This window comes from Emys orbicularis, chromosome 2 (genome assembly GCF_028017835.1).
Source record: "Emys orbicularis isolate rEmyOrb1 chromosome 2, rEmyOrb1.hap1, whole genome shotgun sequence".
NCBI classification, from domain to species: Eukaryota; Metazoa; Chordata; order Testudines; family Emydidae; genus Emys; species Emys orbicularis.
In genome coordinates this window covers 137,966,062-138,038,150 of record NC_088684.1, presented here as the reverse complement: position 1 = coordinate 138,038,150, position 72,089 = coordinate 137,966,062, and the positions used below count along the sequence as shown (strand labels likewise).

At 43.2% G+C, this 72,089-nt stretch overlaps 1 protein-coding gene across 1 annotated transcript; it reads left to right on the top strand.

Moving 5' to 3' along the window:
• The first annotated feature begins 31,891 nt into the window (after positions 1-31,891).
• ADRA1A (adrenoceptor alpha 1A) lies at positions 31,892-58,918 on the top strand. The gene is made up of 2 exons (XM_065399152.1): positions 31,892-32,774; positions 58,398-58,918. The coding sequence occupies exons 1-2, from the start codon at positions 31,892-31,894 to the stop codon at positions 58,916-58,918; spliced, it is 1,404 nt and encodes a 467-aa protein (XP_065255224.1).
• Positions 58,919-72,089: the final 13,171 nt, after the last annotated feature.

Sequence of the window (72,089 nt, the reverse complement as noted above, 5' to 3'; positions counted from 1 at the left end):
CATAAAGAGTAACAAGAAAACATTTTAAAAATACATTAGAAGTAAAAGGAAGACCAGTGACGGGGTAGGCCCATTACACAATGAGAGGGGAAAGACAATAACAGAAAATGCAGCAATGGCCAAAGTGTTAAATGCTATTTTTTGTTTCAGTTTTCACCAAAGGGGTTAGCGGCGATTGGATGAGTAACATTAGTGAACGTCACTGTAAACAGGGTAGGATGGGAGGTTAAAATAGTGAAAGAACAAGTGAAGAATAACTTAGACAAGAATGTAAAAGGTTGTTATAAAGAGGCAGGTAATTAATTGTTCTCCTTATCCACTGAGGACAGTACAAGAAGTACTGGGTTTAAACTGCAGCAGGGGAGATTTAGATCAAAGATCTTAGAGACAGATTCTGTCCCCCAGTCCAGTCCCCAGACACTGCCAGCTAAAGAGCTGCAACTGGCCAGGAAAGAGTGTCCCCAGAATAGCCCATAGGTCATTGTAAGCATCCTCAACATGAGGAATGGCCCAGAGGCGGACCTGTAGCATATGGCACTATCAGGATTTTGGGCTGCACAGCATCCCATGGTCAGCCTGGGACAGGCTGCCTTAATTTAGAGCAGACAAAGCCTGCTCTACTTTAGCTAGTGTGGAAGTTGGGAAAAGCACAGACATCTTAGTCTTCCAGGAAGAGCAAGAGTCAGGCTAACTCTTCTATTTAATAACACGAGACTTTAATGCAGGGCCTAGGCGAGTGGGAACAGACTGTAAGAGATATTGTTTTGACCTTGTGTTAGATAAGAATGGAAAGCAGACTGTAGCAGAAAATTGTTGAGAAAAGTAAGATATCAGGAAGGAATATGTATAAACAAAATGCAGTTGTTGATAATTACTGTATGTAACAAAGGGTATAAATGCTTGCCTTAATTGTTTATCTAACGGAAACCTGCCTCAGGAAGGGAACCCCTGCCCGCGAGTACTCTCCCTTTGCAAGTGTTAAAGAAAATAAAGCTGCCTCTGGCTTGTTGCTTCAAACTCAGAGTGAGGACTCGTTTTTCACCGACAATTGTCTTGACCCCTAGAGCAGTCCAGAATCCAGAGGGTGCATAGGTAAGACGAATGCCATCTTTGTCTCCTTTGTAACGGGGCTTTGTCCTATATCTCCAGCAGGCAGTGGTTAGGGCACTAGCTTCAGTCTTAAGAGACCCAGGTTCAGTTCCCTGCTCTGTGCTTCAATTTGCCATCTGCACAATGGGGATAATTCCCTAACTCATTGGGGTGTTGGGCCCCAATAAAAAAACTGATTTAATATAATAATACCCAGTTCTTATATAGTGCTTTTCATCAATATATCTCAAAGCACAGCAGTACCATTATCTCCATTTTATAGATGGGGGGAAACTGAGGCACAGAGAGGTGACGTGACTTGCCCAGAGTCACCCAGCAGGCCAGTGCCAGAGCCAGTAATAGAATCAGGTCCCTTGATTCCCAGTCCTGTGCGCTATCCATTACACCACATTGTCTAAAGGGGAAGGTACTTATGACAGTGCAGGAACGGCAATTCCTCTCTTGGATTGCAAAACTCATTAAAGTTTGCACTGCTCTGGCAGAGTAAATTCTTCCAATGAGAATAAATTGCACTTACACCCACTATAATGCCGCTTTTCACCCCCAGAACGGTGTAAAGGGGGCCTTAATGTAAATCAATGAGGCCCATAACATTCAAGTCTGACTTGAACATCAGAGGTTTAAAAGTTTTACTGGGTTTGTAAACAGGTGAATAAGATTGTCCCAACTTTGCTTTGCCTATTCTGCATTGCCCTTTCACGTTCGGCTCCATGACGCAGTTGTGACTCAATGCACCAAACACCAGCAGAGACTCCGCAGCCAGACCCTCAGGCCTGTCGTACAGAAATCAGCAAACTCTTGCCCTCTAGAGACAGGAGGCCTCCAACTCTGCTGAATAAAATATTTGCCTCAAAGTCCTTTTGAAGCTGATGCTGCAAATGGATACAGTTTGATTCCCCCCTAGGGCCCAGGCAACCAACTTAACAGCACATCAATGTCTCTTCCTCCAGACCTTGAAGTCCGATTCACAAGAGAAGCAGCTTTCACAACCATTCCCTTCCAAACTGACAGATTATTTGGAGAATTGTTGAATAAAGCAGCTGCAGACAGTGGCATTGCTTCTTTAAGAATCTGGCCCTCTCTTCCTATGATCTAATGGATAGTGCACTGGATTTGGGACTCAGGAGAATTGGGTTCGAGCTAGCAAACAAGACCAGCAAATGAGAGATTGGTAAGGGAGTTCTCCAGATTAAGGAGTGACTGTGTGACCCTTGGAGTGAGGCTTGCTTGCCTTGTGCCATCTTGATTGAAGTTTATAGTGTGGTCTGTTTGGGGGGGTGTATGCTGAGCCTAGCGACCAGCTAGACAAGGCTAAGAGTTTCCTAACAAGGCTCTAGCCTGCTGTCCTTTGGTCCCTAGTCCCTTTGCAAGGGAGCAGAGCCAACTCAAGGAAAACAGGGGCTTAAAAAGACAGCTGCTAATTGACCAGAGGAGCTAGAGAACAGGGGAATTTTACAAGGGAGTTTGAAGAGGGAACACGAGAGCCAGATCTAACAAACATACTTGAAACTTGAGCCAAAAATCACCCTCGACCCCAAAAAACAAAGAACAAACAAACGAACAAAAACGCTGCAAGAGTAAAAATAATGCAGGCAGAAGCCCAGCAGCAGAGTGGGGACTGATTGCAACGTGTATGATTACCTGCCTTATGGGCAGGTGACATATGTCTGCATTTGTTGCAAGCAACTCATGACCCTCAGAGACCAAGTATGGGCTCTTAAGACCCGAGTGGCTGAACTGGAGGAGCTAACGGAGACAGACAGGTACACAGTTGACCTCCAGCAAATCTGAGAGCCTTGGTGTTGTTGAGAAGGATGAAAGTCTTAAAGGAGAACATCAAGCTGGAGCAGAGGGAAATAATACCATGGTTGGGACCCTTCTTCTAGATGATGTCATGGTATCCTCTCACACTGAGGATACCCAGGGAACCCCAGTTATTAGGAAGAGCCAGGTAATAATAATGCGGGATTCGATCATTAGAAATATAGATAGCTGGGTTTGTGATGACCGAGAGAACCACATGGTGAATTGCCTGCCAGGTACGAAGGCTGCAGACCTCTTGAGATATCTAGACAGACTTATATGCACTTCTGGGGAGGAGCTTGTTGTTGCAACCCATGTAGGTACCAGGGACATAGGGAAAGAGAAAGGTAAATCATCCCTCTCCAATCTATTAGAATTCTTTACGGATGTCAACAAACATGGGCAAAGTGATCAAGTGTACTTGGACTTTCAGAAAGCCTTTGACAAGGTCCATCACCAAAGGTTCTTAAGGAAAGTAAGCAGTCATGGGATAAGAGGGAAGGTCCTCTCATGGATCAGTAACTGGTTAAAAGATAGGAAACAAAGGGTAAGAATAAAAGGTCAGTTTTCACACCAGATAGAAGTAAATAACGGGGTCTCCCAGGAATCTGTACTGGGACGAGTGCTGTTCAACATATCCATAAATGATCTGGAAAAAAAGGGTTAAATAGTGAGGTGGCAAAGTTTGAAGACCATACAAAATTACTCAAGATAGGTAAGTCCAAATCTGACTGTGAAGAGTTACAAAGGGATCTCACTAAACTGGGTGATTGACAAGAAAATGGCAGATGAAATTCAATGTTGATACATGCAAAGTCATGCACATTGGAAAACATAATCCCAACTATACATACAAAATTATGGGGTCTAAATTAGCTGTTATCACTCAAGAAAGAGAACTTGGAGTCATTGTGGATAGTTCTCTGAAAACATTTGCTCAATATTCAGTAGCAGTCAAAAGAGCTAACACTGTTAGAAACCATTAGGAAAGGGATAGATAATAAAACAGAAAATATCATAAGGCCACTATATAGATCCATGGTAGGCCCACATCTTTAATACTGTGTGCAGTTGTTCTGGTCACCCCATCTCATTGGAAAAAGTACAGAGACAGGCAACAAAAATGATTAGGGGTATGGCACTGCTTCCATAGGAGAAGAGATTAAAAAAGACTGGGACTATTCAGCTTGGAAAAGAGACAACTGAGGGGAGATATGATAGAAGTCTGTAAAATCATGAATGGTTTGGAGCAAGTGAAAAAGGAAGTGTTATTTACCCCTTCACATAACACAAGAAGCAGGGGTCACCCAATGAAAATTAATAGGCAGAAGGTTTAAAATAAGCAGAAGGAAGTACTTCTTCACACTACACACAATCAACTGTGGAACTCATAACCAGGGTGAAGGCCAAAAGTATAACTGGGGTCAAAAAAGAATTAGATATGTTCAAGGAGGATAGGTCCATAAATGGCTATTAACCAGGATGTTTAGGGACGCAACCCCATGCTCTGGGTGTCCCTAAGCCTCTGACTGCTAGAAGCTGGGTCTGTACAACAGGGGATGGATCACTCAATTAATTGCCCTGTTCTGTTCACTCACTCTGTGAGTGAAGCATCTGGCCCTGGCCACTGTCGGAAGACAGGACATTGGGCTAGATGGACCATTGATCTGACCCACTGTGGCCCTTCTTATGTTCTATCTGTGGCTCTGCCACTGGCGTGTTGGATGGATGACCATGGACAAGTCACTTCACCTCTCTTTACCTCAGTTTCCCCATCTGTAAAATGGAGATAATGATACTGGCTGACCTCCTTTGTAAAGCACTTTCAGAGCCACTGAGTATTATCGTTGTCATTATAAGTGTTCTGAACCAGTTTTGCCCACTCAAGAGGTCTGGAAAAGCATCTAGATGCTTATCTGAGCTAAATCTTTGAACATTTGGAGGTTTGCCCAGGACTAGTCAGTTGAATCAGCAGCAGGAAATAGTCCTAAATGCAGGAGAAGAAGCTGACAGGCACAGAATACTGCATTCCTCCAAAAGCAGGCAGATTTTAGCTGACTGCTGTACCTGGCTGCCAATCAGTAAAGCCTCAATCAATTCCCAGAGATACCAGTGGCTTGGGGGGAGGGGAGGGATTGGTTAAGCTACAGTGAATTTGTGAAATTGAAAAATTGATTCATACTCTCACCTCGTAGATGCCTCGGGGACGTCATTTTAATCTGTTTCCCAAAGTGAAACCTGCTTTGGGAAACCAAAGGAATTACAAGTGCAGAGTCAAGTTTCCCTGTACCTTGCCATTAGCAGGGTTTTGAAGGTGGAAAGATTTTTCACCCCAAAGGGCAACGTATTCTAATATCCAACCACTGTTACCAGTGGCTAAAGAGATGAGGAGCATTGCTAGAGATGAATGCCTGCCCTTTCTCTCACAGCGTAGTATCTACCTGGATAGCCAGCTCAGTAAAGGAGACTCACACTATCTGGGAGGAAGATTGTAGTGGTGTGTGCTGTCCCTTCAAAGCAGAATAAATGCCCAGCATGGCCCTTGTCCTGACTGAATGTTAGTGAGAAACTGCCTAAAAAGGAGATCTACGAGACTGTGGAATTGTATCCCAGTGCAAGTGGTGGAAGCCCCATCTCTTGAGACACTTTAAGACTAGACTGGCCAGAGTAGTAGAAATTAGACGATAGGGAACAACTAAAACCTCTCCAGCGCATCATCAAGGATCTACAACCTATCCGGAAGGACGATCCCTCACTCTCACAGATCTTGGGAGACAGGCCAATCCTTGCTTACAGACAGCCCCCCAACCTGAAGCAAATACTCACCAGCAACTACACACCACACAACAAAAACACCAACCCAGGAACCAAACCCTGCAACAAACCCCGGTGCCAACTCTGTCCACATATCTATTCAAGTGACACCATCATAGGACCTAACCACATCAGCCACTCCATCCGGAGCTCATTCCCCGGCACATCTACCAATGTGATATATGCCATCATGTGCCAGCAATGCCCCTCTGCCATGTACATTGGCCAAACCAGACAGTCTCTACGCAAAAGAATAAATGGACACAAATCTGACATCAGGAATCATAACATTCAAAAACCAGTAGGAGAACACTTCAACCTCTCTGGTCACTCAATAACAGACCTAAAAGTGGCAATTCAACAAAAAAACTTCAAAAACAGACTCCAATGTGAAACTGCAGAACTGGAATTAATTTGCAAACTGGACACCATCAGATGAGGCCTGAATAAAGACTGGGAGTGGTTGGGTTATTACAAAATCTAAACCTATTTTCCCCAATACTAATTTCCCCCTACTGTTACTCACATCTTCTTGTCAACTGTCTGAAATGGACCACTCTCATTACCACTTCAAAAGTTATCTTTCCTCCCTTGGTATCCTGCTGTTAAGTGAATTGTCTCGTTAGACTGACCTCACACTTGGTAAGGCAACTCCCATCCTTTCATGTATTTATACCTGCTCCTGTATTTTCCACTTCATGCATCTGATGAAATGGGTTCTAGCCCACGAAAGCTTATGCCCAAATAAATTTGTTAGTCTCAAAGGTGCCACAAGGACTCCTTGTTGTTTTTGCTGATACAGACTAACACGGCTACCACTCTGAAACCTCACAAGGGAGACAGCATTGAAGATTCTATGATACTTTCATCAAGAAAACGTGTATGTTAGCCATGGTATCCTGTCAGATTCTGTGGTCCTGACTATCGGAAATTCCTCCTGAAATTTCAGTAAGAATGTGGTAATCTTCACTTCCTGTCCTAAACTGTTATATAGTTGCTGTGCACCACTGAGTATCTGCTTTGCTTCATGCCAGAAATGGTTACATTTCAGTAATTCCTGTATCATTAGTGTATCTTTTCGAGTTGAGAAAGCACTTTAGGATTATCGCTGATCAGAAAATGGATTTCCCATCCTGTGGAAAATATTGAGATTTCAAAAAAACCAACAACCCTTTTGTATTGAATCAAGAAGAAAAGCCAATTTTTTTCACAAAGCAGAATTCAATATATAGATAGATTTATCTATATTTCAGGTCAACCAAAATGTTTTGTTTCGATAATTCAAAATGTTTTGTTTTGATTTTGACCCTTTTTATTATTTTATTTCTATAAAATAAATTACTAAAAGAAAAGTTTCTTCAAAATGAAAATTTCAAAATGTTTTTTTCCAAATTTTAAACAAAATTGAAGTGAAATCAATATGATTTTGCAAAAATAAAATTTGAGTTTAGTAGAAACAGCATTTTCACATAGAAAACTGTTTTGACAAATATTCTCCAACGAGCTCTAATTATTATCATCATCATCATCATTCATTTATGGTAGCTAGATGCTTTCCAGACATGCAATAAGGGTTGGTGCCTGACCCAAGGAGCTCATGGTATCATATATGCATGAGAGATTTAATGCCAATAAATTTTAAAAAATTACACACCTCAAAGACTGATCTCCTCAGTGATATATGGAGTACAAGCTTGATATGGTTTGAAAATTCCATGTATGGATGTTGGCTAAAAGCATCCAGTTAGGTTACAGGGATCACAAGCTATAAGGAAAAGCGTTGTGGTTTGCCTTGTATAGAAGTAAAAGGAGGATGTTTCCCACTGTAGCTGAATTGCTTAATATGATGGAAATGGGGAAGGTAGCAAAACCAGAGGAATTAAAATCAGATCCATCTGCTTGGAATTAGCTTCGCACTGGTAGATTGTACTAAAGGAGAATGGGACTACAGATGGGTGAATCTGAGCTATTTGGAACATTGTCAACTTCATTAGATTTCATCTAAATATGCTATTTTATTGAAGCCAAAACATTTTGTGGAGACGTATCTGTTTTGACAAAGTTTTCATCAGGAAGAGGTGTTTGGTACAGGACTCTCTGATCACTTCTGATGAGAGGAAGACAGGGGGAGACCTGAATCAAAAAGTTCAGGTTTTGATTCAAAAAAGGATGTTTTGACACAATTCCGTTTTGTGAAAACCTTCAAAAAAGTTTTGTTTTTGTTCCAGTGTGGAAAACAAATTTTGAAACCTCAAAAGTTGCCGCAGAATGGAATTATCATTTGGACACTTCTAGTGTGAATTTTCCAGGGCTTAGATTGTGAAAAGGATCACAAACTGATCTAGGTTTACATGGACATTGGAGATCAGCAACCCCCTCTGCTCTCTCAGCTAGTGCCCGGATCAGTAGGAAAACTAGGGATCTTAGATGTCTTCAGGAAGGCAGGTTTGGAGATTTGGGGGGTAGAGGAGAAGCAAGATGAGCCATCTCAGGGATAAATGGATGTTTTCACAGCTATGCCTATGGTCACCAAACCTTCCCAAGCAAGAGGTCCAAGAATATTTCACATAGCTCCATTAGAACTCAAAATTTGGCAATGCTTGCTGCTTACATTGGAAAATAAAACAGGACCCAGAATAATTAACTGGGGTAATTGGGATTTCTGTGCTCTAGAGGGAGAGGTGGTCTGAGTAAAGGGCTGGAAGCTGGGAAGTCCTGAGTTCTAATTCTGTTTCTGAACTTGAGCAAGTCACTCAATCTCTCTGTACCTTAGCTTCTCCTAGGTAAAATATGGATCATACTTGGCTTGCAGATGTGTTGATTGTTTTGTAAAGGGCGATCACATATGATCTACAGTGTTTGGTCTCAACACCATTATCCATAAAACTATAAACCTGCGGCTGTTTTTCTGGTATTCAGGCCTTGTTTAGAATGTAGTGTGCTATTCCAAACTCTTAGTTTCTGACAGAAATATTGCAGGAGCTACCAAAGTGCAGCTGGCATTTCCTCCTCTTCAGATCAGATCGCTATCCTTTTCCACCATCTCTCTGGGCCTCTCTGGTTACTCAGGCTTGTACCATAGGGAGTAGAGGGGGAAGAGGGGAATCTCAAGGAGCGACTTGAGTTCATTTCTGGCCTCTATACCACAAAATCCTTTATAGATCAGCATTGCTAATATAGTCTCCCACATCTTCCCCAGAAAAATGAAAAGAAAAATCAGTGTATCATAGTTATCATCATCCAAAAGAAAGTAATGAAAGCTATATTATTAATAATACAGAGATTGCATTTTTATTGCAAGTGAATAAGAAGAACCTGCAGGAACCAATTAACTTGAAATGATATGATTGAAAGAAAAAGCTTTCTGTACTTATTAACCAAACCACAAACTTGCTGCAACATGGTTTTTAAACACCAGTTTAACATCTTGTGAGGTTGTTTTTAAATCCAGGAAGAGAGCTTGGCCTTTGCCTACTACCCACTGTCTTGTGTGTTGCTTTTGTAAAGAAGAACATTCTAAGAAAGTCACGCTAGGTCATTATCATTGGCTTCTTGGGCAGATAAAGTAAATTAATATACTGCTTTTCTCATTAAATTCCTCTTCTCCTCCTTGCCACCCTCCTTGCTAAAATGAGTCAGAGTTTTTAAGACACAGTAGGATGGTAGCAAAATTAACACCAGGTTCAATAATATTGTGCTGCAGGGTTAAAGAACCACAATTATCGTTAGTTTTTCTCCTTAGCCTAAGTGGCTCGAGCATCAACAACAAAGAATTGACTTGCTCTCCCACCTGCCACATACACACTGTTTTGGGTTGGTAAATCAAACAGGAAGAACAAGAAAACCCTTCTCCCTCAATTTTTCCAAACTAAAATCTTTTCCTGATTGATCTCCCTCTTATTAGTCTCCTGGGGATACTATGGCTCCAGGCTGCAATGACTGATCTTAACTCCGAGTTCTCACATGGACACAGCACATTCTGTTTAGAGCCATGGCAAATTTTTGTAACAAAATCCGAAAGTGCGGGTTGATTTTCTTGAAGCTTATGAGCTGGATCCAGTTTATGGTTTTTGCATTGAAAACATAAAAGTCAAACAAAACTAAAAGGCTGGGGTTGGCGGGTTTTTCAACTAGAACCTTATCCCAAGCCATGAAGTTCAGAGAAGATCTGGATCCGACTTACTTCCCCAAAGTTTGTGGGTGTTCAGATATAGGGTCTCGGTTCAGGCTCGTTTTTCAGTATAAAGAGAACTTTAAAATCCCACATCCCTGCCAAAAAAGTAGTATGCACAGACATCATGCAAATCAAAGGCCCCGATCCTATAAAAGGTTGAGCACACTCAACTCTTATTGTGGTGTAATAGCAAGGTGATAGCTACATTAGAGATTCACAGGTGTAGGCCCCCAAAATTGCTTGAGTTTTGCAAATTCTAGGGAGCAGGGATTTTCAAAGGCACGAATAACTCGAGTGTAATTAATTTGTGGAAATGCCAGTAAACTCAATGGGTTTACGAACACAATTCCCATTTTGATTGATCATTGTTGGGCGGGATAATAAGGGGGGATAATAGTTTCTACTCACAGGGAAACGCTCATCTGAATATCTCAAAAGACTTGACCAATATTAATGAATCTGTAGAACACCTCTGTGAAGTAGGTACTTATGTTCATTCCCTAAGGCACAGAGTCAAATATCAGTCAATGACAGAGCTGGGAGTAGAACGTAGGAGTCCCGACTACTAGGCTCAGATCCACAAAGAGATTTAGGCACTGTAGCGGGGTGGTCACCCGCTCCTGCCTGGGAAGGGTTAAAGCCAGCCCTGCAGAGGGCTGGGGCTGTGGAAGGAAAGACCTGGGCTGATTGGGGGAAGTAACTGCAGCTGGGCCACGCCCCAATCAGGCCTCAGCTGGCCTGTATAAAGAAGCTGGGAGGCAGGAGCTTAGCAGTCTCTCTCTGCAATCAGAGAGAGAAGGGCCTGTCTGCAGGGAGCTGAGACAGAGTACCTGAGTGGAGCAGGGCTAGGGAAAGGCAGAGGAGCTGGGGAGCTCCAGCCTGGAAAGCCCCAGGCTGTGGCCTAGCATTGGGCCAAAGGTACTGGGGGTTGCAGAGGGCAGCCCAGAGGTAGGCCAAGGCAGCAGGTCCAAACCCAACCTTGCCTGTGATGAGTAGCTGATACTGCAGTCTGCCCCAGGGAATGGGACTAGATGGTGACTGACAGTGGCCTTATTCTGAGGTGTGGTAGGGATAGTGAGTGGGGGTTCCCCTGGGAAGGGAGACCCAGCGTGTGTGGGTACTGCCAGGGGGCAGCACCCAGAGCAAGGGGCACCGGGGTCCTGGGAGGGACATGGGGGCCAGAAGGGGCAAGGCGGATCACCGGCCTGCAGAGGGCGCTCCGGAGGCTGGATCGAGCTAATTCCCGAAGCAACCAGCAGGAGGTGCCGCAGGGGTGAGTCTGACCCCTTACAGGCACCTAAACCCCAGAGGTAGGCACCACTACGATCCACAAAACAGCCAGGGGGCCAGAGAGAGAGTAAGAATGACACTGTAGGATGGTGGCTTAGAGCACCCACCTGGGAGCAGAGGCACACGTGGATTCCTGTCTCCTTGTTCCAAATATTATAATTTATACTAAATTATTTATTTAGCAGGTGCATAGTCGTATAGCCAAGTGATGGCATCTTCAGTGGCGTGATGCAGTTCTTCTAGGCCACCGCTGAACCTAGGCAGCAGGCATTCCTTGACAATGTGTGTCATTGTCTGTGTTGTGCTGCAGCTGCACAAAGGGCTGTCACAATGGCCCCAGCAATACTGGTTGGCTGCACAGAGACCTTGCCCGGTCCGGAACCTGTTCAACAGGGACCACTGGCGATGGGGCAGGTCAAAACCAGGTGGGCAAATCGTGGGGTCGGCAACGAGGGACTGGTTGGGGATTATAACCGATATCCATTCCTCTCACCAGAGGGTTTCCACCCTAACATCCTGGCGTGGCGGATGAGATCATAATGGGCGACGTGACGGCAAACATGCAGCTGGTGGTTTAAAATGAAACCGCTTCAATAGAAGAGATTGAGGGAGACCCATGTCTGACTGCCTCATAGCCCAGTTGGTAGGGCACTGTCCTGAGAGATAGGAAACCCCTACTCAAATCTTTTCTCCTGCGTTTCTTGCAAGAACGGAGCTAAGGCCATCTGACTCTTGGAGATGGGTCCCCAGTTGTGGATCGCAAGCAGAGATAGGTGCCGGCCTGTAATCCGGACTTTGGCACCTAAATCCCTGAGCAGGATGAGGTTTAGGACACACACCTTTTGTTAGCATCTTCCATTGGCTAGCTCAGGCAGCTCCCTGCCTAGCATGCTGGCTTTTGTGGATCCCATTTGTAGGTTCCTATCTTTCCCCATGCATTGTGTAGGGAATCGAAGTGCCTAACTCCGGGTTTGTGGATCCCATTGTTGCTCCAGCTGTGCCGATGCAGTGTTTTAAGTGTAGACCTGCCCTCAGTGACACAACACTGAAGTCCTCTGTGGACCCTAGAGCCTGATTCTCCATTGCCAGGCATCTTGTATAGCTACTTACCCCTGTGCAGAGGCAGTGTAAAACAATTAAGTGCTAGCATTTTACTGCAGCCACTTTGCACTTGCATTGCACAGCTGTAAATGACTGCACAAAGAGAATCAGATCCCTATGCCACTGCCCTAACCACAAGGCACTCAGTACCTACTTGGTAATTCCCATTTGTTATCACTGTGAGTGGAAGACTGATTCCTTTTATATTTCTACTTGGCATTTAACATGTGGTCTGAACTTACAAGAATTATTCCTTAGAAAGAATCACTGAGCAATTAAATGTAAACTAATCAGCCTCTCCTCCATTGACAGAATGAGAGAATTTGTATTTCCTCCTTCTAATTGTGCCCTTAGTCCCTTAGGGCATGTCTACACTACGCGCCGGATCGGTGGGCAGCGATCGATCCGGTGGGGGTCGATTTATCGCGTCTAGTCTAGATGTGATAAATCGATCCCCAAGCACTCTCCCATCGACTCCTGTACTCCACTGCCGTGAGGCACAGGCAGAGTTGACGGCGGAGTGGCAGCCGTCAACTCACTGCAGTGAAGACACCGCAGTGAGTAGGTCTAAGTACGTCGACTTCAGCTGAAGTTGCGTAACTTAGATCGATTCCCCACCCCCAGTGTAGACCAGGCCTTAGATAGCCAGCTGTTTGTAGTTAGGGTTGGGTCCGGAGAGTGATAAATAGCACAATACATCATTCTTTCTTTATGAAATATATCATACTTTTCCACTGTAACAAATAGCCCATTTCTTTTCACTCCACTATGGCACAGGTAATATGCAATTTCAAATTTAAACTGCTTTGTAATCCATGTGACAGTGGAAGTTGTTAGGAATAAATTGTGTTCTCCTGGACTTTCATTCATTGCCATAGAAGGAAAACGTAGCACATTTAACCGTATACTTTGGTATACAATTTGGCATTCCCAATGTTATTTTGTTCTTGGTGCTGATTAGCAGTACTTCATTCAAAGTGTCATGGGAATATGAGGGAGACGAGGTAGGTGAGATAATATCTTTTATCTGACCAACTTCTTTCGGTGAAAGAGACAAGCTTTTGAGCTACACAGAACTCTTCTTTCTCTTTTGCTGACAGATGCTGGTCCCATAAAAGATAATATCTCAGTAACCTTGTCGCTCTCATATCCTGGGACCAACAGGGCTGCAACAACACTGTAAACAATAAAGGAATATAAGAAATCTATTAGAGCTTCCAGTCCTCTGTAAGATCGTCCCTGACAAGAACACTGTATAGTGTTTTAGCATTTTCTAGTGTTCTGTTCTGGTGGTTTTTAAAGCACTTTCTGTTCCATACAACTTTCCAAAACAGACACGGAAAAGCCCTATTTTCAAACCCTGGCATCATACAAATCAACTCAGACTTAAGCACATACATGTCAGTTTTAGATGCTGATTTAAATGCCCAAATGTGGGATCTGAACATTCTCTGCGGGGGGAGGGCTTTGCAAAATAGACCCAGTGTATTTTACTGCTAACTTCTTGAATTGCAAATGAACTTTAAACAGCAAAATACTTCAGGGCCCAAACTGGTTTTATTTGTGTCTTATAGAATGACAAGTACATTAACAAAACAGGGATCCAGATCCAATTACTAATACTGTACCCTCAAAGTTTAGGTGTGTTTGGATTCAGGATTTTGCTTTAATCTATTATAGAGATAGGGAACAAATGTAACATTTGGAAGTGGAATTGGCATTTTTACAGCTGAGTACTCGTGAGTATAAGTAGCTCCGTGCAGCCAACCCACAATATTTTAAAAAAGGTTTGAGCGGAGTCCAGTTCTAGAAATGGGTGAAGGTTGAAGGAGAAATCTTTCTTTTCCCTTCTGAACTTTGTTTGCTCCTTCATAATGTAAACTACTTTGTTTATTGGAGTGTTTTACAACAGATATATTTAAAAATGCAATACGCAGAGCTATAGATAAGATATGCACCCAGTCCAAAGAAAAGATTCTAAGCACCACTCTTCCAGTAATTTACCTCTCCTTCTGGCATCCACGAAACATAAGCTAGGAATGAATAGCATCCTGTGATGAATGTGGGAATTTTAGTAATATTTTTGATTCATGTATGCCTCAGTTTCCCTAGGTGTGTTGTATTGCTATGAATGAGTGTAAAGGGAAAGGCCGAGGTGTTTGACTCATGTAGCCACCTGATTGGACACCAGCATTGAACGGAACAGAGCCTATGCATGTGAATGGAGGAGCCACTAGAGACAATGGCAACCCAGATGACTGACTGACTTATCACCTGTGGAGGCAGCTGAACATGTGACCATAGCATGGGGAAGAGGTGTCAGGTGTCTGTGATAAAAGCTGGGCTCACAGAGGCACGGCAGCTCCCTCCTGGGACTAAGAGAGAAAGCACTAGAGCCAAGAGAGATTCTACAGCAGCTTGGATTGGTGGAACCCTGGCTTTGGCCACTCTGAAGTCTCTAAACCTCTGGCTTCTCTATGCTAACCAAAGGACTTCTTGATGCTGTATTTCAGTTGACTAATAAACCCTACTTTGTTTTGAAAAGTCGCTGCAGATACCTGTGAACGTGCATTGATCCCTGAAGGGGATAAAGTCTCTGAACAGGAGTCTGTGTCACTCAGACTCCCTGGGCAGAGCTCATGGTGAAAAACAAGAGTGCTGGAGCCCGAAGCCTCAGCCTTGGAGGCCACATGACCTACCTTTGTGGAAGAGAGTGACCCCTTGGGAGACCATCTATGGTCCGGGACATAGCACAGATCCTGTAAATCCATGACACCCTATTGGTATTGCACCATGCAGAATTAAGCTATGGGCTCCAGCTGCAAACTGAGGCTCCATATCTGGACTTAGAAACTGTCTGCTCACTCTATACCTCAACGTTCAGAGGACTCCAATGCTGGAGTTAAGTTTCAGCCCACACGATATATATATATATATATATATATATATATAATATTGGAGCTGGGTTTAGCTGCTGAATAACCCCCTCTCTGAACTCCCATAGAGCTTAAGGCCAGAAGGGAGCATTAGTCTGACCTCCTGGCTACCACAGGCCATCCATTTTCACCCAGACACCCATGCATTAAGTCCAGACACTTTGGTTAGATTAAAACATTTCAGTGCTTAGGCGACTGAACTGTGTGTCACAGGGAGAGAACAGGAGAGATCGAGGCATCCCCAAGACCCCTGTAAAGGCAGGGAATTGATGAGATGAGAGAGACCCACATGATCCAAGCAGAGAGCCAGGTCCCATGTGCGGAGGAAGATGGAAACAAACCCAAAGGTCCCAGCCAATCTGCGGTAAGGAAAATGTTTGTGGGTGTTCAGATCTGCAGGCTTTGATTCAATTCCATTTGTACTCTCATTTTCTCAGACAAAAAGGGACCAGGATAAAAAGCTGCAGTAGTCATCTGCTCATTAGAGCTGGCTAAGGCTGCACTTCAGGTCACTACCATGTTTTAATTTTCTTTGTCACACTTACAATGGTACCAATTATCTACTGAAATAAGGAGACCATTTCTGCTTTGAAAGTCTCCTTGGGAAGAAATACTCTGAGCTTAGGAAAAATACACAACACTGTTGCATTAAAGTCACGGCTGGTGTCAAAACATTTTGCCTTTGCAAGCCTAATTAGTTATTTTTGCCTGCTGATGTTTTTAAGCAGAGTAGTTAAATATTCAGTCAGGAGGGTTGGTTATTTGCTTTGTTTTTATTGCTTTGTTTTTAATGAAATGTTAATTTGCAGTAAATTGTATTATACAATCATAAGAATCTGGTTCTGAGGAAGGGAATTACTGATGTGTGTATTTGAGTAATAATGGCCAAAGAGCCGGAAAACCTAAGAAGAGGAATACGTTACTCAAATACTCACATCTTTAGGGAGAAATGACAACCTGTTTGCTTTAAGGGTGTGAAAATGCTCATCAAGCCTGCCTCAAATCCCCGCAGCCACAAGTCTGCCACTGAGATGTAAATCACATGTTTTTGATAAGCAGAGTTTGTAACCACACTAGGAGTCTGGAAGTTGTTGATTCATTCTGTATAATGCCATTTGGGCTTTGAGATCTTTACATGAAAGAGCTTATAGAAGTGAAAAGAGTAAAGAACAATTATTTAGTATTTGTATTCTAGTGATACCTGAATATCCTAATCAGCACCTGACTTGCTGTACAGAAATGAAGTAAAAAGGCAGCTCCTACCCCATATCGCTTGGCTTATGACAAAACACAACAGGTGGATGAAGAAGCAAACAGATGCCAGAAGAAAGAAGCAAGCTTTGCCCAAGTAGCATTGAGAAGGTTTTGTTGGCAGCACAGAGTTGAATCTGAAGGAGGATGAAGCAATGTCTTTACGGATTTGGGGGGGGGGGGGGGGAGAAGAGAGTTTTTCATGTAAAAACCTCCGTAAACCAGCTTTAAGAATGTGTTGTCTAGTGGTTAAAGCAGGCACCTGGGAGCTGTGTGTATTCCCCCTGCATAATACCATTTGTGCTTTGAGATCCTTGGCACTATAAAAGTGCAAATCCCAATGAAAACTGTCTAGTAGTTTAGAGCAAAGAGCTGGGAGCCAGGATTGCTGGATTGTGGGCTCTAGAGAAGTGCAGAAGATTACAACGATACAATAAAGAAATACACGCTAGGGCGCTCTTTAAAAAAGGAAAGCAGTTATGTGACTTCCTCTTGATCTATGCCACAGACTGGGGAAGGGGGAAGAGAGTCAGACTGTATATTTTGCCATTGCTCTATTTGTTTATCACTGTGCAGAGGAGAAGGCTCCTGCCTCCTTGGTCTAATGAGCAGATCAGAACTGTAATGCACCTGGGATCAAACTCTTCTCTTCAAAAAGCTTGATGCCACAGGACCATCTCTAGCATCTTAACCCAGATGATACCAATGGGAGCCAACCTATCAGAAAAGCCTTGTCAACAGGGCCAGTTGAAAATGTTCTGGTTCTCTAGCCTATTCATTGGAAAGGACTCCCAAGGAGTGAAACGAAATGAGAAAGCATCGCAGTGTTGATTGTTAACGAAGACCAGCAACCGCAGACTCGGCCGTTTTTTCCCCCTACCAGGCATGTCAGAGGGTGTCATTTAATCAGTGGGAATTATCATAGCAGTTGAAGGGGGGGATTGTGGATACATCTAACCCAAAATCCACATAAATAAAATATCATGTGTAGTCTAAACAGTGTGAGCAAAACTCCCCTGCTACCTTGGGATGATATTCCCCCTTCCTGTCCCCTAATTGACTCTCCGTCTCATCTAAAAACAATCTACTTTTGCTTTTCTTTCTTTCTTTCTTTGCTGTTATTTACTATTTAACTGTGTAAAATCATCGACGGGATAGAACTCGAATGTTAGGCTATGTACAAAACAAAGCTGTATTTGCCCCTTTAACAATGATTGCACTGTTGCCAATTCTTGTGATGTTTCTCCTGAGCCTTGGGATATTTGTTGTCGTTTGTTTTTTTCAATTCCCAACTTCTGAAGGCCTGTGATTATGTGAGACTCTCTGGAAGAAAGCTTGAAAAATGTGAACCCTAACAACTGAAAAAGCAGAGGGTAAGTTAAAAAGAACTCAATGTTTATTGTTTACAATCTCATGATTGGGGGAGGGGGGCTGACTCATGATTTTTGAATGCTTGGGGCTGGCAATACGATATTGTGTCACATCTCATGAAGTCATCCTTTGATGTTGGTATAGAGCATGGCCTAGTGGATAGTGGACAGGGACTTCAGCTCTGGGTTCTTCTCCCAGCTCTGTCACTGACCTGCTGGGTAACCTTGGACAAGTCACTTCCCCTCCCTGGGCCTCAGTTTCTCCATCTGTAAAATGTGGATAATGACACTGACCTCCCTTGAAAAGCACTTTGAGATCTATGGATAATTTCATAGCTTTCTATTTGTATTAGAGCGCTATTAATTATTATAGTATAATGGGTTGCAAGTGGGTGTGCTTTGAGAAAGGCTTGGAGAATGGAAGTTGGAAGAGAAGTTGTTCGTGGGTGTGCTGCTACCTGGGTGTGGAGCAGCTGCTATTGTTATGCAAGAGTGTTGGATGTGGCTGGAGAGTTCAAAGACTCCCCCATCAAGTAGCAATGCAGGGCTCTGACTGCTGATCAGAGCAGGGCGGCCTGCTGCAGCTAGAAGTAGCTTTGGTTGTCGCCTGCTAGACGGATATAAAAAAAATGGGAACTTTATATGATTAACACACGTCCTCCTAGCGTTCATGTGGAGAACAAGCTAGCCTGTAGTCAGCTCTGGGGCTGTGCTGGAGTGGGAGTACTCCGGCTGCATTATAGACTAACTGGATTTTTAAGACAAAGTGGTCTCTCTCCTTCATTTGGTTACCCCAGATGCCAACCACTCTTCCATTGGTATGACACTAGTTATTTATCTATGGCTTTATACTACTCCCCCCCCATCACCTTTTCTTCTAGATTCTAGAACATCCCCTGCTGGCCAGTCTGTGACAGGATACTGGATTTGATGGAGCATTAATTTATTCTGGCAGTGCACATTCTGGGTATAATAGAAAGAGGTCAGTACTCTCAGCAGAGTTTCCAGGGTTCCAAATATTGACTTCAATGGGTTTTGGGTCAGATACCTCAGTCCAAGGGATCATCCTGTCATCAAAAAGTTGTACACCGCTAAAATGACTTACTGTTGTCATATTTCTTTTAAAGCTGCTGTCTTTCGTAGTCATCTGCTGGGTTCTTTTCCCGTTTATGAGGGTCTGGGACAAGATATATTGTCAGTAAATAATAAGGAAACGTACTTCTGCAGAAAAACTGGTAAATCAGTAACACCATCCATCCTTTTCACATCCCCTCTAAAACACTATTGTGTAATGTTGCTGCAGAGAATCTCTGCCTGGAGGTGGCAGTGGGTAAAAGAGCTCTGCATTTACAGTCTGCAAAGTGCCAAGGGCTTCTTCTAAATGAAAGGTCCTATCTATCAAATGTAAGTGATGGTTATGCTCTAAATTGCTTAGGAGGGAAATTCAGGCAAAAGTTGCTGTTCAAACACAACAGGGAGATAGGGACTTATAAGAGATGACAGAACAATATACTAAATTGTAGGGCAACCGAAATCGAGGATGGCAGCACACAAAGCCCTGGCTCTATAATAATGATCCCAGCAATCACTATGACATGAGAGGACAGATAAAACTCAGACTGAATTCCAGCTCCAGGCAGGAAAAGGCATCTATATAAACAAAAGAGAATTTCTTCCCCAAAAAGTTTTCAAAGTTGAGATTATTTAACGCAATCAGGGAATTGGTGATTGTTGTTTTGGATAGGAAAGTAAAGGTGCAGACTTATAATGAACTGCAATATCAGACCTAAAGCTAAACCAACGAGGAGTACTTGTGGCACCTTAGAGACTAACACATTTATTTGGGCATAAGCTTTTGTGGGCTAAAACCCACTTCATCAGCTCAAAGAGAGGAGTACATGAAAAGATGGGAGTTGCCTTACCAAGTGGGGGGTCAGTGCTAACGAGACAATTAAATTAAAGTGGAAGTGGGCTATTCTCAACAGTAGAATACCAAGGGAGGAAAAATCACTTTTGAGGTGGTAATGAGGGCAATGTAATAAGGGTGGCCCATTTCAAACAGTTGACAAGAAGGTGTGAGTAACAGTAGGGGGAAATTAGTATGGGGAAATTAGTTTCTGTAGTGACCCATCCACTCCCAGGCTTTATTCAGGCCTAATTTGATGGTGTCCAGTTTGCAAATTAATTCCATTTCTGCAGTTTCTTGTTGGAGTCTGTTTTTGCAATTTTTTTGTTGAAGAATTGCCACTTTTAAGTCTGTTATTGAGTGTCCAGGGAGTTTGAAGTGTTTTCCGACTGGTTTTTGAATGTTATAATTCTTGATGTCTGATTTGTATCCATTTATTCTTTTGCATAGAGACTGTCCGGTTTGGCCAATGTACATGGCAGAGGGGCATTGCTGGCACATGATGGCATATATCACATATCACCTAAAGCTAGTTCCTCCTGTATGAGGAGCTGATGAGTAATAAGTTATTATTTCTATTCCAGTATTGCCTAGAAGCCTCAATTGCAATCAGGACCCCATTGTGCTAGGTGCTGTACATGCACATAATAAGATAATAGTCTTTGCCCCAAAGAGATTTCAGTCCAAATGGACAAAACCGACAAAGGGTGGGAGAGAAAACAGAGGTAAAGCGACTTGTCTATGGTACCAAAGCAAATCAGAAGCAGGAACAGACCCCAGGTCATGTGATTGTGTGTCTGGTATACTATGCACTGGGCCATACTACCTCTTGATACATGTAGGTGGCTATGCAATATACAAATACCTCATTAAAGTGACCATTTTAAAATACATTGCTACAACATACAGTGCTCTTTCCATGTATTTATATATTCCCCCCCACACTAGAACAATTCTTTTATATAATACCTTTGAGCCCAAAAGGATCCCAAAGTACTTAACATACTGAAAGCTCAATTCAAGCTAGAGCAGAGAAAGTGGCACAAAACCCCACCTTCACCGTGAAAGGACTTTGTAGAAAAGCCACATGACTATTGCAGAGATGTTCAATCTGGAAACTTGGGCTAGACGCAGAAGATAAACAAGAAAGTGGGGGGGGGGGGGGGGGAGGATGAAACTGAAGTAGATTCTCAGCTCCTGATCGATCTGCTTCAGCAGTAGGTAAAATCAGTCTTCCTGAGGTTAGCAATAGGCCTCTCTGTGGTTGGATGTTACCAGATCATCTGAGTCATAAGTCATGCCAAGAAATTCATTAAAGCTATTCTTCCTGAGTTCCATGCAAATAAACATATAAAAATATCTATCAGTGCCAATTCGTCAGCCTTCAGACCCACAGCGATCACACAATAGCCTCGGAGACAGCTCCTCAGCTGCTGGAAATTGGCATAACTCCATTAATTTCAATGGCCCTCTGTCTCTAAATATATCTCCCCCAACCTCTTGTCTCTGTTAAATTACGTGAACAAAACCATTCCAGGTTGGTGTTAGTGGCTCACTTCATTACTAACATTTCTAGGGTGTTCCACGGATGACTGGAAAATAAAACTATCAGAGGGGTAGCCGTGTTAGTCTGGATCTGTAAAAAGCAACAAAGAGTCCTGTGGCACCTTATAGACTAACAGATGTATTGGAGCATAAGCTTTTGTGGGTGAATACACATGCATCTGACGAAGTGGGTATTCACCCACGAAAGCTTATGCTCCAATACATCTGCTAGTCTATAAGATGCCACAGGACTCTTTGTTGCTGGAAAATAAAAGTATTTTGCTAGTGTGATTAGCAGTTTTAGGGATGAGGCCGCAAATCAAGGGTTGTGTGTTAGACTTAGAAATGGACCAAGTTTGGAGGATGGACCCAGCTTTCCCAGATGTGGAGCATGTTCCAATTCAGAGCGAGTCTTAAATTCTTTAACAGTGGGATTTTCATAGACTCGAGTCCCATTGACTTACAATCACTTAGGCCCATTTTCATATGCCATCTTGAACTCTAGGGCTGAGATTTTCAAACTCCCGCTGCTTTGAAAATTTCAGCCCTCGTCTTTTATCAAAGACATTTGTAAAAACCCCATCATTGTTCCTGTGCATAATTTCCAGCAGACTAAGTGCTGCTGTCCTGCAGAGAGAATAACTCTAATCCGACTGCATTCAAACAGTACATGTAGATCTGTTCATCAATGTCTCTCCAGTAGGTTTAACTATAAGTGTTATGCCCAAATAAATTTGTTAGTCTCTAAGGTGCCACAAGGATTCCTCGTTTTTCATGTATTCAATGATCGTCTTCAGTGTATGAGCAACTGTAACCCACCAGCAGTGATGCTGGCTCCTTTCTAAATACTCTGGAGTTGCAATTTACCTCCAACTCAGCTGTTCTATGAACCTCCGGCTTTCCTCATCTCTGGGGAAATCCTTTACCTGCTGAATGGGGGAAAAGTTTAATGGAGCGTATTTAAATCATTTTGCTCATCAGTGGGATTTTCCTATTTACCCAGGTGTAAACTGAAACTTTCCTAAACCCTGGGGGCTGATTTCTCAAAGCAATACTTTTTATCACTTTGTTTTAACAAAGCCAATAACTTGATAGATAGGCTTGTCATAATTTGTTTATTGTTTATAATATTGATGGATAATAATGTTTATTTTAAGCATTTTTGTCTATTTTTATTGATTTAAATTTTCACAATTGTGGGAAATCATGGGGTTTAAGAATTTGTTTTTATTTTTTCAGTTTAAATGTTCAGAGTTGTGAGAAATTATAGAGGAGTCAGATGATAATTATTTAATGACAGTAGCCACTGAGATCTGAAAAGTTAAATCACACTGTTAATGTTGAAGTTAAATTAGAACCATTAAAACACATGGTCAACATCACATTAAAATGTACAAAATAAATATCCTGAAATCAATAAGTTCTCAAGCAGCATTTTTCTTACTTTCCCTATATGTAAATTTCAATTATTATTGATTGAAATATTTTTTCCTTGGTGCCTGTGTGCATGGTGAAATTGACACTTACCAAAGTTTACTAGTAAAAATCTAATACTTCCAAGCCTATTAAAGGCATATCAAAGAGCTGGCACCTAAACCAAAGATTAAAATATAAAGAACTCCAGCAGCACGTTGTAGCTTATTTTTCAATTAACTCATTTGGGGGGAAAGCCATATTTTTAGATGCAGCTAAAAGTCGTGATTATCCTCTCACTTGCAGTGAAGAGGCTCTATTGACGCAAAGGCCTGAATTCACATTTATATTATGGGTATGTCAGAGATGTGACTGCAGCAAAGAGGGTTGCTTTGATCTAACATCAGACAATAACAGAGAAGCCGTGGCAGCACAGTCAGCAAACACAACAAAAGGAGAGAAAAGTATTATTATTCACATTTTACAGATGGGGAAATCTGACGCATGGGGACTAAGTGCCAGATCCACAAGGGGCCTTAGGTACCTAAAGCCTAGATTTAGGTAACTAAATCCCAGTTTTAGGCACCATTGTAATGCACAAAGCCCTTCCCCCTGGCTTGGCTTGTAGGTACCTCCACACATTCAGTGCCTACATTTTTGCTACAAAACTCAGCCTTTGTGGAGACCAGTGATTTTCAAGGCACCTAAAAGTCCTTTTGTGGATCCAGACCTAAGTGACTTGCCAGAGATTGAATACAATGTCTGGGGTAGAACCAAAAACTGAACCCACATCTCTTGAGTCCTACTCCAGTGCCTTAACGCTGAGACCATCCTTCCCTCTATGAACCTACGCTACTACTACCTAGGCCATCTCCACCTGATGATGTGACTAGGTGTATGTCGTCACTGCATTGTAAACTCTGATCTGTGGGACCCAGGCTTGTGTATTCGGTGTTTCCAAGCCCACCCTTGAGCATCCACACTGCGTTGCAAAACCTGGGTTAACAATTGCTAGGCCCCGTTCTCTCCGCTGTGCTAACGCATCTATACTGCACTACAGAGACCTGAGTCAGGTCTGCGGCTTGAGCTGCATCCACACCTCAAGATTACAGGAAGACCCAAGATTGACCCATCTTCCTGGCAGGGTCCTAGGACCTTGGCCCTGAGTGCTTGCTGACCCAAGTCAGACTGATTCATGTGTGAACGGAAAAGGGGCTTGGTCTCAAATCTGAGTCAGAGCTCTGGCTTAGTGTGCAGAGTAAACATACCCTCTATGGATAGACCATTTCTGGACCTCCAATAGCATGTTTTATATAGGCATATAACTGTCATTGTCAACCACTCCTCTGACCTTGGTCTGCTCAATGGTCTCTCTGTTTCCATGAGCTCCTCACTGCAAATTAATTTATGTTTCTTTGTGGGTTGGAACTGCAGTCTGGCACTCTCTCTCCAAAGGGGACTGAAACAGAAGGGTGTCCTAGGACAAGGACATTAATCTTAAATAAAGCGATTCCTCCTGAGCATGGCATTGATAAGTGCAGTCATGAATCTAAATTTCTTTTTAATTGTGCAATTAAGGGTGTGGAGTAAGCTTGCAGTGCGAGAAGGGTTGTACACGTTTAGACCCCTACAGTGAAGAAACATCAGCTCCATTTAAAATCAGTCTTGCTTCAAAACCTCTTGCTCTTCTCATTTTGATACCATTGCCAGTACCTCCAATTCCCCTAACTCATCAAAAGCCAGGTCTGAACCACTTTCCTTCATTACTCATGGAAATGAGGACATTGGTTCAGGCTGATACCCCATGCAGATAGCCAGCGCAAGGCTATGAACCACTCAAATCCAACTTAAGCCCTCAAAATAGACCCTAAATAGGCTTTGTTTTGGCTCTCTGAATTTCACCCTAAGAACACATCAACAAGCCATGTAACGGAGATACTTAAACTTTATTTACACCAATGAGAAAATCATGTTCTGATCTATAAGAGTACACGACATATGTATATTTCTCAGCGTGACTTTATTGTAAAATACCAAGAACATGCCTTTAATAGAGTTTGTTGGAAAATGCCAATTGTTTTTTACAATACATTTTGTAGAACTTTTTTTTTTCTAAACTTCCCTCAAGAATATTTGGGATTTTCAATGAAAAACTGAAACTGCATTTTTTTTCCTAATTGTGGTATTTTGATTTGCCTCCTTTCTCTCCCTATTCTCCCCCAATTTTCCAGTGCAAAACTTTCTGCATATTTTTTTTTCAATTTTTCATCAAGAAACTGAAAAACTTCAACAGAAATAAAAAATTTCCACAAAATTGGTTCCCACTGAAAAGTGATTGTGATGGAATTTTTTTAACCAATTCTAGTCTTGAGCTCTGAACAAAACAACTGCTTTTGATAGTGCCTATCTTCATTTGACTTTTCTCTTCACTCCAAATACCACTCATCACACTGAACGCTCATTCCAGTGAAAGGCTAACACTGAAAATTCTACTCACTGTAACAATATCTCACGAACAAGCATTTTCTGGTTGTGAAATGAAAACCCATAACACTTCAGGACTCTGAGATCTCCTATGAAAAACTGAGTAGTATGATCATTTTAGTAATAATGCTTCCCTTCTCCCATTTTTGTCTGTCTTGTCAATTTGGTTGTCTTTCACTATTTGTTTGTACTGCACCGAGGACCCTGTCACAGGGTCGGAGCAGGCTCACCCACGTTTGTGCCTGCACCCTGTGTTTAGGCTGGTATAATAAAGAGCCTTCTTTTGCTGGATCACCCAAGTGTCTTTATTTACAGTACTTGTGCAGTTCCCAGATCCCCCAACTGTTAGTGCCCCACAGACCCTCCTCAGGCCCTTGAGGTTTCCTTGTTGGTAAGGAGACAGAGATACTACCCTTCTATCTCCTCCCAGGCTAGCCTCCTCACTGAGGTTTGCCCAGAGCTTTTATAGCCCTCTCCTGCTCCAGCCCAGCTGTCACTACTTAGCTCCGTGTGTTCCTCTAAGCCAGCCCTCGTTAGGGCTTGCAGTTGGGCTCCCTGCTGAGTACCTGCATCTCTACACCTGGCCTCCTGGCCCCAGAGCAGGCTGCAGCCAGTATTTTGGCAAGGCTTCAAAGGGGGTTTTACCCCTTCCCCTGCCACAGGCCCCAAGCAGAGCTGGGCACTCTAGAGTATTACAAATAAGAAATACAATCTTGAAAATACCTAGTAGGGATGAATGGGCAAACCTCAGAAGTTTGAGCATTTGTGAACCTCTTGAGCTATTTTTGAGGTTTGCAAGGTTTGAAAAAACTCTTACCTTCTCAGATCTTTTTCTTCTGTAATTTACTCCCATGGGATTTTTTGTTTTCAAACTAAGCTGGTGAATAATGAGTAACTGCAACTGTCATAAGATGAGGATGGATTCTACTTTTCAAACTCATTCCCGGATAAAAACATTTGGGATCTTCTCAACTTCATATGCTTTTTTGTTGTTCTCTTACACTTTTCTTACCTGCAGTAAAGGCCAGCAGGTGATAGCGAGCTGTATAAAGTTGTGAGCGCATGGGGTCTAGGAGTCAGCGCTTCTAATAGTCTCAGCTCTGCAATTGATTTTCTCCTTGCTAACTTGATGAGCACTCAAACCTTGCTTCACCACAGTTCACCAGTCTTTAAAATGAATATTACTCCCCAAACTCCAGATATTTAGTGACTTCACATGGGTGTTGTGAGACTAAAGGAATTAATGTTTGTAAATTACTTTGGGATCATTTCGATATTAATGTCTAGTATCGATATCATCATTGCTGCTTTCCATAGGTTTGATGAGAAATTCTATTGGTATCATTTATCTCACTATAATGTACACAGATTGGATTCTTTAGGAAAGAGCAATGAGATTTTAAGTGGCATTGAGCTATATATAGGGCCAGATTGTCAGCTGGTGTAAGTTGGCTGATGAAATTAATGGAGCTATGCTGATTTACACCAGTCTGGCCCATAATGGTCCCTGTACATTTTCAGTGCTGAAGCCTGCAAGGTATGGTTTGCACCAAACAAACATTTAATCCACTCTAGATGAAGTCCATCGAATGGGAAATCCAGACCCGTTTTGATTTTCATATCATAACCTTTGATAATGCTTCAGACCCTTAGAAAAACACTGTTTCCCCCCCTCCCCCACCTCATGGGAAATTATTCACAAATAGAGGTGTGCAGTGTTCTCTCTCTCTCTCTCTCACACACACACACACACACACACACATATATATATATATATATCAACCCCTCCTTGGCTGTCTAGGTTTCAGCTTCATTGCATATTCAGTATTCAGGGCAGGTTTGTCAAAGCACTGTGACTAATCATTTTGTGAAACCACATGTGTGACTGAGGCAATGCTCAGAGCTGGACCTCAGTTAGACAATGATTTGGGGCTCAGTTCTGAGACCACATCAAGGAAAGGGGATGATCCTGAAAACGGATGTGTGCTTTTCATCAAATTTCTACCACATGGGGTCAAAATAAGAGCTGGGGGTTTGGGGTTTTTTTTTGGTTTGCTGGCAATTCTGAAAAGTCGGGGTGGGGGGCGGGAAAGAGGTTATTTTTCTTGCCTTGAAGTTCAAGTCTTGGGAAGATAATCAAAATAGCCAACAACGTTTTGGGCAGCCAGAATCACATTTTGTACTCTGTCATTCAAACTCAAGAAGGGAAACACCTCATCAGCCCATTGTTTGAGCTCTTTTATTTTAATGGTCTGATTGACAGATGAAATTTTTCCATATACTGTCGTGAGCTGTTTTCAGTGGTTTCTTGCAGTGCCTTCAGTGAAATAAATCCAATAATCAGTGATTTGCTATGTTATGTGGTGTCTGTCGATGCTGGTCCATAAGGCTGTTCCTCCTTTCTCTCTCTTTCCCTGTGAAGCTGTCTAATTGGTGCTCCTTACATGCTGTTATGCAGTGAGGGATTTTAATTCCAGGATAATATTGTGCAAGGATCATGCTAATAATAATTCCTTGCACTTCTCTGGCACCTTCCAAAGCACTTTGCAAACATCAGTGAATTCAGTCTCACAGCATCCCATTATTCCCACTATACATGTGGGCAAATAGAGCCATAACGAGTCATGCACATAGTGACACAGCATAAGTGGCAGAATTAGGAACAGAATTGCCTGACTCCCCAGTCCTAGACTTTCACCACTAGATCATGCTTCCCCTCTCAAAGTTACTAATCTAAGAATTGTCCCTATGCCAGCAAAAATGATTGTGAATCAAGAAAAGACCTAAATTTGGCAAATGTTGAGTTTGATTAATGCTAATCAATGAGCTCTACTTCCAAGTAAGGGGCTCTTTTACCCCTTTTATGATGCTTTGGATGCTCAACCTGCATCCAAACCAACTGTGCCTCTTATGTTTCCTCCTTCCACTGAGATCCAGGGAACTATGTGGCACCTGATTACATGTTAAAATGAGACCATGGTGACTCTGCCATAATGGAATAAATCAGTGATGCATCTAGTCCAGTATCCTATCTCAGACTATGGCTACAGGAGTCAATATAAAAATCCAACTCTTTTCATCCTTCTCCCTGTAGGCATCAAATCTGAAGGCAGCTTTTCTCACACACAAACACACACACACACACTTTTGTGAAGTCGTTCAGTATTTTTCTATTCACGTGTTAGTTGATATTGATATGGCACAAAACCGAAAGGTGCCAGTTCAATAGGTCAAAAGAGCCACAAGCAAAATGTCAACCCCCACAATTTATTATCTAAATACAAGATTTTCATGCTTAACTTTCCTCAACGTCTTCCTAAACCAGACACTATTTCCTAATGCAATTCCCCAACCATTTAGTTAAGCCCCACTCCATCACCCCCTCTCCAGGGAAAACCTGGGAAAAGAGGCGGACCATTGCAATGTGGACCAAATGGGGAAAACATGCAATAACTGTCTATCTTTGATTAGCTAATCTAATCTCTAACAGGGCCGCCCGGGAGGGGGGGGGGGGCAAATGGGGCAATTTGCCCCAGGCCCCGGGCCCCACAGGGGCCCCCACGAGAATATAGTATTCTATAGTATTGCAACTTTTTTTTTATGGAAGGGGCCCCCGAAATTGCTTTGCCCCAGGCCCCCTGAATCCTCTGGGCGGCCCTGATCTCTAATCCAGTGCATATTATTCTATGGTGTGTGTGTATATATGAATACTTGTCAGTCCTTGTTATTTTCTTCATGATCATTTTATCTGGCAAGCACTGCATGTTTTATAGTCCAACAGAGCTGTGTGAGACTCATGGGTTGTTTTTTTCCCAATGTAATTTCAGGTGATATTTTGCCAGTTCATTTTAGGGCAATTATCAACCCCATAAATTTTGTGAATGTGACATTTCTGCCAACTAGCTATCTTTCCCGTTTGAAAAATACACTTTCTGAATTCTCACTCCTTTCCCATGCAAACCCGGTAAATCATCGCAAAAGACAATTGGGCATCCCATAAGTGCTCTTAGTTTCTGAGCAATACGGCAATGGCAGGAGATTACGGTAATGGCAGGGGATACTGCCTGTTACAGCAGCAGAGCAGTAAAGTTGCTGCTGCTTCTTGACAGTGTGGCGCTGAACATTGCAAGTGGTAGCGAGCGGAGGTTTCAGAGAAGCTGGCCCCAAGCCCCTCAGCCATTGGGACACAGGGAATTAGTGTAATTGTGAGTCATCAAAACACAAGGGGAGTTAAAAAGGGGGTGAAAGGCTGTTTGGAATCTCCGGCCGAGTTCCCCATCCCTGCATGCAGAGAGGAGACTGCAGTGCTGTGCTGTGGGCTGGCTGTGAATGTCCTTCCCAGATGCTCAGCAACAGGAGCTGTGTAGCCTTCCAGGAGGTGAGTGTGGGTGAAGGGCAAAGATAGGGCAGAGTCCCACGTCTGGAGACTCTAGCACGCAGGGTGAGGGTCGGGACAGATGTTGGTCTGTTTGGAGCATATATGTATTATACCTCCTTCCTTTTCTACCTCGCTTACCTTTTTTCTGCCTTCTCCTTTCCTTTACTTGCTGGGAAGTTTTATTTCATGCACTTGGGAATGAAGTTTGATCATTTAATTCCCTGTTCCATCATCAGCCTTATAATAAATAATAATATCAGAAGATGCTTAAAACTATGGGGGTTTCATTTTTCATTTATGTGCTTATTCTTAAACCTTCCTTTTCCCTGGAGTAACTCGAGGTCTCATTCCCTCCTGTGGAAAGACAAATGTAAATGTAGCATTGGAAGGAAGGCAAATTCCCACTGTGGAAAAAAAGAGACCTTTTCTTCCCCACTGCCCCTGTGCATCTGAATTGGGCATCTACAGGTGCTAAAATAAGACTTTTATTTTTACTTCCATCCCTGTAGAAAAATACACACTCCTGGGATTCGTAGATGAGATGATTTTTGCTGCTGGATTGTTGGGAGTGTGTTTAATCAGACGGGAGAGTTAATTTGCAAGACATAATACAGTGAGCTTGCCCATAAGAATTTACTGAGGTTCTTCTTATCTGGGAACTGAGGTCTGTGTTGCTATTGACGGCCTTTCAAATATCTGATCTGTGCTTGAACGGGAAACCTAGACCATCCCTAACATTATAAGAGATGATTAGCTGTCACTTATAGCTAACCTTCATGCCCTTTTTGCCTCAAATTCCTATCTTCATTCTCACATTTCCATCTAATGTATCTTTTTTCCATCTTTATTCGGCTAAGGATGAATTTGGCCTCTAGCTGTTTTGAAATGCTATTCCAGCCAGTAAAAACTCATTCTTTCTGCAACACCCCATCGATTTCACAAGTCACTTTCCCCTGTAGCTTTCTAAAATGTACAGCTTATCCCAACTAATGAGCAGTTTGATCTGTAAGGGACTCACTTTGGGGGAGTCTAGACTAAATGCTGGACTTGCAGATTGGGTTCACAATCAGTTTCTAGTTCTGATTTCTGTCCCTTTGCATCTTTAATAAATGGTCCCTGTAGGCAAATTAATAATCAGGGTTGATTGCTTTACCCTCAGGTCAATAGACGGCAGGCTTGTTCTGAACGTATAATATTGTTTCTTAGCTGGGGGTGTAGAGAGGTGGTCAGAAAAATTGATCAGGCAACAAAAATTCATATTGGTCTGTGTTGTCTGGAGCAACATCGGCCAAATAGCAGGGCTTCCACCGAGTGGAAGGGACTGGGATATTAATCTAATATCGTAGCTGATGGGGAGGGTTCACTAAAATAGATTCCCAGGCTCCAGAAAATATTTCTGCTTGGGAAACCACAGCAGTAGGTAGCCATGAGCTCTCTAAATCATGTTGTCCATGTCTTTTTACGTCCCTTAGGTGGGCCCCATGTCAGGGAAGAGCACAGTATCAAGGTGAAAACCTCCCCTTTCCTTTTGAGCCTACAACAAGCTGATGTTAATAAGCCCAGATCCTCAGCCTAGGGGACCAAGTGGCAAGACAACAATTTCCCCAGAGGTTCATAAACTTCTGATCAATACGTCAAGACCATGAAGCCTGCTACGGATGAGCATCCTTCAGCTGGAAAATCACAGAGATGATGGGGCATCATTACCACTGCCAAGGTTTCTACAAAGCCAGGTGCGAAATAGAATTGCAACACAGAGAAGGCCAGCAAAAGTGTCACCAACTTCCTTTTAGGAGGAATCCAAATTAAGACACTGAGGATTTTTACATTATTCCCTTCACCTCTACAAACTGAGTCTTACTGTCTCCAAAAAGCAGGAATGATTTTGGCACTGCAGCTCCATTTCTCCTGAGACAGTTATCCTGGAAAGTAGGAGAGATGTCCTCATTGGTGCCCCTACTTTACACCATACAGCTGAGACCCCTGCATCCCAGGAAGAATCCAAAGGAGGCCAGACTTGGAAAGGCTTCAAAATTGGGGCTATGTTGCTAATTAGCTGCCAAAAGCCACCAGAAGAGCAGAAGCTTAGAGAGAATTGTATGGATTTTCCATTATGTTTCTGGATCGGTTGCTTATCCTGGTTTTGTGTTTCTAAGGCATTATTATTTTTGTTATTATTAATCATTATAATACCTTTTACCAACGGAGCTGGACAAATGTTGCCTGCAAAACCTTCAAAGAGTTGATCTCAGCACTTTAAGCAGTAGAAAGTCGAGTGCAGCACAAGAGTTGGATGAACTTAATCTGCCAGCGACAATGATTTTCCTCCCTTTAAATTCCTCTGACTGTTCAAATTGCACCCAGACTGTGGGGATAGTGAACAATTTTAAGGCCATATTATTAGGGGTTATTTTAGGGGGGCTGATTATTTTTGGGGTGCTGGGTAATATTCTGGTTATCCTCTCAGTAGCCTGCCACAGACACCTTCAGAGTGTCACCCATTACTACATAATCAACCTGGCTGTTGCGGACTTCCTCTTAACTTCCACTGTCCTGCCTTTCTCAGCAATCTTTGAGATTTTGGGCTACTGGGTCTTTGGGAGGATCTTCTGCAACATCTGGGCAGCTGTCGATGTCCTATGCTGCACGGCTTCCATCATGAGCCTATGTATCATCTCTATAGACAGATACATTGGGGTGAGCTACCCACTGAGATATCCAGCTATAGTGACAGAAAAGAGGGGACTCCTGGCTCTGCTAAGTGTCTGGGCTTTGTCTCTGGTGATCTCCATTGGACCTCTCTTTGGCTGGAAGGAGCCAGCTCCAGAAGATGAGACCATCTGTCAAATCACTGAAGAGCCTGGCTACGTATTGTTCTCTGCTTTTGGCTCCTTCTACCTCCCCTTGACCATCATCTTGGTGATGTACTGTAGAGTGTATGTGGTGGCCAAAAGGGAAAGCAAAGGCCTGACTTCTGGCTTGAAAACGGAGAAATCTCATTCTGAAGAGGTGACCCTCCGGATCCATCGCAAAAACACCTCGGTACGGAGCAGATCTGCATCCTGCACAAAGAACAAAACGCACTTCTCAGTGCGTCTCCTGAAGTTCTCCAGGGAAAAGAAAGCAGCCAAGACCCTGGGGATAGTGGTGGGATGCTTCATACTGTGCTGGCTTCCTTTCTTTATAGTCATGCCTATTGGTAAGTAAAGCAAAACACCTTAACCTTTTATAACAACTGCTGGGGGGTAGGGGGATCTCTCTTTGCCTTGCTATGGGTTAGAGCCGGTCCGCAAAACTTCGACAGAACCGTTTTCCATTGGAAAATGCAGTTCCATCAAAACTGAAACACTTCTCAAAATCATGTCAATTTCACCAATAATTTGTTTAGTAAAATCCCCGGGGGGGGGGAATTTTTTTTCACAGTGTTGAAAAATCTCATTTTGACATTATTGGAATGAAACGGTTTGATTTTTCATTTTGAAAGGACGGTTTGTTTCGATTTTTTTATTATACATTTGTAAAAACTGAAACAAAACATTTTTATTGAGCTGAAATAAAAAATTAACACACAATCAGATTTTTCCTTTGCAGAGCATGTTACACATGTCAGGTTTTGTGACAATTTGGAAGAAAATCAGTTTTGAATTCCTCCACCAAATGGAATTGTTGTCCTCTGGCCAGCTCTACAGACATTATGGGCCAAATCCTTAGCTGGCGTAAAGGACACAAGCACTGTTAACTTCAACACCAAAGTATCTCTTTGCAAATTTACGGCCGGATTTTCAAAGGAGCTCAGGGACCAGACTTTCAACTGCTCAGTACCCACAATCAGGTCCGGATTTTCCATAGTGCTCCCATTGTGACAATTATGGACAGATTTTCCAGAGCTAAGCACTCAACAAGCATCCAAAGTGCTGAGACCTGTTGAAAACCTGGCAATTTACCTTGGTGCCTAAATGAGAATTGAGCTCTTGATCATCTGCTCTTTAGTACTTGATCCAAAGCCCACTGAAACCAATGGAAAGGCTGCCATTGACTTCAGTGGGTTTTGGATTAGGTCTTTATTGCAAAAGAATTATTTTAGCTTCCCTGTATTTTGTTGCAAAGGTGACCTTTTATTAAAAAAAACCAGAGCGACTGCAAATATATTTCTCTTTGAAAAGAGTGATTAACTCAACTGTTTGCTAGTTGCAAATGGAATGACATACAGTTTCAAAATTTTAATGCATCCCTTTAAAAAAAAACAAAAAAAAAACAAACAAAAAAAACACCTTACTCTGCATTTTAACAATGTTTGTGATGTAGCACAAGAGTCTGGTGTAGGTAATAGCTGGATTAGCAGACCAAATGGAAAAAAGAATGAACCACTCAAATTCTAGTGGGTTATGCTCATGGTTCTGTTTATTGTGGTTTTTAAATTCAAGGGCCAGGTAGGTGTTGGGAATCAGTTCTATGTATCAGTGTTTCTGTTACAGATTTAACCGCTAAGTTCAAACTTCAGCATTGGAAGGTTTGTTTAGAGAAAATGATTTTAATACAGAATTACTTACCCACTGTAATAAAATCCAGGATTCCACATGAATTACTGTTTTAGATGCCTGCAGAGCTTCCCCCCCTCTATTTTGGGGATATAAGCAAAACACATACGAAAGAAAAACAGGCTATAGTTTATAAGCTGTGGTTATTAAATCAGTTCTTGTTCAAACTAGTTAAATCATCCTAACCATCAGCAAGCTAATCTCTTTGCAGCGGCCAATTTTTGCCAGAAAAAGCTTAAATGAGCTTCTGAAATTGTATAAGGCTTTCCAATAAGGGCACAATTTCAAAGCATGAAACCAATGAGGCTCTACAGCATCTTATAGAAATTACCCTAAAGACCTACAGAGTGAAATGGAAAATGATCTCCTTTTGTCTTAGCTGCTTTGTGCCATTCTATAGGACTCTAAATAGGGATATAATTCTCAATCAAATTCTAGGGGAAAGTTTTAAAAAAATAACTTAGAAAGGTGACCATTTTCAATTAACTTCTATAGGATTCCAACATAATATTTCACTAAATCCTTTAGCTGTTATTGTCTCATGAATGTCAATGACTGCAGAGTCTATCTAATTCTGTCATCTGAAATGCTGGTCAATACTGGAAAAGTGTCTGAGTAAAGACTTAGACATTGCATAAGGAAAAACCCTGGGAGGACTGGCTCTTTCTGCTCTGAGTGTCATTCTGTTGGAATGTTTGTTGCCAAGATGTCCCAAACATACCCAAAAAGGGTTTGAGAGCACATTACGCACACTTTGGTAAAAAAAATCCGCAAATGTGGCTGCCCACACAGAGCTGCTGCTGTTGATCCATTTGGTTTAAGTTGAAGAAAACTTCCTTATTCAAAACTGGACTTTGAATCTTTGATCCCTTATAAGGAAAGTTTCCTAAGGTTAGTCTTCCTATCTTTACATAGTTTCTCTGTTATTTTAGAATCACATAATAAGTTTTTCCAAAAATCTGTTTGTCCTTTTTGTTAAAAGAAAAAAGAGTGGTAAACAGAAATGCAGCACAAAGGGACATATATTATGCAAAACCACTGTTACGTCTTGATCTAGGCTGTTTTCCTACCTACTTTGTATCACAGCCCCATAATGCTTAGCTTTTTTATATAGGGCTTTTCATGCATCATTATCCCCTTTTTACAGATGGGAAAACTCTGGCCCAGTGAGGGAAAGTGACTTGCTCAAGGTCACAAAGGTGGTTAATGGCAGAGTCAAGCACAGAATCCAGGGGCCAGATTTCAGAAATGCTGAGCATTAACAATGCTAGTTGAAGTTAATGGGAGCTGCAGGGTCTCAACAGTGCGGGCTAGAAAATAAGAATTCCATTACATGAAAAGTTTTGAAGTTCCACAGTTTGTACAGCACCTAACACCATGGAGTCATGGTCCATGACTGGGCTCCTGGGCATTACTGCGATACAAATAATTATAATAAAAACCATTTCCCAGCCAATTCTATTTGAAACCTTTGACGCATTATGCAACCATATAATAATCAGAATAATACTCGAAATACCCCTTGGAGGGATGTGGAAGTAACCATCAGTGAAAGCCCATATTAGTGATGCCTTAAAGACTAACATATTTATTTGGGCATAAGCTTTCGTGGGTAAAAAACCCACTTCTTTGGTTTTTACCCACGAAATCTGTTAGTCTTTAAGGTGCCACCGGACTCCTCGTTGTTTTTGTGGATACAACTACCCCCTGATACTTGATTAGTGATGTTGTGAAGTTTGTGAGAAAATAAATGCAATGCTGATCTCTTTAGCAGGATATGCAAATTTAAAATATTGAACATCCAAAAGAAAGAGAATCAACAACAGACCCTTGAAACCTATTGTAATCTTGCCCTTTATGGAATAAAACAACTACACCTCTACCCCAATATAACGCTATCCTCGGGAGCCAAAAATTCTTACCGCGTTATAGATGAAACCGCGCTATATCAAACTTGCTTTGATCCGCTGGAGTGCGCAGCCCCGCCCCCCGGAGCACTGCTTTACTGCGTTATATCCTAATTCATGTTATATCAGGTCGCATTATATCGGGGTAGAGGTGTATATGAAGAACTGCTAAAGCACGTTAATGGAGGTGTCTGTTCCCATGTAGATAGCTCAGTGCAAGTTGGGGTCCACAGATCTATCATCATAGTCAAAGGCAAGGTATAGTTAGGAGAGCACACCAAGTCTCTGGACATAATGAGAGCATGTCTGGGGAAACCTAGTGGTGTGGTGCTAGATTCCTGGCTGCTGTGTAAAGTGCATGTCAGCCTGGTTCAGACAGGCCAGGTAGGGTGCAAAGCAAAGCTGAGAGTCAGCAATCAGAACAGGATCACGAGGAAGGCATACAGCAACCTGCACGACATGCTGTTCAGTGACTGATCAATGATGGGTGCAGAGATGCAAGGGGGAAGCTTTCTTCTCTCTGCATTAGTAACCAACGTGTCCATAACAACAGGGTCTGTATCAATTACCTGTGCCTGGACTGGAAGAGGGACACTTGCAGGACCAGTGTAGTGTATCAGAGGGGTAGCCGTGTTAGTCTGGATCTGTAAAAAGCAACAGAGAGTCCTGTGGCACTTTTAAGACTAACAGATGTATTGGAGCATAAGCTTTCATGGGTGAATGCCCACTTCGTCGGATGCATGTGTAGACATTCCACTTGCATGCCTGCTCGCAGGGTGTACACAGGAATTTAAACATACCCAGGCTTTACATTGGGGGAGCATGTTCTTGTGAGCGACAGGTAGATCATTTCATCAGCCACAAGTTGCCATGTGCCCTCTCAAATACCTTAGGCAGAGAGAGCCCTCCAAAGTAGTTCAAGACCAGCCTCTGAATGGAGAGTGCTGGACAATCCTCGAGGTGAAATTAACACAGATAGGTGACAATCAGGAGGGGTTGGTTTAAAATCAGGGTAGGTAATGCCCTCCCAACCTTTCCTGAGGATCTTCCACTGCATGGGCACTTTCATTTTAGGCCAAGCTTTTAGGAGCCTTATTCCCAGGATAGACAGCTGCAGGATAGGTGTTAAGCCCATTTTACCCCCTTCTGGCTTGGTTGGGATGCTGTTTAGTAGAGCTGGCTGGAGAACAACAATTCTGTTTGGTGAGAGCTTCCGAGATTTTGGAAAAAACATGCATTACACATTGGAACTAAAAAAAAATCCCCTTTTGAATGTTTTGGTCAAAGGGGGATAGTGTCGAAAGCTGTTCATTTTCTACGCAAACAGGTCAGTTTTTTTAATCTGCTTGCTCTCTCTGTCTCTGTCTCTCAAATTGACCAGAGAGTCCATCCTGGACCTCGGAAACCTTGCCAGCAAAAAGCTCATCAAAATCAATACGTCTCCACAAAACATTTCCGCTTTGATGAAAACAGCAGGTCTGGAAAACAAAATTGTCAAAAATATTCCAGCCAGCTCCACTGTTGAGGTTTGCACACCCCCTTCCCGGACAACTCTCAGCTTTTCCCGGACTGCATGTGCCCAGTGAACCGCAGCAGAATGGTTTCCCTTTCCAGGCCAGGACTAAGGGAGACCCAAGTGGGGATTGTCTCTCAGCAGCACAAGCTAAATTTAATCTGGAACCAGGAAGAACCACAAGGTACTTTGTCTGTGTCCAGCAGCAACTTCTACAAATAGTTTCTATTATTATCTATTATATATCCTGTCTCTTCTCTGCCATAAGGGAAACTAGAGTTTGATGGTGCAAATGCCCTTTATATGATATTTGCACCTTCTTTTGAACTGCTTAAGTCCTTGGACAAACCCCAGTGCAGAAATTGACCCATTTTGGAGAAATTCTGCCTGGCTTCACCTATGCTCCCCAGTGAATGTCACTGCACAGGAGTGACTGAGGACAGCCTTCGGGCCTTAATGTTTATGGTGTCCACATTTGGTTGTGAAGGATGGAAGAATAACATCCATGTAAGTCGGCAGCCATGATCCTAACACATTTATTGTGAGTCTGTAGTGGGGCTGCATAGGCCACTTCTTTCTAATGGGCCAGATTGCATCTGGGTTGCGATGGCATAAATGGGGGGGGGGGGAAGAACCAGGATCAAAGAACCTTCCTCCATGTTTCACCCCTAGGGAGAGGCCAACAAGGACTGCTTTGAGGCTGCTAGCATTAGCTACCCTATGAGCTCACCCAGTGAGCCAAGGCAGGCATGGAAATCCACCTTGCACCCTGTGGTGGGGCTGCAGCTCCCAGCATGTGCTGTCCTGGAGCTCACAGAAGAATCTGAGCTGAGTCAGCCGGAATTCCCAGCTCCTGCTGCACCTCCCCCCACAATGCGAGCTGGGGCTTAAAGCTGCAGTCCAGCATTATTTGGGGGGGGAGCGGGTAAGGATATGAGGCGGAGGACGGGCAATGTCTGCCTTTTGAACGGCTTGCTTTTTCCCTCTTAGAAACCCTGCAATATTTTCACGCTCAGCCTTTCCACTGGCATGGACTGGAGTCTGCTCCCGATTAGAAATTACCATGGGAACAGCTACCTCTCCGAGGACAATTATGATCCATTCCTTCACAGGAGGTGGCTAGGAAGAGGCTGATGGTGTGCTCTCAGATGCCGTCTCTCAGTGCAAAGTTTCCCACTGACCTTCCTCCCCTGGACAGCGCAGCCTCTCTAATCCCAGCCGTTCGCTCCCTTTCCCTGCGGTTAGTCACTTACATTGCACCTGCCAGTGTTGCTTTAGCTTCCCCGTGTTGTTTACCTCCATTACAATCCTGCTGGGTGCTGATAACAGCTTTAAATGCTTTGAATACCCCTTCCCCCCCACACACCATGATTGGTCTGCGATTGACAAGCTGATGATGTGGCAACATTCTGGCATTCGATTCAAATGGATGTGATGAGTGCAGGTTGTGTATTAATTAGCAAGGGATTATGGAATGTGCGTTGATTTACATAAACAAAAATGCAGCGCCTAATTAAGGAAGGACGGTCTTGTCGCTACGACACAGGATGGGGAGTCTGGAGATCTGGATTCTCTTCCCAGTTCTGCCCTACCCTTCTTTTCATAAATCTCGGCCAATTTCTTAACATTCGTGTGTCTCAATTTTCCCATCTGTAAAATGGGATCATAATTCCCTGGGCTGCAGAGCTTTCATGGTTTGTTCAGGTACTTTGAGCTCCCTGGATCGAAAGTGCTATAGAAGTGTAAAGTAGCACTGATCATTTCTGCTCTTAAATATTTGAAAAGATTTGATATTGGTCTCTTCAATTTATTAGCCAAAAGGTCTAACACATGATCCACTGGGTGGAAGCTGAAGCTAGACAAATTCAGACTGGAAAGAAGGCATACATTTTTAACAGTGAGGATAATTAACCACTGGAACACCAAGGGACATGGTGGATTCTCATTATTGACAAGTTTTTTAATCAAGATGGGATGTTTTTCTAAAAAATCAGCTCCAGGAATTGTTTTGGGGGAAGTTCTCTGGCCTGTGTTATGCAGGAGGTCAACCTAGATGATCACAGTGGTCCCTTCTGGCCTTAGACTCTATGAGCAATAGCTAATGTAGCTCTGTGCTGAAGTTAGAATTCACAATTCTAGATCACAATAGGTGAATTTCATTCCTCCAGAGCTTGAACAGATGACCACATACAAATCTGGATGCTTATCCAAACTGGCTGAAATTGTACAGCTGAGCCAGAAATCTCAGAAGAACAGGTTTCCTGGCAGACTGTGCAGCATTTCTGCATCTGCTTCTGAACGGACATGCCATCAGAACAGCCTGCCTCAAAGCGGGTTCCTCCTCCTGTTTGTCTCTGCCAGAAACTGCAAGGGAAATGTAGGAATATCTCAAAATATGAGCGCTTGAGTTAGGTTCTAGAAACGGAGGAAGGTTTGATGTGTTCACAGCTGTGGTGGAACTAGTCTGGAGATGGTGCAAAGCAGGGGATCACACTTTGGTATGTCAAAACTTGCTGCAGGGCTGGAGAATGCTGGGGGCGGTAATTCATAGCAGTCTCTAGAAGCCTCCCTCTGGTGGGAGCTATTGCGAGATATCTCAGGCTCTCCTCAGGCAAAGCGATAACACAGGACCTCTCAGGAAGGGGGTCACAGTAGGATGGGGTGGGCTCCTTTGGTACAGACTAAGTTGGGATCCTTGGGAACCAGCTCCACAGAAGCAGAGTAGCACAACTGATTGTTGTTGGCTGGACACCTACTGTAGAAGGCTGGACTGTATTTACTGGGACATAATTGTTGCCTCAAGGACTCAGGAATGGGAGAAAAACTAGGGTCCATCCAGGAAGCTGAGGATGGACATGATCGTGGGGACAGGGCGCTATGCTGGAAGGAAGTTTCCCCAGGAGAGCCCTGTTTATCACTAATACTTCCTTGTTCTTAGGACACAGGGAGCAGAGCGGAGGATACCCAAGGGGGTATTTGTGTTTGTAACATAGCAGTAAATTAATCTTGGGAACTGGCACAAATACTTTGGAGGGAACCATCAAGTGCTGCCTACATGCCTCTCTGCAGCAGGATTCTAATTACTGTTTTGTTGTTGTCGTGTCCGAAGCCCAAGAGGACAACAGCTTGCAAACGTCACTAGAGCTAAACCTTCAACTGCATCCTTCCGGAGCATGAGAAGCCAAGTGCTGTCTGTGCTGTTGATGGGATGTCACAAGTAGCCACAGGGAGGGGTGTAGTGACAGCCACAAAGTCCGAGATGGGGGCAGATTTGTGGATGGTCATATTTTTCTTTTGGGTTTGCTTTGGCTGAATATGTTATAACTCGTCGTGTCCCTCAAAGCTGCAGATTAGGGCCTTTGCAGGCTTCCCCCTCCCTCTGGCCATTTCACATAGAGGCCAATGGACTCGCAGAACGGAATTCCCAAAGGCCATGCCAAAAACAATTCGTCCCACCTGTGCTACAAGAGAGAAATCCGCCCATTGGGCCTGGCTTGATATGGCTCATTAAACAGGAATATCGGAGATTTGATCTGGTTCTATCTCGTGGGAGAATCCTGTCCCTTGGGAGCAATTTTTGGCGAGCCTTAGAGTTTGAAAATCAGTTAATTCAGCTGCCCATCCCTTACCTTTCACCCCACCTACTTACTCTACTCCATTGCCGCTCACGCTCTGTAATGGGAATCGCTGGCCCAGATTAGGTTCACAGCATATATAGATACAAACATAAATGCTCTTACTGGAAGGTTGCAACATAACACGACTTTATTCCTTAGAATTCAGACCAATACCACACAACAGCAGAGACGCACAAGGCACAGTTCACCACAACCTGTTTTAAACTGACTCTTTCCAGGCAGACTACTGTCTGCTGGCATGTTTTGTTACAAAGCTCCCTCCCCGGCAAGCAGGACCAAGAACCCCCGCCCTCTCTCTTAGTTGGCTATTCCTCAATAGACTCACATGGATCACATGACTGGGGGGTAGGGAACTAGTCTGGTTTCTTGCCAGTGCCCCTGCTGCCTTGCAGTTTACACCATGCCTTTGCCATTAGGCCTGCATCCTACCCACCGAGTACATCTGGGCATTGGTGACCTGATGGGTGGAGCCTGGAAGTACGATTTTGGAATAATGCAAACAGCCAAAGGCATTGGGAGCAATTGAAACAGGATGTTCAGGGTCCTCAAGAGGCACATAAACCAAGTGTTATGACTTTGCACAAAGGGAAACACCAAGAGTCATGAAGCTGGCAATTCATCCACCTTGCATGGCATAACCAGCAAGTCAATGGCAGTTGCCATGCCATAAAAGATTAATGGGCCTAGCTAATCTGTGATCTCTTCCCAACACTGGCAAATGCTAGATGCTCCACAGGAAGGCGTAAATCCAAAATCTAATTTTTCAAGAGGCCTTTATTTTATGATCATGATACTTTGCACTGATGCAGCATATTGTGCCTTTTATCCCAGAATCCCAAAGCCCTCTGAATGGAAGGACCCACCGAGTCCTTTTGTGAGGTAAGGGTGGTTGTTCCCACTTTGCAGATGGGGAAACTGAGGCACAGAGCAGTGACATGACTAGAACAACATATCACAGTCAGTAGAGCCAGGGACAGAATGCAACAGTCCCGACTCCCAGTCCTCCGAGCACACTGCCTTCCCATGTACTCATGGACAGTAATAACACGGGGGGGAAATAATAATGGCTGACAACTGATTTTTCACATTTTTTCACTGTGAAATCCTGGGGTGATTTAGGAATGTATCTAAATAGCAAATCTCTCATTCTCCTCATGAAATCACAGAAAGAAAATCAATGACAATGAAGAAAGGAATAAAGAACAGAAACAACCATTTATTTTAATTGGGGCAGTGTAGCACTGGACTGGGTTTCAAAAGACTTGTATTCTATTTCTGGCTCTTCCATTAACCTTGGTCATGCTATGGCCCACTCTGTGCCTCAGTTTTTCCATCTGTAAAATGGAGATAATGATACTGACCTCCTTAGTAAAGTGCTTTGAGGTCTATGAATGAAAAGCACTATATAAGAGCTGGATATTATCGTTAATAATAATAACTTAATGTATGTGCCAAACTAAATATAAGGTAAGGTAAGGTAGGGAACTCCAGAAATCCTTGCATGAGGGTTCTATCCCATCTTCCTGGGTGGCGGAGTGGTCTGGAAACTTTTCCTGAATTATTCTTTTGTCTCATGTAATTTCAATGTCCTCACATTTTGCTTTGCCACAAAGTGCTGTCTAAAGGGTTTTGTGTTTTTTTTCCACATCAAATATGTACATTTCCAACCTGAGACTTTTTGAATGTTGCCGTTTGGAATTGGGCTTGGGTTGGGATGAAAAATTCAGACGGTGTAGACATTTTTTGGCAGAACCAATACTGTACTCCAAATAGTTTCACTTGTGTTGCAGATCCATCTGTCTACTACACTTGTCACCCTCCACCACCATGGTATCTGAGCACCTCACAATTTTCAATGTATTTATCCTCACAATAGCCTGTGTGGTAGGGAAGTGGTATTATCCCTATTTCACAGAGAGGGAACTAAGGCACTGAATGAGGAAGGGCCAGACATTCAAAGGAATTTAGGCATCTAACTCCCATTGATTTTAATTGGAATTAGTTGCTTAAATACCTTTAATGTTCTGGCCCTAAGTGACTTAACTAAGGTCACACAAGAAGTCTTTGGCAAGGCAGGGATTTGAACCCACATTTCCTGTGTCCCAGACATAAGAACGGCCATACTGGGTCAGACCAAAGGTCCATCCAGCCCAGTATCCTGTCTACCGACAGTGGCCAATGCCAGGTGCCCCAGAGGGAGTGAATCTAACAGGTAATGATCAAGTGATCTCTCTCCTGCCATCCATCTCCACCCTCTGACAAACAGAGGCTAGGGACACCATTCCTTACCCATCCTGGCTAATAGCCATTAATGGACTTAACCTCCATGAATTTATCTAGTTTTCTTTTAAATTCATGGACTAGTATCTTAACTACATGCCATGGATCAGCATTAAAAGCCATCATAGTTACTGCTAGTTTAACTGACAGCATGGGACAAATATAAGTGCAGCTGTGAAGAAAACATGATGGCTTGAGATTAGAAGTTAATGTGAACCTTTATTCTCATTTCACATCCCTAGGCTCCACTTTCTTGAAGTTTCCCGAGGAGTGATACTCGACTGAAACTGCTGTGTTTTGTTTGAAGTGGAAGTCACCCAAGTTCACTTGAACAGGGCTCCCGCTCAATCAATATATTGACTCCAATTCTGAGTAAGACAAGCCACAGCACGTTTTACCACCTTCGAGGTTTCATTACGAGAAAGTTTCACCCAGCTCATGCAATCACTCTATTCCCATAGGCTCTGCTAGGAAAAGGCTGTTTCCCTTTTTTGAAATTTACGATGGTTGTCAGGAGAACTTGCCTGTTGTATAATAAGAATCCAAACCCAACATAGAAAACAATTACTGCCAAAGCTTGCAGGAAGTCATAAAATGACTAGGAGCGGTGACATTGGTGTGCTTGGTTTATATTTTATTCCTATTCTATAAAATACCATAGGGGCCTCTTCTTCTTCTGAAATATACTATACCATATCATGAAAGCCTTCTGCCTTATAAGCACTATCAATTTAATGCCAGATTCTATTACCCTTTTTGATGTTGAGTAATATCTTATGTATCTGTTCTGGCTATTTAGATTGGAATCTCTTCAGGGCAAGGACTGTCGCTCAGTGTGTTGATGGTTGTACAATGGTCCTATCTCAGTTGTGGCCTCTCAGAGTTACTGTCATTACTAATGGTTCCTAACTGAGTTATAAACTGAGATTCCTGATTAAATTAATTTCTGGTGGAGTTATGCAACAACCTCAAGTAGAAGGATTCGTGGCGGATATAATTATTAATAATTGCAATTATTATTTAACGAGGCAGTGCCCAGGACTGTGCTCGGAATTTGACTGGGAAAATAAAGACACATGATGTGGGCCTGCCTGCTCAGAGCTGACAGTGTTGATTGTCAGATGTGACAACGAGTGAGCAGAGTGGAATAAAGGAGTCACAAGGGTTGAGTAATAGGGCTGGGTGGCTAGTCATTTATGTGCATGCATCGTTTTTCTTTGCAGTAGGATAACCTAGTATAAAGTGGTCATCAAGGAGCTAGCTGGGTTAATCAGAGTGTTATGTGCTGAAGCCACCCATCCCTTACTGCCTGTTTAGTTAGTAGCTGACTATGGGGTGGCGTGTAGCTGCTCCACCCCAAGAGCAACCAGAGAACAACATGGGACTTTCTCCTCTGCTCCCTGTTTGCACCAGGGAAGGAGTGAAGTACTTTGCCCCTTTTCATGCAACAGCCCCCTCTCTCCTGTATATCCTGCCATCTGCTCTGACCAACAACTAACCTGGTGGAGGCAGGGGTCCCCCCACTCCATGCCCCTCTCCGCCCCTTCTGGCTTGCCAGTTACTCCCTGCTCTGCAAGTAGCCTATGCTCTCCCCCAGCCTAGCAAAAGTCACAATTTAAGCAGGGCTGTGCAGAGAAGAAAGGAGGAGACCTTACGCCCCCTTGATTCCCTGCACAGCGGAATAAAGGCTAAGACTATCCAGCCCTAAATGGTGTTGATGTTAGAATATATTATATGTGGGCCCCAGGGACAGCATTCAGATCGAGACTCCCTGTAATAGCATCTTAGCATGTTCCATAATGACAGAGAAGCACTGCAGCAGAGCAGGGTGGCAGCAGGTCAGTGAGATGGAGCGCATTTGTATACAACAAGAAGGGTACATGTGCGTGGGTGTGGAGCCGTTGAATATAAAGAAAATAAACCGAGAAGAACGGCAGCTGGAATATCTCTTTGGAGTGTTTCTTCAACACAAGGGGAATCTGCCATAAACATGGATTGCAAAGTCCTTGTTGGTTTGGGGATGAAATCCTGGCCACGTTGAACACAACGGCAAAAGTCCCTTTGACTTCAAAGGGGCCTGGATTTCACCTGTGGAATTTAGACCTGTGTCCCCTGAGTCATATTCCAGCCAGTTTGACCTAAAAATGAAAGAAGAGATTTTTAAACATTTGCCTTTTACATGGTAGTGACTTAAGCTCTGCATGTAAAGCTTTCCTGGATGATTTACCTGTCAAATGGGAGACTTTCCCTCCTCGCTAAAATGTTCTTGTCTTCTATAGGAATGATTTCAAATCACCACTTTTATGCCCCTAGAGTACATGAGCCAGGAGGAATGTCATTTTCCATTCAAAAAGATGTCAGAGTGCTTTTTATGCATCAAGAGGTGGGAATGGATGAGCCACAAAAGTTTGGGTTCAGTTCAAAAGTTTAAGGGACATATTTTATTCATTTGCACTGGGGTGTGAATCCCAGTATTACCAACCCCAAATGTTCAGAAATCATGTTAGCCGCCCCCACAGCCCGAGTGGCTTGGAAATGAGATTTTTTTAAAAATAAATGTTGGGCTCTTTTTATTTGCCTTCTGGGTTTTGAGCCTTTAGGGTTCATATTTTCAAGCTTTTTTTCTGAAACCACGAGGGCTACTTTTTTAATAAAAGCTGGGATTCTCCGTTAGTCACGTGACTCCAAGAGCTGGGGTCTTTAGAGAAAACATAAATAGCATGATAGAATCACAAGGGTTGCAATGCTAGTATCCCAAGTAATTTCATTACAACCAGGTTTTTGTTTTTTTAATCAGTAATGGAGTTGATCTATCAGTTGCTCCAGATTTACAATGATGTAACTGAGAGCAGAATTTGGCTCCAAGTGTTTAGCTGAACATTCTGAGTCTGCAGATCCGGGCTGCAAATCTGGCAATTACTGGCTTGCATATGTGATATTTGGTGTTTGTTTCTTATGCCAGAAATATTTATTTTATGTATATAACTGGCACTTATCATAACTGGACACCCCATAACACATAACATAAAACACTCCTTAAAAAATCCAAGCAGAGCACCCAGACACAGTGACATCTGTAGATCGTAATAAATATTTCCCAATTCCAACACCCATCCCAGCCTCCCGCCCTCACTCAATCAATCCAATCCATCAGTTGCCTTCCCCTGCACTGTGTAGCAAAAGCGGTGGGGAAACAGGTGAGTTCTACCATAGGTGCTGACTTCTACTGGCGCCGGTGGGTGCCTGACCCCCCTCTGCCCCCGGCCCCACCCTGACTCCACCCTTGCCCCACCCCCATTCCCCAAAGTCTCCTCCCCAACTCCTCCCCCTCCCTGCCCCTATTCAACTCCTTCCCTAAATCCCTGCCCCGGCCCCGCCTCCTCTCCTGAGTGCGCCACATTCCCGCTCCTCCCCCCTCCCTGACGAAGCTTGCTACAGCTGTTTTGTGGCAGCAAGCGCTGGGAGGTAGGCGGAGGAGCGGGGACGCAGCGTGCTCAGGGGAGGAGGCAGAGGAGGTGGTGAGGTGGGCTGGGGTGGAAGGTGAGGGGAGCTTGGCTGCCGGTGGGTGCAGAGCACCCACTAATTTTTCCCCATGGGTGCTCCAGCCCCGGAGCACCCACGGAGTCGGGGCCTATGAGTTCTACTGCATGCTCTAGCGATCCTTGAATTCAAAGTCTGGTGCATGAGAGCAGCTTTTCTCTTGCTATTTTGGCATTTCCAATTCCAGCCGATTTAAGAAGTGCAAAGAATTGGAAGGTGAATAAGAATAAACCACTTATCCAAAACATTCCAGAATCCTGGAAGAGGGTTCATAGGCACTGAGGTTTCTCCATTCTGCCTGCCCACTGGTATTAAGAAATAAACCGCCCTTCTGTATTAGGTACATTAATTTAGTGCTACAAAAATCTGGAGCATTTCCTACTTTTCAAAGCTTATTTGATCCTATATTTGTTCCCACTAAAGATTCTTTCCATAGAAGAGGGCTGTGTGAGACGTGCTTCAGGGCAGTAAAAATACAGAGCACAGCTGTGATCACTCTGAAGAAGTAAGATATATATATATTTCTATGGCATATTTTCTATTTGACCTGAGAATAAGGAACAGTGTAGGTAGGGAATGGTCACATGGAATAAAATCCAGTGCAAACTCCAAGCTTGGGAGCAAAGGCAAAAATGGGTTTAACCATGTTTGGTGAGCTCTGTCTCGCAAACTGCCTCACTTTAGGTATTGAAAGCCATAGATAACACAGGACCAATCTGCCTGAGGGAATGTCTGCTGCTCAGCCTTCTGTCTTCATGCTTTTTAATTTGTTTTAATTTGTATTTCCACTGGAGCCCTCAGGCACCTTCAGATGCAACCCTCTCATCAAATAACACTTAATAATAAGCCTCATTTGTTTCTATCATCTCAGAATGTGCTTATGAACCACTGCTCTTTACTGGATGGAATGTGACCATTTGTGTGTATGTGATTGTTTCCCACTCATCACTGCATCTTACAGAGAATATAAAGCCCTAATATTTCTACACAAGCATGAATATTTCACAGGTTACTGCTTGTTCCTTAGTTCATCCCTGTGCTCTTACTCCACCACTGGACTTTGAACACACATATGGAAGAAATGAAGTGGGGAACATAACCTTGAAAATGATGTTGTCTAACATCCCTGATTCATAGTCCTCTACATGTTTTCAGAACATTCACCAATATACCATTCCTACAAAGGTCCTGAGGACACAAAGACTTAAGGCTTACTAACCTCATGCTGCTTCCTATAATGTGGAGTAGGATACCACTATATTAAATAATATGGAAGGCAAGAAACCTGTACAGGCTGGGGACTCCATATGCCATGTGCTTTCCATTAACACATCCATACTTGACATCAGTACTGATGTTTGAATACACTGTAATCAAGCAACTCCATAACTTCTAAGTAATTGATTTACAGAGAAATCAGAGAGTGCCTTTGCACCTGTCTTGGCATTTAATCAGCAGCAGGATGTGGAAAATGTACAGCTGTTGGCTCCAGAAAACAAAGTTAGCAAACATAAAAATAAAAGCTTACATTGAGAAAAACAAAATCCTCACACATTGGGGGATGGAAGGAGGAGGGGTAAATGATGGGAAATGTTTAATCTGGAAAGCAAATTAAAGAACTGACAACACTAATAACAAATTTTATTTCTGAACAAGAGGAGATTGAATCATGCTAATGACTCTCTTAATAAAACTTATGTTAGAATGCAAAACATAAACCAAGGATCATTTAACCAATCTACAATGCATAGGAATTAAAAGTTGAGTTAATCTTTTTTTCCTGGTTGTCAGCACCAGCTGGAGGGAATTTAGGTAAACCAGTATGATATGAACATGGAAAAGCTTAGCGCCTGATTCTCTAGTGCCTTGTACTTTATGTAGTCATTTACACACTTGAAAAGTGAGTTCAGAGTGGGTGTAAAACACAACTGGTGTGAATGGAGAATTCTGTTTTGGTAACATTTTTTCACTCCCTTTGCACAGATGTAAATAACTCTCCAAGAAGAAAGGAAATGGGTTACCTAGGGAAGTGGTGGAATCTCCTTCCTTAGAGGTTTTCTAAGGTCAGGCTTGACAAAGCCCTGGCTGAGATGATTCAGTTGGGAATTGGTCCTGCTTTGAGCAGGGGGTTGGACTAGATGACCTCCTGAGGTCCCTTCCAACCCTGATATTCTGATTCTATGAAATTAACAATGGTGTTTACCAGAATTTAACCTTTTACTTCTGCAAAAGAAATACTACCTAAGACATAAGAGTCCATGAGGATTAGATTGAATTGGATTAGTTATGAGATATAAAGCCTTTCATGGCTTGATTGCTGGTTGTGATCCAATCTATGTCAGCAGTCACTTGAAAAATGGTAGATACTGACAGGTTTTTTTGCCAGCCTACGTCAAACAAATTAGCATTCTCAGTCCAGGCTGCTAGTGGGTGAAATGTTCAAATCAAAATTGTGACTAATTGGCAGACACAACATAGTGGATGAATGTGGACTCTGAACTCCCTCCTTACCTCTAGGGAAGATGATCCATCCAGAACAGGGTTGTGGCACAGTGACAAGAAGCTTGCTCTGCTGATGCTCAAATAGTATCTTGTTCTATGCACAGAGTTCGACAGAACCCAAAGTATTTTAGTAGCAGTTATCCTTTCTTAACTCCCTGCTTGCTTCTTCTCCCATCCTTTGGCTCTGCTAGGAAACATTGCAAGTGCACTGTCGAACACTCACATATGCTAAGCACTAGCAGACTTTGATTTTTACTAATTCATTTATTATCCAAAATTGTTTCAGGGATTCAGTTTTTACAGGCAGAAAGGGCCATTAGATCATTTAGTCAGACCTCCTGTATAATGCAGGGCAGAGAATTTCACACAGTTACCACTGACCACCAGCTAGATGGCATGGCATTGTACGCAGGAACAGGCCAGGTTGGGTTTAATGGATGAACAAGCCATTGACAGAAATGAATGGTGACACTGTATTGTTCCCTGTGTCTACAAAGATGCCCTGGGATAAAGAGAAGAAGATAACCCCAGTATTCAGCCCATTAATTTGTGTTTTGCTAAAGCATATCTTCCAGAAAGGCAGTCTGTCTTGATCTGAAGACATCAAGTGATGGTTTGTTCAATGATTAATCATCCTCATTGTTAAAAAAGGGTATTACAGTAAAAGCTGTGTTATCCGGCACTTTACCAACCGGAAAGCTTTATTAACTGGCATTTCTGATATCTCCCAATACAAATCTTCAGTCTAGTAACCGGGACTAGTATACAGCCCAGGAGGTTATGCAATTATGCATTCTGCACTCTATGTTTATGCAAAAGAGGCAGAGGACAAGTAAGTAAGCAAGCTGGTATCATGGATTTATTCAAAAAAGCAGCTTCCAGGGGGTGTCGTAGGGCCATTACAGATTCAGCCCAGCCTTCTACACCTTCCACATTGACAATGATAATTGATATTGATAATGATGATTCTGAGGCACTGCAAGATCCTGAAGTGCCTTCTGAATCATCAAAGAAAGATTAAATTATGTTCAGTATTGTTTTAGTGTTAAGTGTAGTTTTAGTGATCTGGGTGACCTGAAGTGTCATAAGATAACCTACTGTATAGAAAACTTTCCCTGTATACACCTAAGTGCTTCAAGAAACCAACCACTCTGCAATGCAGTACTACTACTGGATTGGTGAGTACCTGTATACTATTTTATACTTTATTCATTTTATTGTAGTCTAATTCTTTGAAAATTGGTATTCCATTGTTAAGTCTTAGTTAACCGGAATTTTTGATTAACCGGCACCTCCCATACCCCCAGCATGCTGGATAACAAAGCTTTTACTGTATTTCTAACTTGAATTTGTCTTGCTTTAACTTCCAGCCATTGGTTCTTGTTATGCCTTCAAATGCTCTGAATGAAATACCTTAAGACAAGTCTTAACACCACCAGTTAAAGATAATTTCCATTCAGCACTGAATGCATCCACCTCTGGTCTTAAACACATTGTCTATTTAAATGCATACAGCGACTCTACAAAATATTAAAGGATTGGAAGAAAAATATCAGATCCAGTGGGTTCTCAACCTAGGGGTCATGAACTCCGCTGGTGTCACCCTGCCCTACCCATTCAGCTAGATGGGAAGGGAGCGTGGGGATGTGGAGAAGAGTCATGGCATGGAAGATGTTGATAACTACTGCAGAACCAGTTGAAACTGCTGGGAGAGTATAATAGGCAGAATGTAATTGCCCTGTGTTGGTGTTTGTGCAGTATATCAGGGCTAACACATTTATTGTTGCAAAATATACCAGGGCTCTACAATGACCAGAAATAATCACAGAATCATAGAATATCAGGGTTGGAAGGGACCTCAGGAGGTCATCTAGTCCAACCCCCTGCTCAAAGCAGGACCAACACCAACTAAATAATGAAGCCCTTGGTTTCATATCTCAGTTGAACAACTCCAAATTTTTAGAGCTGAGCAGGAACTGGAATTTCTTGTTTTGTGGGACATTCCACCATTTCTGAATATATTTTTGTTCAGGGGAAAGTGGTGAATTTTGGAAACTTAACATTTTAGGTCAGTTAAAACATCTTGTTTTGATTAACATCAAAACATTTAGTTTCAATGTAGACTTATTTAATTTTAATGTTTTATCATATGAAATGAAACTTCAAAATGAAAAGTAATTTCTAAATTAATATTCTGTACTAAAAATGTCTAAATACGTTATTAAAATGATTCGCTTTTTAATGAACATTTTACCAAAATGACACTTTCCACAGAAAGTTTTGGTTTGAACAAAACAGTATTTTCTGACAGACTAGAATGTTTCTCTAGGTTTTTTTTAAAGGATGCGTACGTACACTGCATATCATATTGTTTTGTAAATTATGCTTTTCAACCAAATTCCTATATATTTGCATTCATGATTCTTACACTGTAACACTATGGAACAAGAGCCAGTGTTGTTATAGTCTTTGAGCACTCTGTGTGTTCATTTCTCATATTTATGGTGCTATTTTTGGACAGAGGATTGGGCCTTTGTATTTATTGGTAATGAGTTTATATAAGTCATCAAATAAGTGCCATAGTCAGTGGGGTTCCTGTCTAGCTTTTTCCAAGCAATGTGATTTTGATTCACTCTTTCAAGGGCAGACAGTACAGCAGAATCGTGGCAGGAGATTACATTAGTCATGTCAAGCCTTCACTTGGTGCAGAATAAAAATTATACTGTTTTTGCACTTCATTACCCTTCGCTGGTTTGAGCACACTAAAGTGCCAAAGGATGTCGTACATCACACTTGGCATATTTCTCCTTGTTTCACATAGCAGGCGGGTGTAATACAGTGACAGACTCATGAACTGATAAAATCACACTGCAGAATGTAAGATTTGTAAGTGCTGTATGGAGGATGGTTTTGTGATTAAGGCATAGGATGGGGAACCTGTAGATCTGGGTTCAATTCCAGATTTTGTGCGTAACCGGGGAAATTCACCTAAACTATGTGTACTTTAGTTTCCCTAGCAATACAGTGGAAATAATATTTATCTCATAGGGGTCTTATGAGGGTTCATTCATTAATGTATGTAAAGTGCTTTGAAACTCATGGATGAAAGATAAATAAAAAGTCTTTCTGTCTGTAGAAGATACATAAAAACATAGCATTCTCCTGTCATTCACTTCAATTGACATCACTCGGGACCTTAGGGCTTCTGTCTGTATTAGCTGGGGTGTAATAATAGTAACTAGACACGGACATGAACATCAGCCCAGATGTAATGGGACAATCTAAAACTTTGGATCAAAATATATCCCTAGCTTTGGGGGTGAGTAAAGTTCTGGCTTCAAGTTCTGCAGCATGAGACTAACGTTTTATAGCTACAAAGCACTACACAAACGCTAATTACACCAACAGTTTTGTATTATGTCCATTATACAGATGAGAAACAGCTTAAAATGTCTTGCCCAGACCACACAGTGGTTTAGAATGTAAGTATCCTCAGCTCAGTTTACCAGTGCTCTGCCCTTGTGCAAGCCATTTACACTGGTGTAAAGAGGGTGCAAAATGCTACTATTTTGATTTAGAAGAATTTTACATTCACTTTGCCCTGATGTAAACACCACTGAAGGCATGTGCAACACCACTGAAGTAGACATACCAGATCTCCAGTTGGTGTAAATCTGCAAAGCTTCATTGATGCTTGGCCCAGTTGATGTATGTGAAAGCACAATTTTGTCTAAAATGTGCAAATTACATCTATCATGGGAATGAAAGAGTTAAGAAAGGAAGATGGTGGCTTCTACAGATGGCAACCCATGTTTACTGTTAAAGCTACTCAATGTCCTTTTCATGACAATGTGCTGTTCCAAGATAGGAAATCGCTACACTGATCAACCAAAAAGGTTATATTAATAAATTAGCCTACAAATCTCCCCACCCACCCATTAAAGCAGGAGCCTGGCTTTGACGCTGGCTATTTTCTATTTTTAACAGTCTTTGGCAGAGTGTTAGCATTCCATTTAAAAGGAGCCAAAAGTCACAGCAAACAAGATTTGTTTTTCACCCACTACTACATTTGGCTTAATAGAGCACTTGCTGGACTTGGATTTCATTTACCTTTTCCATTGAAACAAAACGGGAAAGGAATGGACAAACTGATGTCAGATTAATTCAATGGAATTGGGGCATCTTGGTCTCCTTAGGTTCTTTTGAAATTCCCAACCAAAAAGAAGCGAGATAATGAACAGCTGTAGGGCATTTTGTTATTACAGGGAAATAGCATTTGTATATTAAGAAATTTCTGGAGTAGTCACGAAGAAAAATCATGAAATACCGATCTGATATCTTTTGTACAATAGTTTGGATGATTCACTTGGTAAAGAATTAAAATATTATCAGTATTGCATTGAATAGGAAAGGTATTTTAAACTATTTTCAGTCAAAAAAGGCACATTCACATAGGCAAATGACTGGATTTGTTTAGTTTGGAAAAGGGGACATGATAGCAGTTTTCAGGTATCTAAAAGGGTGTCATAAGGAGGAGGGAGAAAACTTGTTCATCTTAGCCTCTAAGGATAGAACAAGAAGCAATGGGCTTAAACTGGAGCAAGGGAGGTTTAGGATGGGCATTAGGAAAAAGTTCCTTACAGTCAGGGTGGTTAAACACTGGAATAAATTGCCTAGGGAGATTGTGGAATCTCCATCTCTGGAGATATTTAAGAATAGGTTAGATAAATGTCTATCAAGGATGGTCTAGACATTATTTGGTCCTGCCATGAGGGCAGGGGACTGGACTCGATGACCTCTCGAGGTCCCTTCCAGTCCTAGAATCTATGAATCTATGAATGAACTAGTAGCAATTGTGATCCACAGCCAGACATCTACCTGTTTGAAAATAAAGAACAAGGTTCTCTGCTGTGCCTAACCTGACTGTCAGGGAATCAGCTACAACTCTCTCATATGTTGCCCCAGTCATAGCCCTGGGGCATCTTAGAGCAGCCTAGTGGCTGCTGTAATTTGCACCAATTGGCTGTGATCCCTAAGGGACCTTGCACCAACTGAAGATAACTAGATTACACTGCACTCTGGCCACATGTCCCATTCCTCACTTGCCCCCAACATACTTCCTGTGCCCATCATTTCAGCTCAGAAAGTGAGGGTTTGTGTTATGGTGGGTAGACATCGCTTTGCATTTGACAATAGGGATTGCATTCAGCAGAAGCAGAATGAGAGTCATTATTCATTCTCATCATTTGTGTGCCTGGTTTAGGCAATATCCTTATACCTTCTCACACACACATTCGCCCAGAAAAACTCTCTTCAGTGCATGCAGCTTAAATAACTTTTCTGAATTTTCGAAGTTTCAGATTGAACACGTATCCGGAAGCAGTTGAGTTCAGATCCTACAGATGAATCCATAAATTCCCCTACATTTTCAAAAGTCACCTCATCTTAGGCTCCCCTGAAACCAGAATGAAACGCTGTAAAGTTCAGGAACTGCTTTCTGGCATGGTTCAAGAGCAGAGAAGCATTAATGCAATGAAGTTAGGATCCACATCCGAACTTCAGCTTGGGGGTTTGGTTGGGCACACAGAGGTCTGTGGGTGATCTGAACTTCCCCAACATTCAGTTAGAATTTGAGATCTTTTGTTTTCATTCAGGCCCATGTCTCTAACAGTATTGTTGTATGTATGATTTTGGAGAATAAAAATGATGAATGCTTATGTACTGGCAAACTTCATGTGTTGTGTAAATAACTACTACAATATCCCTATCAATCTCAGCATGTTTATGATTTCACAGGGGCTGGGCGAGGGGGATGTGTCAATGTTAAAAGAGCTATTGATCAAAATCTTGGCTGTAAAGACCCAAACAAGCAAATTGTGTTTTCTGGGAATTTGGGATGATGTTTATATCCAACATATGTTGTCCAAAGTAATCACTGATTTTGGAATGATAGGATCACATTATTGGAGGCAAGTACTTTGAAAGCATAATAATGAATGACCTTTCCCTCAAAAACTTGTTAAGGATTTAATGCAATGGTGGATCTGCAGCAGAAAGTTGTCCTAGAGGCTTTTTTATTTACCATGGGCCCCCAGAACAGGCAATATTTTGACAGCATGGAATCCAGTTTTCTGTTTCATTCACAACCAGACAGCACTATTTTCATTTCCAAGAAACTTGAACATGTGAGCTAGGGAATTGTGGGATCTTATTACAGGCGAATTTCTAGTGTTATTCTGGGACCACTAACAGCAGCTTTGTAAACAATTCTCCATAAGCATCAGTGTTACATCTTTGGTATCCTAGCTGTGTTTCTATATTTTGGTCATTATGGTCCTGATTCAGCAAATCACTTAGGCACACGCCTCTCTTCATGTTACAAGCATCATTTGAATAATGTCGGTAAGCTTTCTTACTATAACTCAAGTTTATGGGTGAAATGTACAGTCATGTAGCAGGCCAGTCTGAGGCCTATGCACCACTTACATCCTCGGAACAGAAGGATACCACATATGCTAGCAATACTTTTAGTCACTTTGCTTAAGTGGGACATACCGGGTGCATAGGCATTGTGCTGGGCCTCTGCCCAAGAGTGAATTTTACTCTACAAGCGCCAAGCGTCAGTTGCAGAATTGTGTCCAATCCTGGGCACCACACTTTAGGAAAGATGTGGACAGATTTGAGAGAGTCCAGAGGAGAGCTAAAAAAAATGATAAAAGGTTTAGAAAACCTGATCTTTGGGGAAGAGTTTAAAAAATTGGGCATCTTTAGTCTTTAAATAAGGCTGAGGAGAGCTCTGATAGTTTTCAAATACGTTAAGGACTGTTATAAAAAGGACTATGATCAATTGTTCTCCATGTCTACTGGAAGGTAGGACAAGAAGTAACGGGCTTATGCTGCAGCAAAGGAGATTTAGGGTAGATATTAGGAAAATCTTTCTAATTATCAGGGTAGTTAAGCACTGGAGCAGGCTTCCAAAGGAGGTTGTGGGATCCCCATTATTGGAAGTTTTTAAGAACAAGCTGGACAAAAACACCTGTCAGGGATGGTCTAGGTTTACATTGTTCTGCCTCAGCGCAGGGGACGGGACTTGATGACTTTTTGAGATCCCTTCCAGCCTGGCATTTCTAAGATTCTACGTCAAGCTGGTTGAAAAAACAGTTTTAAAAAAATCACTAATTTCATAAATCCTTTTTACTGTTTTCTTTTAATTTCAACAAAAAAAAATGAAAATCAAAAAAATGTATCCAGCGCTACCGCTGACCAAATAACTTAAAAAAAAAAAAAACCTAAGTGGTGACTTTTTTGAAGGAGTAGATGTGGCATCAATCAAAATCTGAATTTTTGGCCATTTTAAAAATTTTGAACAGCTCTAGTAGGAATCTTTAATTAATCTTTAATCTTTCAGCGCATGGGATAAAATCTTTAAAAAATGGAAAAGTTAGCAGAAAATTCTTACTTTAAGTGTGTTTGGGATAGTTGCTCGTTGTATCCTTTTACAAGAAGGTGAAAAGACTGCCTTTGCCAAAGACTCGAGTATCAAAGATTAGAAGAATGTCGTGAAATGCAGTGAAAATAGCATAACTCCTTGGTCATTTAGAGACTACACAACTGTCCTCCTCCATCACCATTCAGAGCCTCATCGCAACAGCTGGGATAGACCACACAACCCCGGCATTTAAGCTAACAAAATATTTAATAGGTGTTTGTAGTACAGGGTTTATGATACACGTTCAAGCCTGGAAAATGGCAGGGGTAGGTATCCACCCAAGCCAGTTCATTACAATAGATGTCCTGTACTATTAGTCAAAAACAAATTGCTGGCATGCTTTGTGGCTTTTGTAAATCTGTGGGGACAGAGCGTGCCCTGAATGGCTGGCTGCTTTCTTTGACAGGAGAAGGTTTTCTTAAAAATCAATACATTAATTGAACAATTGCATTTTTTTTTATCAGAGCGTTAACCAAGGAGGGAGATTTTTAAGTCTTGCATACATATCTGTACATTTGCTCATGTTGCAGGCAAGCTGGAGCCCAATGTTATTAAACAGAGGGAGACTGGTCATGTGATCCCTTAAAAAAGGATACCTGTACGGCCTTTTCACTGACAATCAGTGTTCCCTGTAGCTGACTACAGTTGAACAAAGCATCAGCCCGTTTTGGCTTTAAGCCACCTTTCCCTTCCCTTTTTAATTAGCTCCATGCGAAACATCCTTACAATTCTAGCAACTTCAGTTAACCACTGCTAAGCACTCTCACTGCAGGATAGTAAAGACATTTTGAAACTCCTACCGTTTATACAGCAATTGCTCACGGGCCTGATCCATGCTCATTGCAATCAATGAGAACCTTTCCATTGGCTTTTATGAATTTTGGATTAGGCGCATGACGCATAAAAATCTGTAGGCTGGGATTTTTGAAGGATCCTAAGTGAGGGAGGCATCCAGGTCCATTAGGATCCTTTAAAAATTCCTGTCTGAAAGGGATCATTGGGCTTTCCATTAGCTGGGATCCCAGAGGTGGTGATTCCCTGGCCATTTCAAATCCTGTTAAGTTGTCTCCTTGCTTATCTGAGCAGTCTGGTGCTTTAGCTCCTGGGAGGAAGTAATTTCCCTTTGTCACCTCATTTCACCAAACTATGGACTCTGTAGAACCTAAAATATGAAATTACTGCTGCATTTGTAACTGAACAGATAGGTTCCCCTGGAACAGTTATTACATATCGTCTATGTAATTGTAGAGCACCATAAATTCTGAAATGTTCTCTTCCCCAGGAGGAATGAGTCTGTTGTTGGAGCATCCAAAAATCATGAACTTTGTTGTTTTCATTGTTATCTCTCTTACACTTTGACTATCTGCAATTTCTCGCCAGTTTTGTCTTAACACTCCCTGTATTTTCCATTCCAGGCGTTTTCTTTCCTGCACTCAAGCCCTCAGACACAGTTTTTAAAATAACGTTTTGGCTTGGGTATTTGAACAGCTGCATCAACCCGATCATCTACCCGTGCTCGAGTCAAGAGTTTAAAAAAGCATTCCAAAATGTCCTACGAGCCCAGTGTTTCACAAGAAAGCAAGCAGCCAACAAGCATTCCCTTAGCTTCAATCTGAACCAGCCAGCTAGCCCCAGTATGGACGGTGCCAAGGATGTTGTCCGTATCCCTGTAGGATCGGGGGAAACCTTCTATAGGATTTCCAAGTCCAATGGGGTCTGCGAGTGGAAGATTTTCTCCACCATGCAAAGCATGTCTACAAAAAGTGCAATCTCTAAAGACAAGTCCAGCTGCGCCAGAGCCAAAGTGAAGAGCAAAGGTTTCCTCAGGACATGCTGCTGTACTGGCACATCAAGGAGCGTCGCTCGGGAGAACCGTAAAGTGCCAACCATTAAAATACACACTATCTCCCTCGGTGAAAACGGGGAGGATGTCTAAGGGATCGAGATCTCTAATGGGACTGGGGAGGAGGAGGGGAATCTTTACATGCAACTGTTCAGCTCTGGCAACCCTGCTCTGCTGGCATAGTTCTGTGAGCAGGAAGTTGTTCTTCTTAATGGGAAGTAGGGATGGATGCTGAAGTAGGGGGAGTGGCCTGAATCAAAGGAGTAGCACGTCGTAACACAGTGTGGGTCAAAGCTTTTTAGAACTGAAGTCATTGAGAGTTGTGGACTTGATCCAACGCCCATTGAAGTCAATGGGAATCTTTCCATTTATTTTAATGGGCATTGAAGCCCTGAAGCACCTTTAAGCACCGGCTCCTTGAAATGACTGTAACATCATTTCCCTACCGTTTAAAGGCCTTGATTTTCACTGTCTCTTCTTTTTAAAGCTCCAGCGATTCTGATTTTGAAGTGCAATCGGGTGGAGGGAGGGGGACAAGAACATCTAATGCATCTTGCGAGAATTATAAATATACCATGATGGTTTCAGCATGGGTACATTCGGAGAGCTCTAACTTTAGAGCCACTTCATGATATAAACTTTTTTTTTTTTTTTAAGGTTGGACCTGTTGACCCAACAGCAACAGAAGTTAAGGGAAAGGGGGAAAGAAAGCATTCATTGGAATGTTATGTATCTCTGAATGGTCTCAGTTAAGGGAGTTCTGACATGAAGACTTTTCAACTTCCCATCACCTCTGCTGCTCAGTTATGGTCCAGTCCTTAGAGGCAGTGAGCACCCTAGATTCCTGCTGACGCAAATAGGGAGTTGACAACACATTGGGTCAGATCCATAGTTGGTGCAGATCAGTGTAGTACTGTTGACTTCAGTGCCAATGGAACTATGTTGATCTACACCAGCTGGGGATCTGGCCCTCTGTGACTTGCAGAAGTCCCCTGACCCCAAAGCTGTCTGAAGTTCAGTGGGTTCAGCTTTCAGGGCTTGGTGAGGATATTCCCTTCTGCTTTGTGTTTTGGAGTCTAGTAAATTCCATCTCAAGGAAACACTTGATGAAAGGGGGTGAATTTCACCTCGTTTCAGAAACTTGCCACAATGTTCTTTTCTTTTTTAAACACACTGGTCATCCCAGACTCATTCAAAATGTTTCTGAACCTTAATGCTTTTAAACCAAATCTCGAAACCAGGCAAGATGTGTGTATCATGTGGTTTCCGGGAGACCTTTGTACTCAGTCATATTTTCCAGTCTCTATAAGGTCCAGGGGGGGCCATTTAAAAGTTCAACACTTCCTGCTCCAGCTTCTTGCCAGAGCCACAAAATCTTCCTATGATGTAGCACAAGAGTCGCAGATGTCAGGCTGCCCTGCTGTGTATTTGTACTGCATTCTCTTCTTGATGCCTTCTCTGCAATGTACTGAGCCTCTCACACGGCTCTGAGCACTAGGCTGTTCATTCCTATTCAAATCAATGGGAGTTACATGCACAAATGAGTTAAGGATGTACCCCAATGAGAATGGGCCCTCCCTTGTAGATGTGGGTGAAAAAAGCATTTGGGAGCCTGTTATATTTTCCAGTAGCTATTCAAACAAATAAGCAATTCAGGAGTTGAAAGAAACGGTGGGAGGAATTATTTGCACAATATCAGAAATAAGCAGCTCATAACATAATTACCCACTGAGCCTGCCAAGTAATAACGCAGCTTCCTTGGCATGAAGCATTGACGTCTTTCCCAGTATGGAAGAGCCAGTTACTATGAGGCACTGAATGCCTATTGATTTGAATGGAAATTATAGGTGTCCAGCACATTGAGAGGACATTTGGAATTTTGCAGGGCAGGGCTTTGAAAAGGCACCGAATAATATTGATGAGGGATCATTATTCATTCATCTCTCATTCAATAATAACTCCTGCATTTGGCAGTGTTTGATCTCCCCCCATGTCTTTCATTTATGCATCCCTAAGATACTTGTTAGCTTCTGAGAACCCACGCGTCACCATTGGGTCCTTACAAATTGTCTTGGAGACTTTGCAAAACTAGAATTTACAGGGTCACTTCACATAGGTCTGGCAGCGTAAAGCAGCCTTGAGGTGAGTGTAAATGTAATTTGCACCCACTCTGAGGCTCCTTTACACAGCCAGAGTGGTATAAAGCAGTCCTAGTGTAAATGAGAATTGAGCCCAAAGTAAACAAGCAGTAAAAACAGCTAAATAGGAATACCATTTTCTGTTCAATAAACTCCCAATCAAACCATCATCACACCTTGGGGGCAAGTTCACAAAGGTATTTAGGCACCGAAAGATGCAGATTGGCACCTAGTTGGAGTTACAAAAATGCCTAAGTGAGTTAGATGCTTAACTCCCATTGACTTTAGGTACCTAATCAGCTCAGGCACTTCTGTAAAATCTAGTAGGGGCCTATCTGCATATTTAGGCACCTAAATCTGGCTTTCGGTGTCCGACCACCAGAGATCAGATTCCAACTGTCCTCACAACAAACTTGCTCACAAACAATCTAGAAGCCATTAATTATTTGCCCAAATGAAGTCATTTTGAATGATGAATTCAAGACAATTTGCAGACAATTCACAAACAGAGGCAAAACTGTCCAACTTAAATTTTTACTCTGCTCGACTCTGAATGCATTAAAATCGTTGTTTAAGATTACTGAACTCACAGTTGTTAACACAGTACGAAGTGCCCAATCCCATTGAGGCAAGATCCTTGCTACCGATCTCAAAGGGATCAAAGTGAAACCTGTAAAAGGAAGGCGGGGGGAGGAGGGGAAGGGAGGGAAGGGGAATGTGCTTGTTTGCAGATCAAATTGCTGGTATCAGTTCAGATAATGCCAGTGTGTTTCAAAGATTTCACAAAAGTGGAGAGGCATGAACCATCTTGAGAAGCTGGCATTTTCTTTCCTCTATAACAATCAAGAGCACTTTGGGCCCTCTACGGGTGCCTGTCATTTTCCTCTCAACTGCCATTGCCTCAAATAAGTGTTTTTTGTGAGTTTACAGGTGCTGAAAGAAGACAGTGTGTTCACAGCAAATTTGCAAGGTGGCAGTTGACCTACTGGGGTGATCCCGAGGAGTGTAGATTCTGCTTCGCTCCTCATCTTAAAACAGTTTGCAGATTTTCTTAAGCAGCTAGGCAAGAGGCAAAACATAGGCCTACCAATGTGCTTGTTCCCTCTGTATGATATGTCGGGAACATGAGTTGTGTACAGGTTTGTGACGTAAGCAGGGGAGAAGCAATTTGCAGTGGCATGTGGTCCAAATCCCTGTAGGAACAGGGGAACCTTCCAAAAGATTTCCAAAAACAATCACATATTCCAAACCTGAGATGTTACAGATGGCATACAAATAGACAGGTCACTTCTGAATGGAAGTCAAATTTCCAAAAAAAGGAATAGAGTAAACCAAGAAAAGGGCTAATCCGTGAACACTTCCTGTAATGTAATCATTACTCACTTGATAATCCCAGTAAAATTAACGGGGCTAAAGGGCTGCAGGATCAAGCGGTTAATGGCTGTCCTCATTACTAGGATCACTGATCATAATGGGGAGCCAAAGTTCTCCAGGTAAATGACCAAACAGCCAACCATGCACCCAGTGAAACTTAAAGGGATCTTCATTAGGCTGCTGCTGAGATTCCCTTTCTTGCCTCTAATTTGCACCACCCAATACCATTGCTTTTCAACCTTCAGGCCTCTGAGCGGTAGTCCTTTAGATTGATCACTGTCACAATGTTTTGGGCACCCATCTAACCCTCCCAGGGGGCTGCCTGCCAGCCTGCCAATGGTGATAGAATGTTGCTGCAGATTAAGGACAGGCCTCTTATTACCAGCTGAGTTTAGGTAGAAATTCTGTTAACCTAGCAGCGTTAGGGCTCATATCCTCTGAGGACCAGCTGTGTGAGGCCCTGTTGACCCCAACTGAGCAAGCTTCATATTCTCTCCAGTAGAGGATAGTGGTACAAATACACACTATCCTGTATGTTATAGCACAATTGGGATACTCTCTGGGAATACGACTTGTTTTGGGAAAGGGTGATCTAGAGTCCGTGACATAATTACTGCTGCTATTTAGTGCTTCAAGCATACTATTTAGTAGTGGTATAATTGCTAATCTTGCTGACATTAATTCATTTCTCTTTCCACCTATAAAGATGCTACCTATAAATAGAGGTTGACAGTACACTTGAGCTGTCCAGCATGAGAGCTAAATTAAATTATAAGAAGGGCAGTGCTGAGGTTTGTCCAATTCATCAAAGCTTCATTGTATTCTGCAGGTCAGTAAATGACACTTCATAGCTTTCTTTGCACTGAGGGAGTGAGGCAACGAGTTTAGTTGATTGGACTAATTAAACACAGCCATTTGTTCAGTTCTCCCATATGAATGTTTTATAAGAAAACTGGAGAATGTCTTAAATAGTTTAAATTAGAGATGGGATCAGATCAAAACCCTGGATCTGAACCTCTCTGACTCTCAAATGGTATATAGGCCTGGACCCCAAATTTGTGACACTAGCCCATTTGTCGTTAAACCACCCTTTAGAACTGAACTGAACCTTTCCAAAGATTTTGAAATAAAGTCCAGGATTTGAAACCAGCAAGTGTTGAAATACGCCATGAAAACATTTATTCTCATGGTATTTCAAGCCAAGATGAGAAGCAGAAGAGATGGAAATCTCACAAGAAAGCCTGCTTTTGCGAGGTTCCCAGCCAAGTTTTGCAATCTCATGGGGTTCAAATATTTTGGATACCAAACCTGAACTCTAAAACATTTGAAAAGTGCCCATCAGAGTTTTTTAACATGAACATTACTGGCTAGAGCTTGAAATCTTCAGAAGTTGGACGCACAGTCAAAGCCTACGTGACATCAAGTTACTGACCAATAACATCAGCTGGACAAACTGTTGTTTTCGTCACTCATCTCCTCACGTCTTCTGGACTGCACGGTTTACACTGTTGCTTTTTCAGAAATGTATATTTTTATATGCTGTAAAACAGGGGATTATTGTACAGCTATAAATAGGCTGGAGCAAATGGGACAATAATTTCAGAGTAATCCTAAAATAATGTTATATTAAAAACCTGAGATGTTATTCAAAAGATGGCACCATGTTCAGGTGGTATAAAAACAGACAGGCAGTCAGGGTCATCTCTGGCTCAGAATGCTCCTAATCAAAGGCCAGAATGATTAAGCGTTTAACCCCAAAAGTTCCTCTTCAGCCTTGTTGAGATACTGAGAATTGCCTCCCACATAAACACTGGCTATTTTACTGTTGGGACATGATCACTCATAGTCCAGTCTCTCAATGCACTACATCCCAAGAGTAAACTAGAAGAGGACCTTCTGGGACAAAACCCCAAATCCGGAATGGCAGGAGGTCATTAGAAACTGATGTGGCGGGGGGGATGGTATCTCTCCACCAGAGCTGCTACTCCCTGCCAGTCTGCTTGTCGAGCTCAGAATCTGAACTTAGATTCTCTGCACAGCAGTGTAACCAGATAGTTACTAGTCTGCTTAGCCTGATTTAAACACCTCCCATGGAGAAGGAGAGGCTGAGGGAACTGGGCTTGTTTCGTCTGCAGAAGAGAAGAGTGAGGGGAGATTTGATAGCAGCCTTCAACTACCTGAAGGGTGGTTCCAAAGAGGATGGAGCTCGGCTGTTCTCAGTGGTGGCAGATGACAGAACAAGGAGCAATGGTCTCAAGTTGCAGTGAGGGAGGTCTAGGTTGGATATTAGGAAACACTATTTCACTAGGAGGGTGGTGAAGCACTGGAATAGGTTACCTAGGGAGGTGGTAGAATCTCGATCCTTAGAGGTTTTTAGGGCCTGGCTTAACAAAGCCCTGGCTGGGATGATTTAGTTGGTGTTGATCCTGCTTTGAGCAGGGGGTTGGACTAGATGACCTCCTGAGGTCTCTTCCAACCCTAATCTATGATTCATGGAACACTGTTAGAAGAATCAATTTGAGGAACCTCCCTTTCAGTCATACTCACCGTATGCTAACATGGTGTATTTGCCATTCTGTCACCCTCTGCAAAGGCCATCTGTGATGACAGAACACGATGCTCCACACACATACCCCTTTTAGCTTCTATTCAGAGGGGATAAAATTGCTCTTCTTTCAGAGGATCCTGGAAATATTCAAACTGTGACACTAGCCACTTCTCCGCTAACACTATCACTGCTGTCACATTTGCCAGCAAGTATAAATACACACAGTTGGTTTCGCTCACCAACAGGGAATTTCTGTATGAAAACTGCCGAAAACTTTGCTGAACATAGACGCTCGTCAAGTTGACGGACGTTTGGGTTGACTGTTTCCAAATCTATTCTGGGAACTCTGGGGAAAATAAAGTGACTGGCAGCCCATATGTTTCTTGTTTAAAGTGAATTTGGCATTGAGGAATGATTGACAGCCTGGAGGAGTGAAGGTCTCTATTATCCATCAAATAGGCATTCGCAGTGCAGCTTCCCTCAATGCCCTGCCAGTTACTATTGTTTGTATTACCAGAGCACCCAACTGAGATCAGGGCTCTATTGTGCTAGGTATTCTTTGAATGCATAGTGAGAGAGAGCTGCTAGCCCAAAGAGCTTACAATCTAAATAGACCAATGGTGAGAGGGGAAGTAGAGGCACATAGGGCTTGCCCAAGGTCAATCACTGAGCTGGAAACAGAGCCCAGGTTGCCTGACTCCCAGTCCTGTGCTCTGCGTACCAGACCATGCTGCCGCTCTGATTTAACTGTTCTGAAAGAACCCCAGAGAAAGCTGAGAGAGGAGTACTGCCCATTCCATCGTTTTACTGAGGCCTGGTCTACACTGTGGGGGGGAGGGATCGATCTAAGTTATGCAACTTCAGCTACGTGAATAACGTAGCTGAAGTTGACGTACTTAGATCGACTTACCGGGGTGTCTTCACCACAGTGAGTCGACTGCTGCCGCTCCCCCGTTGACTCCGCCTGCGCCTCTCGTGGCCCTGGAGTACAGGAGTCGACGGGAGAGCGCTCGGGGGTCGATTTATCGTGTCTAGACTAGATGCGATAAATCGACCCCCGCTGGATCAATCGCTGCCCGCCGATCCGGCGGGTAGTGTAGACATACCCAAAGTCAGACAACCAAGGCCCCGGTCCTGAGCGGACCTGAGCATCTCCCATGGAGCCCTGAGCATCTTCAGCTCCAAAAGTCTCTGAGGAGAACTCAGTATTGTCAGCACCACACAGGAGGCTCTCAGCTATTTGCTGGCTTCAAAATGTATATTGATACCATTGGCCAAACCTAAGCAAAAAGCCACAGAAGGAAGCGGAGTTTGATCAGCATTCCACCTTCTGGAGTTCGGTCAGACTTTATCATCTATTGATTTTTCGGGTTTATATTCCCTCTAGCAAACACTTTTAGAATCGTATTGTCTGTAACTGTGGATTTTTTCCATTATCCTTGTAAATGTCTGACACTTTTTCTGATTCATGCTAAGCCTTGGCCCCAATGGTATCTAGTGGGGGGTGAGTCCCATTGATTAATTATCCATTGTGTAAAAATTACCCATTGGGTAAATGGGTTTCTTTTGGCACCTCCAGTCTTACTATGATAGTAAAACATCCCTGATTTGACCTTATCTATTTTGTGGAAGGGAAGAGTTTATTGAATTGGATGTTCTGTGGGTCATATCCTGCACCCATTGACATTAGTAGCATAACTCCCATCGATTTACAGCAGAATTTATTTTAATTATAGACATATCTATGATGCTCATCCCACCAAAGCAGCTGAGCACCTTGTTAAATGAGTGAATTCTCATAATGCCCATGTGGTAAGAAAATGATGTTCCTGTTTTATAAGTAGAGAAACTGAGGCACAGAGAAGTTAAATGACTTGCCGAAGGAAGCCTTTAGCAGCCATGGGTGCAGAATCCATATTACCTGGCAGCCAGTTGCGTGCCCTAATCACAAATTAATCCTTTGCTCCTAAAACTGTTTGAGTGAGGAAGAGGATGAGTAATTAACAAAGCTGAAAATTAACCCCAGGCATGACAGGTTACAGCCGATGGCACTTATTTCTCCAAAAATTCAAGCCATCAAAGATGCTATGCTAAGCACAATACATCTGTAAGAAGTCAACGATAAACTATAAGTGTTTGCCAAGCAGCAGAGAGATGGGAGGGCATAACAGCTAGCAAGAAAACATCTTGTAATGATCCAGCCTTGTTTAAGGAGCTGCTGTTTATCTTTGTTTACCACATTAGTCACAGTCTATTTCAAATCATAAATTCATGCAGCGCCCTTTTAATCTCACTGGCATTTTGGCTTTTCATTTGTTTTCCCACCAAGCCCAATAGTCCTAGAACAACTCCCATAAACCCACAACCAGTTGTTTACAAGGCTCGCTTTCTTGCCAAATTAAAATGAGACACTCAACGAACTCAAGGGAGAAGGGTGGAAATATCTGTACAAATAATCCAGTGGTTTCCTAGCATGACACATAAGTGAACAGAATCGTCAATATCTATAACCTGCAACTAATTCAAAAACGTCATCAACTCCCTTTAAAGGGCATTCACGGGCAGATATTGTGGTATTCAGGACAGTATTATGAAAAAATCCTAGATTCTGGGAGAAAGTTTATAGTGCATTTAAAATAAAATTCTTCTACCCAGTTTGATAAATGGAATTGAATCACTGTAGCTCCCAAGAGGAGATTCAACATTTGTATTAAAGGTTCAAGTAAACGGTCATGCCTTATACAGAGAGTCACTGCATATTATTCATGCTGGCAAAGAAGGGGGAAAAAGAGAACATATGAGCTATGGAGGAAATGAAAAGATAGAAGGAAGAGCTATGTATTGGACTCTACTGAAGTATGAAATAATGTATCTTTTAAGGTATGACACACAGAAAAGAGCTAGGGTGATGTGGATTATTATCTCTCTGTAATAGCAAACACAAATCCATATTGAAAAATATCTTCTGCTTTAAATACTACGATACCTTGCAATCTCTTTCACCCATAGTCCAGAATGGCCAAGTATTTATACTAAAAACAACACAAAAATGTGAATTCATAGTATTCTGTTTCAGGCTGAACAGCAAAATGTGTGCCTCTTGATCCATATTTATCCAGTAACACTTGGCCTTTGTAAGACAGTTCTGTGAAGCAAGACAGAGCTCAGAAATCCGACCAGCATTTCTACAATTTTCCACATGAAAAAGCCTGCCCACTGATATGTGAGATCTCAGCTAACGATCACAGCACCATTATGTTTTGTGAGACTATAAATATCTTTGCTGAATGTTGCTGGCCGGTCAGTTGTACTCTATATGTTATGACAGTCAGAATTATAATGTTTTTAACGCTTACCTAGTTTTTGGTAGCAGGAATATGCTCGGTTTCCTTCCGTTGATTGCAGCATTCTACATCCACACCGTACAAGATGGGTTACCAACATTTAAGATATTTCGCTCTCCTGGAATAGGCACCACATGTTCTGAATATGGTGTTTCAATGTTATTGAATTTTCTATATGCTGTTTTTATAGACCCATTGTTTGATATGTGACATGTTTGAACAGTCATGCTGGTCATTTTCTTGAACAAAATTGAATGTTTATGAAATATTACCAGGTAAACAAATAAATTATTGGGAAAAAGGAGATATTTTGTGAAACGTCAACCACAGTGTTTTTCAAAATCCTTTGGGTTTCCTATAAATGTGAGTTATCCCCAGTTACAGATTTTTCCCTATGTGCCGGACCAACATTCCATTATTCACATTGAGTCAGACCTTACTCCACAGATGATCCCCATTGATTTAAGTGGTGCTGCTCTGTAATAGGGTGTTCACCCCACACCAGAAAGGAAGCGGTTAAAAGCAGGCTAGGGAGGCTGTGCAGGGAGCAGCTAATTGGAGGGAGGCTGCATGGAACAGCCAATCAAGGCCCAGAAGGCTCACATAAAAGGACCTGCAGGACCAGAATGAGTCAGTTGCTACAGGGAGCCCAAGGAGAGAGGTCTGTGTTCCTAGTGGTCTGCAGGAAGGTAGTATGTTGGATAGGGTTACCATACATCTGGATTTCCCTGGACATGTCTGGCTTTTTGGTGCTCAAATCCCCGTCCGGGGAGAATTTCCAAAAAGCTGGACATGTTCGGGGAAATAGGGAGGCATAAGCCAGTGTCCGCCCGGCCCCAGCACAATCCGCCGGGTCCGCAGCGCAGCCCAGCTGCCCCGGCTACATTGTAGCGAGCTCGGGCGGGCGGGGACCCCCCGGCCACTGGGGGACCCTTCCTGTGGCCCCGTTGCCCCACGCGGCTCGGAACCCGGCGCCGCGGGAGCTGTTTCCGGCGGGGACAACAGGCCGTGGAATGTGCTCGGCGGTGGCAGGAAGGAGGCAGCGTGTGCCGGGGCTGCAGGGACCCGTGCCGCTGAGCGTCTGAAGCCCCCGCCAGGCAGAGGCTGCCGGGTGAGCGGGGAAGCAGGGCAGGCGGGGAAGTGCAGGGGCTGCAGGGGCGGGGGGGGGGTGCAGGGCAGGCAGGGGCGTAGAGGCTGCAGGAGCAGGGCAGATGGGGGGGTGCACAGGCTGCAGAGCGAGGAGGAGCAGGGTGGGCAGGCAGGGGCATAGAGACTGCAGGGGCAGGGCAGGCGGGGGGGGTGCAGGGGCGGGGGGGTGCAGGGCAGGCAGGGGCATAGAGGCTGCAGGGGCAAGGCAGGCGGGGGGGTGCAGGGGCGGGGGGGTGCAGGGCAGGCAGGGGCATAGAGGCTGCAGGAGCAGGGCAGGTGGGGGGGTGCAGAGGCTGCAGGGCGAGGAGTAGCAGGGCAGGCAGGGGCATAGAGGCGGCAGGGGGCGCAGAGGCTGGGGAGTGCAGGTGCTGCAGGGCGAGTGGGGAGCAGGGGTCTCAGAGGCTGCAGGAGCGGGGGGTGCAGGGGCTGCAGGGCAAGTGAGGAGCAGGGGTCTCAAAGGCTGCAGGGGCGGGGGGGCGCAGAGGCTGCAGGGGCGGGGGGGTGCAGGGGCAGGGCAGGTGGGGGGCGCAGAGGCTGCAGGGGCAGGGGGGTGCAGGGGCTGCAGGGCGAGTGGGGAGCAGGGGTCTCAGAGGCTGCAGGGGCGGGGCAGGCGGGGGGCACAGGGGCGGGGGGTGCAGGGGCTGCAGGGCGAGTGGGGAGCAGGGAAGCACTTAGCAACCCCCAACCAAGATCAGAGCGGGAGGGAGGAGGGGGAATGCAGGGTGCTCAGAGGAGGGGGCAGAGTTGGGGCAGGGACTTTGGGGAAGGGGCGGAGTTGGGGCAGGGCCAGGGCCCTCGTGGAGTGTCCTCTTTTTTTCAGTGCTGAAATATGGTAACCCTAATGTTGGATAGTGCAGTTGCTGGGAGGAAGCGAGGGAGCTCCTGGCTGGCTACTGGAACTTGCGGGCTGGAGGCCCTGAAAAGAGGGCAAAGACGGTGCTGGGGCTGTGGGGAAGTGGCCCAGGGAATTGAAGCAGCACTGGTGGAGAAGTTAAGGAGAGGCAGCAGGAGGCTGCTATCTACAGGGACCCTGGGCCGGAACCCAAAGTAGTGGGCAGGCCTGGGTTCCCCCTCCCTGCTACCACTGGGGAAGTGGGTGGACTATTTGGATTGAGATACTTCCATCCCGGAAGGGGGAAATGTTCCTCTGCAATGGAATCAGAATCAGTCCCTTCATACTTATTGTTGTTGATATTATTTGCATTGCAGTAGTGCTTAAGAGCTCCAGTCATAGACCAGGGCTCTGCTGTACCAGGCACCGTACAAATACAGAACAAAAAAATATGGCCCTGGCTTTAAAGAGCTGTCAATCCAAGCCCCTTGATCTTTCTCCTGAAGGTCAGTCTGGGGTCACAAGTTGAGGCTCTTTTCTTAGGAGATACCTAAAGCCCACTGAAGTCAGGGAGAATTGAGGGAGCTGGATACCTTGCAAAAGTAGGGCTTTGTAAGATGGAATTACTTATGCTTAAGAATAAATGATGCTAAAGCACTTGAACATCTAATATATCATATGAGGCCTGCCAACCTGACCTTGACTGATGAAGCAAGTTAATAACGTTATAACCATAACTCCTAACGTACAGACTTAGCTGTGCAATATTTAGATATCCTGTCAAATGGAAGGGTTTGGAGTTATTTTTATAAGTGGTGGGAAAGCGATGCTGGAAGCACATTTTTCTGCTTAGTCTCAGAGTATATGCATTAGGCAATAAAATCAGTTCAGGTAATATAGGAATATGCCCCTCCTTCTAGCACCGTGGTGGTAGCCCTTTCTCTAGCTAACTGTGATTTAGGATGGGTTAGTGGCTAGCACATGGGACTAGGATCCAAGCAATCTGGGTCCACTTCCTAACGGAGCTACAGTTGCGTTGAGTGACTTTAGGCAAGTCAATTCATCTACCCTGTACTAAATTCCCCACCTGTGAAGTTGAGAGGGAGGACAGTTCAGTTCTTTGGGCACTAGCTTAGGCGTTGAGAGCCCTGTGTGCCATTCCCTGCTCTGCCACAGACTTCTTGCATGACCTTGGCAAGTCACTTAGCTTCTCTGTGCCTCAGTCCTCCATTTGTGCAATGGGGATAATAGCACTGCCCTGCCTTCCGGGGGTGTTGTGAGGCTAAAATTCCATTATGGATTGTGAGGGACTGACATACTACAGTGGCGAGGGCCTAGGTGAGACTCGTTGATGCTTTTGGTTAATTTAATTATGTCTACACACATTAGGTATTAATCCCTCCAGTGCCTATGCCCTTTGTTAACTTCATGTCCTCATTTACGCCTCTTCACTAAAGGCCTGGCTCTAGCCTTGTGGCAGCTCCCATCCACTCGGTTTCCTCTTTTGTAAAGGGCAACATTTAGGGCCAGATTGGAACCCTTACTGTATCACGAGGCTGCTACTCCCACCCATTGCTGAGGGGCGTGGGAGAGCCGGGGGCTTGAGTCCACCTCCCCGACATGCGGGCCAGCCCAGCTGAGCCAGGGAAGTAATTGGTACCTGTTATATGGCAGGGGCAGATTACTTCCCCCTCTCGGGGGCAAGAGGGGAACTGAGGGCCACATTGTAACTGCAGAGAGTCAGGAAATGATTTCGTATCTCCATGAAATTAATTTCAAAGACGACAAAAGTTTTTTCTTCCAGATTTTCATTTCTCCGAGGAAAATGTGAAAAATTACATAAGAACAGCCGTACCGGGTCAGACCAAAGGTCCATCTA

Coding starts and splice junctions, on each gene's coding strand:
- ADRA1A (XM_065399152.1), top strand. CDS start 31,892: ATGATTTTCCTCCCTTTAAATTCCTCTGACTGTTCAAATTGCACCCAG. Junction 32,775..58,397: donor CTTTATAGTCATGCCTATTG/GTAAGTAAAGCA, acceptor TTTCCATTCCAG/GCGTTTTCTTTCCTGCACTC.